Consider the following 72089-nt stretch of genomic DNA (forward strand, 5'->3'; position numbering starts at 1 on the left):
AACTCTTGATTTCAGATAAGGTCATGATCCCAGAGTCAGGCTCAGTGCTGAGCATGGAGCCTTCTTGAGATTCTTTCTCTCTCTCCCTCTCCTCTGCTCCTCCTCCACTCACTCCCTCTCTCGCTCTCTTTCTCTCTCTCTCTCTCTCAAAAAAAAAAAAATTATACCAATGTTTTAGATTTCAAAATTGGAAAATGATATTAGTTTCACATTTAAAAGATATAAAGAGAAAAGTCCTGGGATTTTAATTTAAACTATATTCTAAAATTAATATGCAGGGGCACCTGGGTGGCTCAGTCGGTTAAGCGTCCGACTTCAGCTCAGGTCACGATCTCAACGTCCGTGTCCGTGAGTTCGAGCCCCGCGCCCGGCTCTGGGCTGACAGCTCAGAGCCTGGAGCCTGCTTCCTATTCTGTGTCTCCCTCTCTCTCTGCCCCTCCCCCGTTCATGCTCTGTCTCTCTCTGTCTCAAAAATAAAATAAGTGTTAAAAATTTTTTTTTTAAATAATAAAATTAATATGCAAAATAATAAGGTATTTATGTGGTATTTTTTAAGCATCTTTTTTTTTAAATTTTTTTAACGTTTATTTATTTTTGAGACAGAGAGACAGAGCATGAACAGGGGAGGGGCAGAGAGAGAGAGACACAGAATCTGAAACAGGCTCCAGGCTCTGAGCTGTCAGTACAGAGCCTGACGCGGGGCTCGAACTCACGGACCGTGAGATCATGACCTGAGCCGAAGTCGGACGCTTAACCGACCAAGCCACCCAGGCGCCCCTATGTGGTATTTTTTTTTTAATGCTTATCATTTTTAGTCTGTCTAACCTCTGACCTTTCAAGATAGAAATATTCATTTTATCCCATGCCTAATAAGTCACTGTGAAAATGAATCTCCTTTGAGTTATGCTGTTATTCATAACTTCCTTTTATAGGACCTCTATAACTGCAACTTTATTAAGATACAGTAAGTAGATCTCATTGCTTAATACAGAAAAAAGAACAATGTTCCATTTTTTGTTTTACCACTTTGCTTTTTCATGATTCCTTCAATTACCCCAGGAGGGTTTTCTTTTCTTTCTTTCTTTCTTTCTTTTTTTTTTTTTTTAAGTAAATACTTTAATGACTTCATGAGACTTCTTTCAGTATCTAAATGAATAAAGAACAATAAAACTGTGTGAAGCTTGGATATTCGGAGTTTGTCCAGGCTCCCTTCATAGTGAAGGGAATTAATCATATATACATGTTTTTCATGCAAAAAATGTAATTTAAATCATTATTTCAGCAAAATCACAATTAGTACCTCTGAAATTTTGAGATAACAGAGTGCCTGGGTAGTTACTTCATACTCAGTGGTCAGGCATGCCTCTCTGTAGAAGTAAACATTTAAGGTAAGGTTATTGTGGGATAAAACAGGGAGAAGAATGCTACCTTGACTTTCTTAGGTTGATGGTGGGGGAATGTTTGTTATATTCTCAAACCTAAAAGAAATTAAAAATGCTTATACTAATTGAATAGCGTTTCCCTCAAATTCATGTCCACCTGGAACCTCAGAATGTGACCTTATGTGGAAATAATCTTTACTTATTAGTTACAGGAAGTCATACTGGATTGGGGGAAAGGGGTCCTAATCCAATGACTGGTGTCTACCAGAAAACAGAGACCTCCAGACTGGAGAAGAATGCCCTGTAATGAGATTGGGGCGAAGCACCTAAAGCCAGGGAATACCAATGATTGCAGGCCAGCCACCAACAGCTCAGAGAGATGCATGGAATGAATTCTTCTCAGAGCCTCTAGAAGGAAACAATCCTGTTGACATCTTGATTCAGACTTCTGAATTCCAGAACTGTGAGAGAATCAATTTCTGTTGTTTTCAACTACCCAGTTTGCTGTCATTTGTTACAGCAGCCCCAGGAAACTAATACAATGTGTTACCCAGACGTTGACAAATTTTCCTGTGAAGTGCCAATCAAAAATATTTTAGGCTTTGTGGATCACATAAAATCATTGTTGCTTGTTCTTCTTTGTTTCATTTTTATTATCCTTTAACTGTAAAACCCATTCTTAGCTCTGTGGGCCACACCCAAATAGGCCCCAGGCTGGGTTGCCTCCCCTGCCTTATTCTCTCAATCTATTGCTTGATGAGAAGAAGAGATTACATGGTCAAAAATACAAGGATAAAACTGATGTGGTTTGAAGTGGGGTTTGGGAGCCAAAGGCCTGGAAAGAATTCTTGAGATTTTGGTGCAAAAATAGTGTTTTTATTATAGCACTGGGGCAGGACCTGTGGGCAGAAAGAGCTGTACTGGGGTTGTGAGGACTGACTGATTATGTAAGATTTTCTATCCTATGGAGGAGACGGTAATGTTAGGGCCCTGGGAAAATTGAGTCTGTAAGTTTTTGGAGGCCTGTCTATTGATAAGATTGCCTTTTTTCTTGTAAATCAGTAAGACAGTTGCAAACTGATGGGGATTCCTGTTCTGCATGACTATTATCTCTATCAATTAACCATTTGTTTTTCCTCTTCCTTTGTTCTTGGGCAGGCAGGAATGCCTGAGGAATGTCATACATACCCACCTGGGGGTGGGGGTGTTGTGGGGTGCTAGCTTGTGCTTTGTTCTCAGCTTGCCTTTTGCTTTCTCATCAAAAAAGAGTCTGTTAGGAGGTGAAGTGTGTGTATGGGGGTGGGGTGTGAATATAAACAAAGATGGATTTGGAAAACTCCTTTACATAGTGAACGTTTTGTTGGATTTCTTTTTTCCCCTCACATTTCTTGGACACTTCAGTGCAATGCCTGGTTCAGAATTAAAGTTTAAAGAATGGAAGCTGTTGCTAATTATGGTTGTCAACTTGAGGCATAAAGCATTATGAGCATTGGTACAAAATGAAAGAAGTTTGACTCGTTGCAATGATCAGAGTAGAATCACATTTGGATCATTGTCATTATCATCTCCTTGTTTTGCTGTTACACATTGCATACTTCTGTTCAGTGTTTGATTGGAAAATTCAGCTGCTCAGCTCAGTTATAGATGATATGGAATGGGTGATGGTATTGTTTCTGGGATGATATCTCAGCCTAATGAGATAAAATTAAGCACACATCAACTGGCCCTACTTGACCTTGAGATTGACAGAGATTAACTGATTTCCTATCTTTACAGAAACTCAGTAAACCATCTCTCCTCTGGTCAGTTCTTGAAGGACAGAATCTAAGAATCAAATGAGCCATCTTTCCCCTGGGTGCTGCGTTATAAGAAGTAGGATAAATACATTAATTTGGAACTAACTCTTCCTTTTGGAAGGTTGACTGTACTAGGCTTTTGCCCTTTCTTAACTCTCCTTGCCTATCAAGGTCATACTGTTTGTAGACCAAAGGAAAAAGCCTGCCAAGAATAATTCCTCATGTAGTTTGCATGATACACCATGACCAGATTATACATGAAACTGGCTTGGAATATGAAACAGTGTAATTTTTGTTCTGTGCATCCCTTCTGGATATCTCTGTCCAGTTCTTGTGGCTACTTTTTCTATTAATTGTTTGGCTAGCTTCTTACATTGGAATGATTAACAGAAAAGATTAGATCAGTTTTCATAAACTTTGAAAACAAACTTTTTTGAAGTTAAGAAATTTAAATTCAGAATTTTCTTCTTATCATTTCATCTTTGCCTCATTTTTTGCTTCAGTGGCTGCTTACTAGTTAAAGGATTACAATAATTGAATTGGTAAAACTAGATTTCTTATAGAAGTTATAGGAAAGGAAAGTTTTCTCACTAGTAGCGATAAATGTTTGAGCCAAACCATGTTCCCAAGATTCTTTTGAGATTGCCTTCTTTCCCATTAAATTAAAAGTATTCTGCAATGCCACTAAGCATGGAAAATACAACTACAGTTCAAAATAGTTACAAATCAGTAACAGCAATGTATTTCAAAGTTTCCTTCAAAGTCTGATCTTCATTAGTTTCAGAACTCCCCATGTAGAAACATTTCTAACACCAATTACAATGAAACATATAGACCAAAGGAGGATTTTTCTCTGCTTTTTAATTGATGTATTTGTTTATATTCTACCTTGTTTCAAAACAGAGTTAAGAAGATGCTGCAGATGACTTAATCCCTTCCCAGTGAGATGCATGCATATACAATATCGTTATCTAGCCTCGAGTACAAAGCTGATATATAAAATTGAATACAAAAATTGGAATGAGATTTAAAAATGGCTACTTAGAAATGCTGCATTTATTCAAATAATTATTAGAGGGAAGATTCTATGAGTCAAAAAAGGAAAAAAGGACCCTAAGCCAACATTTTGTCTCTCGGTAGATTTTTCTCAAATATATTCTGATAGAAATGTCTGGCTTTTAGATTTCTCAAGGGGAAATGGATTTCATAGCATCCCTAAATAACTTATTCTAAAGCTTAAAAACCTACTGTCAGAAAATATTGGTTAAGCAAGTTTGAAATCCGTTCTGTTGCTTTCTCTGTTCAAACTTAAGTATAGAGAAGCAAAACAAAAGGACAGTACTGTTCATATAAAAATACTTGTAATGTGCAGGTATGCCCCTCCGGTGATATGATCCCATCAACTTGTGTGTCTCCAGATACACGATAGGACATTGTAATTAGCGAGGCCTCAGATAATCTCCATACATAGGGAGGAAAATTTGTCATAGCCAGGGACATAATTACAAAGTCAGTATGAATACATGCATTAAACTTTGCTCCAAAAGAGAATAGGGGAAAATCAGATGATCAGTATCATTTTAAAATTCTCTTGTCATATTCACAGATCACAGCACACATTTTCACAATTCTATAATGTTGCCATATGTTTGATCCATACAATCATTTTCTAGCTTGAACACATGGTTATTTTCCTTATTATTACTTTGCAGTTATTTCTGCTGTTGTATTCTGTAGGCAATCACTGTGGATTTTCCAAACTGTGTTTGAAAATAAAACTTGCTCAAGGTTTGCACACACAGATAGAAGCAGACCTTTTAGCCACGAATAAGTACTTGTGGAGACGTTTTCAAAAATCAGAGAACTCTTTAAGACAATATGCATTTAGAGGTTGGTTATTTAGCACACAATTTAAGGTACATGGGAGTTCAGACAAGATGAAGATAAATGAACACAATTTCCTTTCCTTTCCTAACCCAGATGGAGAGATTCAAAAAGTTAAATTTCAGAGGGTTTTTTAGTTCTCCACATCAGGAAAACTAACCATGACATAGCAGGAACAAAGAAAAACAAAAACATACATAAGCGAAGGACTTAGAAACCCAACAGATCTTGGATTATAATGTGACATTGATATTTAGCTATATGATCTTTGCACAAGACAACTAAACACTTGGGTTCTCAGTACCTTTACTGTCCAAATCAGGGTAATGCTCCTTCACACGGTTTATTTAAGGATTGGAGAAAAATATCAAACACTATGTCACATAGAAGTTATTCGATACATGATAGCCACTAAACCATCACAGTTATTAGGGAAGTCAGGAAAAAAACAAACCGTTCCAACTCACAATTACCTAAACCTTTACACCTGAATGAAAGTCTCTCTTTTCATGATGCACAAAATTAGTGCCAATTTTGGAAATACACATGAAATAGGTCAGCTCCATTTCAGGCAAAGATACAGTGCTAATGGTTTTTGTGATTTTTTTCCCTCAACAATAAAAGGAATAACAGACGTCAAGCAGAATCAATACTTTCAGAGTTCTGTGACAGCAGTAACTTTTTACTCTGGACACTTTTAACGGGAGGATTTTGAATTTTAGACAACAACATCTTTTAGAGTTGCTCTTAGGTTTCTAGAAGGTGCTCTTTATCTGGTGAAAGACCTGGAACTTTTTCCAGGGGAAACAAAAAGTAACTGTAAACTGGAAGAGATGGTTGGCCTTCTGTTCTCACTTCAGGTCAGGGCCTTTAAGAGAAGAATGGTTGTTCAGAGACAAAAAGTGCTTGGCAGAATTCTACCTTTCTATGATTTCAGTTTAATTAAATGAAACTGATGAATCATGCAATGAGGAAATAGCATTATGGCGTCAGTGATTCAAAGCTGGAAATGAAAGCTTGTATATGAAATGAATAAAATTTCCCTTAGTGGAAACACAGATGGTGAATTCTAAATTCTGCTTCCCCATGTTAGTGAACCTGCACAGAGCAATGTGTCTTTTCCATCATTTTTACATACAGAAGATATAAGATGTGCTGAATTTGTCTCAAGTCACCATTACCCTTAAGGATCCATTATGAATTTCCAGGTTTTGCACATGCAAATTTTAAGTCAGGTTTTCCCTCAGATGTCAGTAACAGACTGTAAAGCACAACTTATTTTATGCCTCGATGATTTCAATTAACTAGACCAAACCTGAACGTCCATTCCTCTCTGCTTGGTGTATCAGACAAGGATATATGCTTGAATATCATATAATTCTTATTCTCTGCAAGGATAGGGATAGCAGGATGGTGGGGATCCGTACAAGGAAAGAAAAATCAAAGCAAAAAGTGGATACCCCCAACTGATCTCCTCTGGAACTTTTGATCTATCCTTTCTACAAATCAAAAGATCTTGTTTCAGTAGCTGAAAAGTGACCTTTAGATCTTGTCAGATCATAGCCATGCTAGCCTCGGGGAAAAAGTGAGCCTATGGGTAAGTATCAGGATCAGCTTTCAGAGGCCAGGAAAGTTTAGATGCATGGCTTCCATGTTTCCAAACAAGTATACAGTTACTCTCCCATAAGGGTCAACCAATTGTGATCTGCAGGCCAAATCTGGCCCACTGTCTGTTTTTATAAAGAAAATTTTATTGGAATTTGTATTTTAATTTGGAAGATCACCAAATGATCACATTTCTCCTGCCCAATCATCTTTAAAAATCTTATCAATCCGTGGGACACCTGCGTGGCTTGGTAGGTTAAGTATTTGACTTCCGCTCAGGTCATGATCTCACAGTTCATGGGTTTGAGCCCCGAGTTGGGCTCTGTGCTGACAGCTCAGAGCCTGGAGCTGGCTTCAGGTTCTGTGTCTCCCTCTCTAACTCTCTGTCCTTCCCTGCATATGCTATATCTCTCTCTGTCTCTCTCTCTCAAAAATAAATAAACATTAAGAAAATTTTTTTAAAAATCTTATCAATCCATGTTTCTATATATTTCATTAGAGAAAACAGAAGACTTTTAGGCTGTGCTATACTCATAATAAAAACAGAGTATTGAGCATAGTAAACATAAACAACATTGCTTGATTTATTTTCTCTGGGTATATGAGGGTCATGGTAAAAATCAAAGCCAAATTCTTATCAAACCATCATAAAATGTGGCCAACTTCTCTTAAATAATTGCATTTTACACTTGGTATTTCCATTTGACCCCAGGGCCAAGCCAGGAGTGACTCACAGGTCATTGCAAATAAAACTCTGTAAACTAAGGGCAAGATTGAGTAAAAAAACCCATCCATCTTCTTCAACCCAGAAACCAATGTGATATAGATTTGTCCTGAGCTAGACCTAAAATATAACAAATTTCTTATTTGTAATCAAGGCACACACTTAAAAGTCTGTGGGAGTTTGAGCAGATTTGAAGAAAGATCGCTTCCTCAGTTGTATTTTATATAATGTGTGTTATCCCAGATATTTCATATTAATTTAAGCCTTCTAGTCCTCCCCCACTGCTCCATGTAAGAGGGATCCTAATGCCTTATCTTCATGAAAGCAAGAAACCAAGCGCTATAGTATCCTGAGACCCCTTCTAGGTCTGAGATGAATGTGGCAGGTGCTCACTGACAATTAAGTCAATCATTATTTTTTGTTTCCACTGACAGCTTCTACTGCTGCTTTAACGAGAGAAAAAGAAAACACACACTCATTCATACACACAATTAAGTTTGTTTAAATGATTGATTGGACCCATTCATATTGAATATGTCATTGTCAGAATTTTCTAATCTGAATTCCTTAAAACACCAGTTGCAGCAGCCATTGGAGATATACCACTTGGATCTCCTGTCATGTAGTATCCACTGTTCAGTGGGAAGGAGGACAGTGGGCTGACAGCCTCCTGGTATTAATGCCTTCACAATTGCCTCAGCTTTCAAGTTATACCATGCTCTTTCTGGACTCCCCCCCCCCCCCACTCCAAGCCAATTACCGAGAAGGCTAGAGGCACCAGGACAATGCATTTGTCCTCAACATAGGGTTCTTAGATCAACCTTTTTATTTTTTTATTTTTTAAATTTTATTATTTATTTATTTATTTATTTATTTATTTAATCCAGAGCTGCCTGTGGTTTGGTGAAGATTCACGTCTTCATTGCCATCTGACACTCTCTCTGCCCAGTCTTACTGTCTCAACCTTTCCCCCTTTCATAAACATTGCCTCCTGGTGGGGAAGGCCATCAAGAAAACATGACCACTGGTTGACACACAAGCTGGACCCAGGCGATTGGAGGCTCTCCAACCCCTTCCTTGTCCTTGGAATGTGTACTCTGCCTGCTTTCCCTATTCCCAAAAGCTGTCCAAGAATATAATTTTAAGGTGGAAATACAGTCTTGAGAATCTCTGGATGTTATATGTGACTGAACCCAGTTAGAGCCTCTATCTCAACTTTTACAATCTGGTGGGTGAATATGGAAATTTGCTAGTCTTGCAGTCTCTTAAGACAAACCTTACAAATAAGTCACTTTGCTTATTAAAGCTGCCACCTACTAATCTGGAGTGGTCTGCCTCTTTCTTTGGTCTCTCCCTGCCCTACACATATAGGGGCCAGTTTCAGATTATACCCAGAAGCTCCGTAGGGGTTGCAAAGAAACACCTTCCCAATAAAACTCTTGTAAGGCTAATAACCGTGCCTCAGCCCCCACTTCTCAGGCTACCTAACTGACACAGATGTTTAATGAGATATTAATATGGTTCTTCAATAAAGTCCATAGCCAAAAAAGTTGATTTCACACAGATATTCACAAATACACAATAGCATTTGTATTTTACAAATAGAAATTGTAAAGCAATTATATTTGTTTATTATTGTTTCAATCTGCATTTCTAGACCCATCTAGGAACAAAATGCTTTTCTTTTTTTTTTTTTTTTTTTAAATTTTTTTTTTTTCAACGTTTTTTATTTATTTTTGGGACAGAGAGAGACACAGCATGAGTGGGGGAGGGGCAGAGATAGAGGGAGACACAGAATTGGAAACAGGCTCCAGGCTCCGAGCCATCAGCCCAGAGCCTGACGCGGGGCTCGAACTCACGGACTCACGGACCGCAAGATCGTGACCTGGCTGAAGTCGGACGCTTAACCGACTGCGCCACCCAGGCGCCCAAAAATGCTTTTTATCAAAGTTTCCTTTCAATATCTCTATTGATTCTAGTGTTCTACAGATTTTGATATGTGTGCTATAATGGTATTACAAGAAATGTTTTTATGCTGGAAAGAAGGAAGACTCTTCAGCCCCTCTTTGAGCTTGCCTTATACTCCCAAACTTTGCTTCCTTGAGGGTTAGTCCAATTGGTAATATTCAATCACAATTACTTGGCTTTCTTACTAGAGACCAGGATCACTCAAAAATTAAAGGTCAGGGCATTGAAGGTCTTTTCTCTTTCTTTTTCTACCCATGCTCTGATTGGCCCTCATTCTTCTTTCCAACCACGTGGAAAGAGATACTGAGTTAGGATTGGGGAATATGGCTTGCAGAAGTTTCTTTGCCCTTTGATCTGGGCCTTAAAATGAAGCTCAGCATACCAGAGCACTCTTCTGCTCAGACTGGGAGTAGGATTGGTGATATGAGGACACAGTTCCAGCTAACAATAATTCTAATTTGCTTTCTTCTGATTTTTGCATTGTAATTCACCTTACATTTTTTTTTTCTTATTGGAATATAATTGACACACAATGCAACATTAGTTTTAGGTGTGTAATATGGTGATTTGACAAGTTTATATGTTATTCTATGCTTTTTTTTTTAATTCTAATTTACCTTTGCCTTCTAATACTTGGTCTGATCAGCTTTGAAATTTAGGTCCACTTTGGATTTTATTTTAAAGACGTATTTATTTTTCAACCAACTTTTTCTAGCACTCTTACACTTAGTCATAAGGGGCATATTGACCCAGAATAGTAATAAAGATATACCATAACCAACTTGGTATATTTTATTAATGGAAATCTGAAGCTCAGTAATATTTCTGAGATTTATATCATGGCTCTAGTGAATAGATCCTGAAAACAAATACTAAAAACAGGGATCTTGTTAGAAATTTTTTTAGTACATCAGTATCTGGATTGGTATCTCTATATGTCACCTAAAGAAAAATCTTTATATTAGCTTCAGAGATGGAAGGAAATATGACAGTGGCTTCACAATATCCTTATTGTCAGAAAATATCAATCAAAAATACTTTCATGTCTCTGTGTATTTGTTGACATCTAGTCCAATTTGCCTGTTGTGCATACCATATAATTCTGCAATCAGTTTCTTATATGTGGAATTAGGGGATGCTAAGGTAATCCTTATAGCTATTGTAAGAGAGCTAGTAAGGCAAGCTTTATAGAGATATGATGCTTGTGATATGTGATATCACATTACAAACAGAAGCCAGGATATCTGAAACAGTTCCCAGCTCTACCTTCTTATTACCTAAGAGAATTTGAGCTTGTTAATAACCTCTCTGAAGCTCAGTATCTTATACAGTAAAAATGGGAATCACAACATCCTTATTCCATCATAGGAATGATATGAACAGCAAGATTGGAAAGGTATGGGAATTACTTTTTAAATGGGAAATAAAACTATACAAATGAAAATGAAAAACCTCAGGATAAACCATAGACAGAGGGTATAAAGGAAATAAGTTTTTGTTCTGGTTCTCGCATTTCACTATAGATAGCCCAAACTCTCCTTGGCAGTCTAAAATCTGTTAGATTGCAGACCAGCTACAGTAAGTAGCATTCTGAGATGGCCCCATGATCTTGCTTCTAGTCAACAGAATATAGCAATGGGACGAGATGTAATTCCATTGACTGAGTTACATTATCTGGAAAAGGTGATGATGGTGAGATGTCATTCCCTTGATCTTATTATGTTATAAAAAACTCCCTTCTTCCAGACTAGAGTAAGAGACAATCCTAGTGGCTCTCAAAGAAGCAAGCCACCATGATGTGAATTGCCCATGCACAGCATCATGTAGCAAGCCGGTAGGGGATCTGGATGCTGAGGGCCTCAGTCTTACAACCACAAGCAACTAAATTCTGCTAACAAGCACATGATCCTGGAACAGGATCCAGAACCTCAGATGAAATCATAACCCTGCTACATTTTGACTGTAATCAGTGGAGCCTTAAGCAGAAGACTCCCCAAAGCCATTCCAGAATCCTGATTCATGAAGATATGAGCTAATAGATATGTGTCGTTTTAAATCACAAAGGCTGTGGAAATGAGTTTTGTAGCCTTGAAAAACTAACGCACCAGGTTGCAGATCTTTCCTTTCACATTCAAATTAAACTGGTTTTAGTTGAGTTGAGTCTGGTTTTCCAAAGCTAATCTGATTCAAGAAGTGACACTGTGTTAATGTTCAATATTCTATTTTTTCTAGTTAATATACATACATGATAAATAGATGTATACATAAGTAATAAATGCCTTAACATGATGGTTGTCAAAAGGAGTTACTCAGAGCCTTAGAGAGGTTCAATAGAGGAGACTTAGAGTTATAGATGAATAAGATGACAGAAGAGGAACACTAAAAAAAAAAAAAAATCTAAGCCCTAACACCTGCTTCTTTACTACAAATTCAACTAATCATTTAGACACACAAGTTAGGAATTACTTTAAAATGGATTATTCTTATAAAATATCTGAAAATGATTTCTTTAAGCCAAATCATTGGGGGGTGGTATGGAGTTTAAGTGAGAGAAGGGAGGCATTACCATAATCCTAGTATATGTAGATACTCAGCAAAGAAAGGAAGGAGGAAAGAAGGAAGGAAAGAATGAAACAATGCATGTAAAAACTCTAAGCTCCAAAACACACTTAAAAATGTTAGCATTTAAAATAATTTATTTTGTATATTTATGGAATTTTATTTTCTTATAATCTTGAGAAATAGTAACATCTGCCCTTTTAAGTGGCAACTTACAACCACATTAATACCTTTTTTTGTTTGTTTAAAGGTGCCAAATCCAAGCACACTGATAATGACCAACAGATAAAACATGAAATAAAATATGTATCACTCTGCATATATAAAGAAGAAAGCAATGATCAATGTGAGTGAATTCCCTAACTTGTGATTCTTTAATGGCTGCTCCCTGGTAGGCTTACATATATGTGCCTTCACCGTTGAACACAGCATTCACTAAAAAAACATATTCAAAGGGGTGAAATCTGCTTTCTAATCCATTGAGCTAAAAGGTGAATGCATTAGAAAGTTAAAGCAATTCAAGGAGTTCACTTGCATTCACTGAATTGAGATACTTTCAGACAGCAGCTGGATTTCAAACGGCAACATGGAATTCAAGTTCCCATGAATACAGAGAAGCAATTCCTGGCCTGACAACATTGAACAAGTGCAAAGCAGCTCCAGAGATGGGCTGTGGTTTTTAAGCAAATTCACACTCCAAACCAATGAACTCTTTATAACATTTTATATTAGTTACAGAGCTGTAAATAGCACAGCGCTTAAATGTGTCAACCCATTTAATCTCCAGCATGTCTATCTTGGATATAATGCAAACCTATCCACTGGCTTTTATCTAATATGCTTCTAGCATCTTAAACTTTCCCTTTGACATCCTTGCTATTAAAAAGCCCGGAGCTTCAGCAAGTTGTAGACATGTGGAAATCTTTTCTTTTTTCTTTTTCTGTTTTTTTGTTTTTTTTTTTTTTTTTGCTATTCAATCAACTCTGAGAATATTTTAAAATGTACTTGAGTCTTTAAGCCCCTAAAATGTAGATAGGGGTTTTTCCCCTACAGGCTGCCAAGTCCCAGATTTCATTTCCGATCTTCTATGCTCTTTTGTACCTGATTTTAAAACCAAGCCATGAGAAAATGATTTGTCAGTGCTCATTACTGTACACATTTTAAGAATCATTCATTTGGATCTTGTGTATTACTTATGTACAAATTATGTTATAGGCAGTCTGGTAGGAAGGGAAAGTAATAATAACAATAACAACAACAACAACAAAGACAAAAGACTAATCCAGTTTGACCAGAGGGACTGTATAGGTCACTCATGTTCATGAGTCATTTTGAAAGTAGAAAAAAATTATATGCTCAATTATTTCTGTCCTAGAAAGTCAGTGAGTAAAGGAAATTTCTATACAACATTACAACATAAAAATAAAAATAAATTAGTAGATAACTAAATTAATAGGGTGTTATGAGAGGCGTGCCTGGGTGACTCAGTCAGTTGAACATCCGACTCTTAATTTCAGCTCAGGTCATGATCTCATGATTTGTGGAATCGAGCCCCGTGTCACGCTTTGCACTATTCACTGCTTGGAATTCTCTCCCTTTCTCTGTCCCTTCCCCCCTCTCTAAAAATAAATAAATAAACATCAAAAAAGATTGTTATGAGGATCCCAATATTATTGTGGTGGCCCTGAGGACATAGTGTTCAATCCCCTCACCAAGAGAACGCATTTCAAAGAGTCTGTTGGGTCACAGTCTGCAGTTGAGGCACCTGGAGATTTACTTGCTCATGCTGGGGCCACGTGCTCTTTTGGGCTGCTCCTGGCCAATGATTGAACACATTCAGGGTACCGGAGAGGTTATTTCTGTCATCTGCTGAACTCCTTTAAAAGGCAATCTTTGCTGGGAGACTCCCTGCTGTCCTGTATAATCTTTTCTCAGGGCTGCTGATCCCTTTTATTCTTTTGTGTCAGTAGAAGCTCTGTATAGAGGACATGTGTGATTATAATATTGAATTTAAGGTCCAGATCCGAAGCTGTGCTTTTCTATGATTTCATGAAATAAACCTAAAATAACAGCAGAGTTGTCAGTGTGAGCAGCCAATGACTTGGTGGCAGTTTCTATTGTTATTTTTTTTTATTGGTTTTGCCTTTTTTTAATGTACAGAAATGAGAAGTCCTAGCGTATCACTAGTGGCAAGGTATTAGTAACAGTGAAGCTGGACATGAGTTAATGTATTAAAAATAAGAATGGCTTGGTGGCTCATCTAAAAAATCATATAAAATATTCTTTTTAAAACTGTCATGTCCTTGGGCAGTATTATGGAAGTCCCTGAAACTGACAGTTCTCTATGGTACAACAATGGTAGATCATTTTTCTTGTAAGCATGCATGGGTCAGTGAGTGCCTTCATGCCTTTTATGCTATAAATATATAGAACTTTCTTCAGAACTGGTATAGCTGGCACTTCTTTGGTGCTTAGGGTAGCTTTTCAGTTAAAATCAAAAGTGTCATTTATATTCGAACAGTCATTACTTTCCATAGTTCTGTTAAACACCATCCCAAAGAATATTGTACAGATGGCATCTGTTGAATGAATACTAAGCAAAATCATATTGATTTCAGTTGCACTTTGCCTACTAGCATTTGCATCATAAATGTAGAGCTTAGATATCACACAATGCGAAGAGAGTGAACACACTGATGCTTCTCCTCCACCAAATGACAGATTCAACAGCTTCATTTACATTACTTTATGTCTAGTTGGCTGAGTTTTGATGTCCTGAGAATATAAATCTTTTCATTTCTTATATTTATAGGCTTCAAATTGGTATGTTCGACATGAAAAGGAAATTGTGCTAACATGGGGTTAAGTGAATTTTAATAAGAGCATTTGTTTACCTATTGAGTGAAAGCACAAATCTCTAGGTGTTTAGTTAAAACTCACAGGTTCTTACGTCATAGGCCTAAGTCATTGGCTCACCCCAGTGTTGGAACAATGCAATTCATCCCAGGACTGTGGGTACACAGTTGACAGCTTGCCCACAAGAAAGAGCTCAGAGAGATCCTGGATAGTTCCATTTCAAATTATGGGTTGGATGATGGTAAGAACCTTCACAATATGTCATGTTCCTATCAGTATTTTGTATTTTGTACTGAGAAACAGTAGTAATATTTAAAGATAGCTACTCCTACATCCATATAGCTTACTACCAGGAATAAGAATTAAGGAAGTCTTCATTAACCTGACAATACTATGTGTTCCAGAAATTCTTGCTAGGAGGTAAGACTACAGACCAGTAAATAACTTCATTGAATACTTTGGGAATTTCTCTTGATGAATATTTTCTTTCAAAATTCTAAGTTGAAGCTTGAAGTTCTCCTGGAAAACTCTTTTTAGTGAGTAGAACAGAGAACTCCATGCTCTGTTTCCCCAGATGGATAGGAGAAGTGGTATTATGCTGGCTGCTCCAAGACATAGTTAAATACGATCATCAGAAATCCTTGCTCCCGTGTGTTGCCATCAGCAGTGCTGTCTAAGGAAGGAGGCTCAGATTCCAAGAGGCTAAAGCACATCACTTGGATTTAGATAGATGAGACAGCCACTTTCCCTGCCATTTGGGGAGTTCCTCACTTGGCTTGCTTCTTGGGGCTTATTGGTCCCATAGCACTAGTTGTTAAGTGCCTTTTAAGTATCTTACCAGATCCTCAAATACATATGTAACTGGAGGGGCCCTCTTGGGGCATTAGTCACAGGCATAAACACACACACACACACACACACACACACACACAGAGAACTCCAAGATCCTGAGAAAGCCCTAAAAGGGATTACCAGTGATAATGGAAATGCAAATGGGTCCCAGGGACACTATTAGGAAGCTCTTCCAAAGTCAGAGTACTGAAGCTAAGCCTTCCTATAGCTGTAGACTTAAGAAGGCATTCATTAGGAGAGCTCTCACCACTACCCCTGGTGAACAGCTTTATATCAGTATCTTGAATCTGCTCATGAGCTTATTAGCTCAAGAAGGATTTGCCAACTTCAGGGTGAGACTGTATTTAGTGTAAGTAATTATTACCAGGGGGAAAAAAGTCCTTTACATTTGAAAATAATACAAGTGTAAAGGCCACTTTTAAACAACCAACTTGAATAATGGAAACCTGATTAAGGTAAAAGTTTTCAGAGTGGCCACCAGGCTGAATACAAACAGACCCATTAGGTGACCCACCTCAAAACATCCATATGCCCTAGCTGACCAATGGGTTACTTACACCTGGGCACAGGTACCAAACAAAAAAGAAAATTCCATAGGTTTCCATACCTCCTCACATTCCCCACTTAACTTCAGGCCCCCGCCACTGCCTCTTGGCAGGCAGTCTCTGGCTTGCTGTCCTGCCCATCGCTCTCTTGCCATATGTTCAATAAACTATTTCCTTTGTTCTGCCTTGGGTGAATTCTTTCACCACCTGTGCCACTAGCTTCCACTGACTGGATCACTCAACAACTAATATCAATCATTAATTGAGCATTTGTTATGAGAAAGGAGCTCCTTCTATGTCAGTCCTTTACATGCTTTGTCTTATATAAATTCCAAATTAAACTGACAAGATTGGTACAGTTACAGCCATCTCATGATTGAAGATATGAGGCTCTCGGTGATTAAACGATTTTTGCCTGATCAAAAACTACTAAGTGAAGAACCCTACCAGAGTGACCCCATCAGTCTGATCTTTACTTATAACCAATGGATGATACTGACAGGATTAATTCCTTCAGATGCAGATCTCTTGACTAGCAGATTTGGGTTTGTGTTAACAAGTACATTTTCAGTCATTGCCTAAGGTAGCCAGTGGCATATATTTTTTTCTTGATGGTACTTGCTCTATGAAAACTTTCTCTGGTCCAGAAATACCAACCAACAAAATTATATCAAATCACATAATTCCTGGCCCATGAAACTATATCTTCCAGCAACTTGTCTATCTTCTCTGATTCTTGATTTCTCATTTTTTGGCTGGGTATATATATATCATCTCCATTTCTCATCTCATAGTCACATCAAATGGAAGCATTATTAGAATTATTCCTCTAACATGGACACTTGTCCCTTTCCTGCTTCATCTTTATCCCCTGTCTCTTTCCAAATGTTTACCTTGTAGCCACTTCTTTCTTCCAACCTACATCTCTTTATAAGTTGAATTCCCAGTTTTAACTTCTTGGATTACTGTTTGAAAAACCTTTTTTTCTTGCTGATAGAGGAGCTAAGGTGGCAGAGCAGCAGGAGGACCCTAGGCTTGCCTTCTTCCTTGAACATAGCTAGATAAATATCAAATCATTCTGAACACACAAGAAATCAATCTAAAGACTGATAGAACAAATTGAACAACTAGAGAGAGAGAAGAGGCCACATGAATAAAGGTAGAAAGTATGGAGACGTGGTTTGGAGGAGAAACTCATAGTGGATGCTGTGGAGGAGAGTGGGTCCTGGTTGCAGAAAGGAGAGAGAGAGAGAGAGAGAGAGAGAGGGAGAGAGAGAGACAGACAGGCAGAGACAAAGAGAAGAGCACACAGGGGATTGGACAAAGAAAACACTTTCCCAAAGTCATTGACTGGGAAAACAAGAGGAACTGATTTTCATGAGTTTTTGCAATGAGCAGGGCTCAAAGACTAGAGTTTTAGAGGTCCAAATTGTAAGTGGTGTTGAGCCAGGTGAATGCTGCAGTGGTCTTGTGGTGAAAGAAGGTAGGTAACTTGGGGTGGGGGGCAGACAGTGTGATCTGAGGATGGCATAAGATGTACTAGTAGAGACAGTTTCCTCTTCTTGAAGCACATCTGAGAGTGGTGGCATTGCCTCTCCAGGAACAAAAGAACAAGCAGGCACCATTTTTCTCCCCTGCCCCTCAGCATAGGTACACAGACACCTCTGAGGATGGCTAACCTGGACCCTGGCTCCTTTATGTACTTTGTCACAGACTCCACCCTCCTGTGTTCTGGTGCAACTGCCTTGCTAGGTCAAACCTGCATCAAGCCCAGCACACTGAAACCCTCCCCCAGAAGACTGGTACAGGTCTCTGCCACACCGGCTCCCTAAAGTTTGGAGTTTTCAAACTCAGCTGGCCTGGTTGGGATAGAGTCCAAAGTGCACTACGCTGCTCCAGGCATGCAAGCAGCCCAGATACAGACAGTGTGAAAATAGTGATCTGAAAAACACCTATGATGTACTTTTGGGTGCATGCAATAAAAGCAGGCATAAGAGTGAAGTATACAGCAAGAGAGGACTACATCAAGAAGCAAGAAAAAATCTCAAATATATCACAGAACCTTACACCTAAAGGAGCTAGACAAAAAAAAAAAAAAAAGAAAAAGAAAAAAGAAAACTTAAAGCCAGCAGAAGAAGGGAAGCAGAAGTAAATGCTATGGAAACAAAGAAAAAAAGCAGTAGAACAGAATAATGAAACAAGGAAGTATCTAAAGTGGCAAGGAAAAAATGAAACTTTCATTTTTGCAAATGGCATGATACTCTAGATGTAAAGCCAAAGGACACCTGCGCGGCTCAGTTCATTAAGTGTCTGACTTTGCCTCAGTCATGACCTCATGGCTCATGGGTTCAAGCCCCATGTCAAGTTCTGTGCTGACAGCATGGAGTTTGCTTGGGATTCTTTCTCTTGCTCTCTCTCTTTGTCCCTCCATGACTTGTGTTTTCTCTCTCTCTCAAAACAAATAAATAAACTGAAAAAAAAAGAAACCTGGAAGTTTCCACCAAAAATTGGTAGAACTGAGATGTAAATTCAATAAAGTAGTAGGATACAAAATCAACATATATAAATCTGTTGCATTGCTATACATAAATAAGGAAGCAGCAGAAAGCAAAATCCAGGAACTATTCCATTTACAATTGCATCAAAACCTATAAGATACCTAGGAATGAACCTAACAAAGGAGGTAAAAGACCTATACTCTGAAAACTACAGAACACTTTTAAAAGAAATTGAAGATGGCACAAAAAATGGAAAAACATTCCATATTTTGGATTGGAAGAACAAATATTACTAAGATGTCTATACTACCCAAAGCAATTTATACATTTAATGAAATCTCTATCAAAATGCCACCAGCATTTTTTACAGAGCTAGAACAAATAATCCTAAAATTTGTATGGAACCACAAAAGACCCTGAATAGCGAACGCAATCTTGAAAAAGCAACGCAAAGCTGGAGGCATCATAATTCTGGACTTCAAGTTATATAATAAAGCTCTAGTGCTGAAGACAATATGGTACTGGCACAAAAACAGACACATAGATCAATGGAACAGAATGGAAAACCCCGAAATGAACCCACAACTATATGGTCAACTAATCTTTGACACAGCAGGAAAGAATATCCAATGGAAAAGAGACAGTCTTTTCAACAAATGCTGTTGGAAAAACTGGACATCAACATGCAAAAGAATGCAACTGGACACTTGCTTACATAACACAACATAAATAAACTAAAAATGGTTAAAAGACCTAACTGTGAAACAAGAAACCATCAAAATCCTAGAGGAGAACACCTAGGCAAGGAAAACAAAGGAAACAATGAAGTATTGAGACTTCACCAAGAGAAAAAGCTTCTGCACAGTGAAGGAAAAAATCTACAGAATTATAAGGCAACCTTTGGAATGGGAGAAGACATTTGCAAACGACATATCAGATAAAGGGTTAGCATCCAAACCTATAAAGAACCTATCAAACTCAATACCCAAAAAACAAATAATCCAGTAAGAAATAGGTAGAAGACATGGGTAGACATTTTTCCAAAGAAGACATACAGATGACTACCAGACACATAAAATGATGCTCAACATCACTCATCAGCAGGGAAATACAAATCAAAGCTACAATGAGATATCATCTCACATCTGTCAGAATGGCTACAATAAACAACAGGTGTCGATGAGGATGTGGAGAAAGGGAAGCACTTTTGTACTACTGGGTGTGAATACAAACTGGTACAGCTACTTTGGAAAACAGTATGGAGGTTTCTCAAAAGGTTAAAAATAGAACTACCCTATGATCCACAATTATACTACTAGGTATTTACCCAAAAGATAAAAAAATACTGATTTGAAGGGACACATGCACCCTGATATTTATAGAATCATTATCAACAATAACCAAACAATAGAAAGAGCCTAAATGTCCAATGTCCATTAACTGCATCAACTGATGAATGGATGAAGAAGTGGTATACACACACACACACACACAGGAATATTACTCAGCCATGATAAATAATGAAATCTATGAAATCTTGCCATTTGCAATGATGTGAATGGAGCTAGAATGTATTATGCTAAGTGAAATAAGTCAATCAGAGGAAGATAAATAACCAGATTGTTTCATTCATAGGTGGAATTTAAGAAACAAAACAGATGAACGTAGGGGGAAAAAAAGAGAGGCAAACCAAAAAACAGACTCTTAACTATAGAGAACAAAATGAGGGTTACTGGAGGGAAGGTGGGCAGGGGAATGGGTTAAATGGATGATGGGTATTAAAGCGGGCACTGGATATGTAGCAGATGTGTCTTATATTATATGCAAACATGAGGGTCCTAATTTATATAGAATGTCATCGGAATGAGAGAGGTTAACTTTGCAGGAAACAGGGTAGAGAACTATTAGAATTTATCTCAGAGTAGAAAATTGATAATACTCTTTATGTGTTTGTGTAATTAGTTACATTTTTGCCTTTTGCGTTAGGACATACACTATGCCTTTTAAGTACATAGTATTAAGAGATTGTGACATAATACATGGGGTTGGAGTGTATTGGCCACTTCCTCTGGCTTTTGATGAGGTCCTACAAGCACAGCAGGTTCGGGGCAAAGGCGAACTAACTTATAGAGAGGAAAAAAGAAAAGTACTGCTTTGTTAAAAAAAAAAGGTCCTTTCCTTTTATAGTCTGTAATCTGTAATCTTAATTAAAGATAATGCATTAATTTTGATCATGCTTGGATTGATAAATAAGTTTTTTTTTTCTTTTTCTTATACTAAATCCTGTATAAGCAGTTTTGGAAAAAAATAGACACAACAGAGGACATAACTAGATGAAAAAAGAGCATGTCTGCCTCAATATCTCAAGCAAGATCCTTAACATTTAGCTTGAACTAACTTAGCCCACATCTGAGCCATTCTTTACTGTAACCAAAGAAATGGAATGTGCTGAATTATTTAAATCAATCAAACCTTAAAAAAACTAGCCTTGTTAAGGTATAATTGACACAAAAAATGTCCTACATATAATGCATACAAGTTGATGCATGCACCTATGAAACTATCATGACAATCAAACTAATAGATATATCCATCACCTCCAAAATTTCCTTATATCCCACTGTTTTTTTTTTTTACTGGTTTCTTTTGTGATGAGAATTCTTAACACAAGATATACCCTCTTAACAAATTTTTAAGTGCAGGATACAGTATTACTAACTACAGGCAGTATGTTGTATAGTAGAACTCTAGAATTTATTAATCTTATATAAATCAAATTTTATAACCTATAGCTGGCTTTGCTCACCCAGGGGATTTTGTAAGCACCTAAAACCTATCTGCTAAAACTAGGTAGAGATTTTCTTTGGTTTTTAACAGAAACCTTAAATATTAACTTATTGCTTTTTTTATAGAAGATGAAAATGAGGCTTGAAGAACTCAAGAAAGTTACCTAAGATCATTTTGCTAGTAAATACCAAAGTCAGGAACACAACTGTGTCTGCTGACAAAACTCAAACTCAGCTTATGTCCTATGTGTCTTTTTAATTAAAGTGTGCAGAGACCAGCATATTCCTGAGGATTGGCATTTTGAAGTGAGTAATAGTTAAAGCATGCAGCTGTAAGAGGACAGTGAGCAGTAGAAAGACAATGTCAAAATACTGTGCAACTCAATCTTTAAAATTGGAGATTTCCCCTCCAAAATCAATCTTATAAGATTCTAGATTTTGTTTGATTAGTTTAATGTACTTTTTATGACATAGTTGTACTCTTCATGTAGGGCAGTATTATTATGATTTGTACATAATAATTTTTTCTGTTTTAACATATGATGACAATTCAATAGCTTTGACAGGGTCCTTTTTTTTTTCTTTTTTCTTTTTAATGGAAGGCTACTGATGCCAGTTAATACCATCTATTTCAACCCTCCTGAGATGGACAGAGATAATATTGCATGATTTAAGCATGATACTATGTGGAGTTGAAGACATGAACTCTAGTCACAATTCGTTCATTTATAAGATACATAATCCAAGTTGTCAATTTCCCGGAGTCAGTTTTCTTTATGTATAAAATAGAATATTGTCTACCTCAGGGGTGAGGTACAAATCATATAGGGTAATATGTAGTCAGATGCTTCATAAGTTATACATCCTTGCCCATGTGCTCACTCCTGTCAGTGTTAAAGGGTATAAGAAACCATACAATTACTAATTTAAAATCATCTGGCCTTACTATATTCTTATAAAAGATTATATTAAATCCTCTCCTTTATTTCATAGCCATTTTAGTGTACTCAGAAATTGCACAAGGGTGATCTTAAACGTACTTAGAATACTGAAGAATTATTGATTGTCAAATTTGGGATAACAGGTACAAAATTTAATAACCATTCAATATATGAAGCCAAAAAAATCCACGAAAAATAGTATTATACTGGAACTCAGAAAGCTGTGAGTGAATATGCAAGTAGCTTCCCAACTGTGCAAAATATTATTGGCAGTTTCTTCAGTCCAAATATAATGACAAAATCAGCAAGTCATTGTCTATGAGTCAGGTACTGTACTGTTAGCACTTAAGAAAAGTGACTATTGTTGCTTCCAATTTGCTGTACTTCAGAAATAAATTGGATTGAATCAATGCATGAGCTGACATGTTTTTTAGTCTGAATGAGTAAGGTGAAACAAATAGGGCAATTATGTAAAAAAGGCATGTGAGAGAACCATAATGAGTGTTTCAAATCATGTGGGATGTAATTAGAACTGATTAAGCTCTGCTTTATTATAATTAATTATCATAAATGTGCCTTCAGTAATTTATGGACATGTTTCAGGTTTTCAATAGAGATACCTCATTTTCAATGAAATTATTAAAAATCAATTTTTAAAAGAAATAACTAATTTACAAAGGTGAATTAGGATGAATTGCAGGAATGTGGTCAAAAGACACAAACTTTCAGTTACAAGGCAAAGAAGTACTGGGAATATAACACAACATCATGACTATAGTTAGCACTACTGTGGGGTATATTTAAAGTCTGTTAAGAAATTAGATCCTAAAGTTCTCATTATAAGGAAAAAACTCTATAGAAGATAATGGATGTGAACTGAATGCATTAGGGTAATCATTTCACAATATATGTTAATTAAAACCATTATGCTATACAACTTAAACAGTGCTATGTGTCAATTATATCTTAAAACTGGGGAGCAAAAATTAGGGATCTGGAAAACAGGAAGAGAGAGTCTAACGTATATTTAGCATTTACTGCATGTCAAACATGGACTGAGTACTTTACATATATTATCTTATTTAATTTCCACAATGACCCTTGGAAGAAGATCTCAGTTATGTTATTTGCAATTGAGGAAAGTGATACTCAGGGTGGTCTTATGATTAGGCAGTGATAAAAGTGGGCTTTTAATGCATGTCTATCTGGTTCGACAGCCCTATTCTATTGAGTGAAGGGTCTTTCTACATGGGCAGAATCGGAGCAAAACTTGGAACCAGAATACTGCAGGAACTGTGATCATACAATATCTTCACTGGAATAACCTTCAATATTATGATACCAACTTAGTATGTTTTCTTACCAATAACAAAAAAAAAGTTTTTGGAGAAAATATAATCTTCAAGGTCGGAAAGGGCATTGAGATCATGTACACTTGCTGTCTTCAATTTTAGAAGAAACATTTGTGGATTAAGTCATTCACTTATTCATTAAAAAAAAAATGTCTGATGCTGGCACTCTGCTAAATGTTAGGAAGCCCAAATTGGTAAAGGGTGTGTTTAAGACATGAGGATAGTTATCAATACTGGAGCTAAGAGGTCTGAATCTTGACCTTACATCTCCAGCCCTGAGTGCTTGGTTTATCTGCACTGAGTCGACCCACCGTGTAGTGAATACCCATGTTTCTTAAAGATACGCTATTGCACGTACACATAAACATGAAAGCTAGCGGGTGCAGCAAGTCACATTGCAATATCCTAATTTTGCACACAATCTCTTACTACTTAATGTTTATGTTGATATAATTTCATCATTGTTATATTGTTGTTTATTCACACACACAAAAATATAGAAATCTATTTTAGCAATATATCTGCCTGACAATAGATTTGTTCACTTATTCAACAGTCAGCAAATATTTATTGATGATCAATATGAGCAGGACATTTTCAACATGTTTGGGGGATTCCAAGGAACAAAACAGGCAAAACTCTCTGCCCTTGAAAAACTTGAATTCTGGTGTGAGAAATACACAATAAGTGATAAGCAGAAAATTGTAAGTTATGTAGGATGTTTGAAGGTAAGATTAAAGAAGAAAGAGAGTAAAGCAGGTTATGGAGGGTAATTGGTCTGGTTGGGGAGTGGAGTTGTAATTTTACTGGGAATGAGTGGGAACATACAATGCAAAGTCTCTAAGGAGAAAGCGTGCCTGGCAGTTGGGATAGACATAGAATTGAGAAGGGTAAAAATAACTCCTTAAATTTTTGCTTATAACTATGGACGTGAACATGTTCTTCTTATATTCTGTTCTATATTTGTATCTTAAAATTATCACAGGTAAAATCCTACAAGGTGTCAATATTTGTAGGAAACACAATATACGCTTGAAGCATTTTGGAACAATATGGGCCAGTTTGCCTCATAAAACCATCTACTTCCTCTTGACTTAACTTATTTAATCATTTTGTTTATATGAAAAAGTCACAATATTTTGAATCAAGGTATTTTGAAATTCTGCTTACTTTAAGGTTTATTGGTGGTTCAAGACCTTACTGTTTTAAAATGTTTTATGCATTTTGCAGTGTAGGAAATCAGGATTGCGCAGTTTGGCTATCTCACCATTTTCTCTTCAACTATGTGAAAGAGTACTAACCCTCAATACCCTCATCCCAAATCCTTTGTTCTCTTACGCTTTGTCTAGAGGTATTACACTCCCTTTCTTCCTTCTTTTTCTTTCTCTTTCTTTCTTTTTCTCTCTTTCTTTTTCTTTCTTTCTTTCTTTCTTTCTTTCTTTCTTTCTTTCTTTCTTTCTTTCTTTCTTTCTTTCTTTCTTTCTTTCTTTCTTTTCAGAGTATATTTTGTTTCCAAATAGTTTTTCATGCAACAGATGGTGCCTTCTTAATAATATCCTAGCTTTACAAATCATGTCAAAGATATCAGGAGGCAATATCCAGTATGCTCTATATCTATATAAAGCATTCATCTTGGAGAGTTTTTATAATGTTCCACTTTGAGCTTCTAGTTCCCTAAATATCCTACATCAGAAAGATGGTTCAGAGGTATTAATTTAGATGACACAGTTATCCTCATATTCTTTATAACCAGTCATAGACATCAGAATTATTATGTTTGTTCAGTAGTTGTATTTTTGGTATAGACGCAAAAAAATCATGGTTCTTAAATGTTAAATCATTCTGAATTCTAGTCCATGAAAGAAAACTGAAACTTTGTACATTTTTTTATTTTTTATGTGATTCATTTTATGTTTAGATGTATTTACGGAAGCACCACATTTATTTATTGATATATATTATACATAATATAATAAAATATGTATATATATTACAAATAGTATATAATATGCATAAATATTCCATTATATATTTTAACTTGTATCAATATACTTTCATGTTTAAGAGATTAAAATCCAACTCAAAATAACTCATACAATGGAGGAATTTATTATGTTACATAACAAGAGTTATAGAATTCTTCATTTTCAAGATTGGTGATGTTTTGTTATTTACTTAACCAAAGGTTCATATTCATTTCATTTATTTGTGTATTTGTTTTTTTCTAGCCCTCCTCAGAGCATTACCTTACCCCTTTTATGATAGTGAAACGGTGCTATAGCTCCAGATCACATACTTACAAAGCAATGGTGAGAGGCAGGAGAATCTCTTTCTCTTTTGCCTCTGTCTCTCTCTCTGCCTCTGTCTCTCTTTTCCTATCTCTGTTTCTGAATGTGTTTCTCTCCTTTCTCTCTCTGTCTCTGTCTCTCATTGAGGAACAAATAGATATAATGAAGAACACAACTATTTAACAATTGAGTTTTGACACACATATATATTTGTGTATCTAGAAATAACTACTACTCCAAAAGGATAGAGAAACATAGCCATCACCTCAAAAAGCTCCCCATGCCCACTTCTAGTAAAACTCCTGCTCTCAGGGGCAAGCACTCTCATTTTCTATTACCATAATTTAGTCTTGCTAGTTCTTAAATTCAAGGTTAATGAAATCATGTAATGGATTTGTGTGTGTGTGTGTGTGTATGTGTGTGTGGCTGGCTTCTTTTTTCTCAACATAATGTTTTTATATTAATCCATTTTATTGTTGTCTGTATCATTATATATTCCTTTTAATTTCTGAGTAGTGTTATATTCTATGAATATACCATAATCTGTTATTTATTTACATGTTGATTCCCGTTTGTGTTGTTTGCAACCCAAATTATATATAGCTATTATAAAGAGATACTATAAGTATTCTTATACACTTATTTTTATAAATATATATTTCTATGTCTCTTGTGTAAATGCCTAGTAGTGGAATTGCTGGACTATAGAGTATGAAATAAATTAATAATAAATGGATGGCAAAAATAATTTTCAAAGAAGGTTTTGTTACTTTACATCTTCACCAGCTGCTCATCATCTTTGCCCACTTTCAGTTGTTGCTGGTCTAATGGCTTTGGAATTATATCTCCTCGCACCTTTTAATTTGTAATGATTAATAATGTTGATCACTTTCTTACAAACTTAGTCTTTAAGTATGCCTTCTTTTGTAAAGTGGCTGCCTTCTCAGTCATCTATTCAGTTGTCTTTTTTACTTGCAAGATTTTTTGGTATATTCTATTGAAATATATAAATGCAAGTCCTTGGTCAGATACTTGCATTTAGATTATTTCTCCTAGTCTGTGACTTGACTTTTTATATCTTTAACAATGTGTTTTGATGACCATAAGTTTTTAATTTTGTGAAATACAGCTTATTTTTTTCTTTTGTTTCTTTCTATTTTCTAAGAAATCTTGCTTACCACAAAACAATGAATATATTCTCTTAAGTTTTATTCTAGTAGTATAATATTTGAACTTTCAAATTTAGGTCAATGGTCCATCATAAATCAGCATTTTTATGTGTGGGGTGAAGTAGTCCTGAAAATGTACTTTTTCAATTTGCCCTACACCATTTGTTGAAAATACTTTTCCTTTTCTATTCATTGCTATGACATTTTTTGTCCAAATTAATTGACTGTATATGTGTGTTAATATTTCTGGACACTTTATTCTATTTCAATAATTTATTTGCCAATAAACCGATCTATGAGAATACCACATTGTTTAAGTTATTTTGGTTATTGTAGATCCCTTGCATCTCCTTACTTAAAAACAAACAAACAAACAAACAAACAAACAAACAAACAAACAAAAAACAAAGTTCTCCTGGGATTTTTACTGAGATTACATTAAGTTTATAGACCAATCTAAGATGACCCCCAATCATCCAAATCCTTGTTTAATAAGCACTCCTTGAATGTGTGTTGGATCTGTGAATATAAAAGGATATCAATCCTATGATTATGTTCAATGGCAAACGTAAAGAAATTTTGAAGAAATTCAGATCCCAAGTCAGCTCAGCTTCAATTAATCAAAAGGGAGATTTTCCTAGATGAGTCCATGTGATCAGGCCAGCACCTTTAAAGAGTGACCCAGCGCCTTGTGCTGGTCTGGAAGCAGCAAGACCACAAGAGTTGAATGAGGACTCTTAACCCCAGATGATTTCACAGTCCCAGCCACCAATGTCATTGCAGCTTGTGAGACCCTGAGCAGAGGATCTGATTAGGCCATGTCCAGACATTGATCCATAGAATGAGGATATTACATGCATGCTGTTTTAGGCTGCTGTATTTGTGGTAATTTGTTACACAACCATGGAAAACTAATCCAAGTGTCTGTTTTAGAGGAACAATAGAGAGTCTTAAATGTTAATAATTAAGAAAGAAGTCAGGCCACCAGTCAATGTCAGGAGTGGTATTAGTTCAGAAATTAAATTGGCAAACCTATTGCTAGAGGTCAGTAATGAAGACACAAACTGGGAGTCAAAAGCTAGGTGAGAATCACAGAATAAATTGGGAGCAAATAACAAGGAAAACTTATGGCCTATTAATAGGTAATTAGGTAAATTGGTAAATTGAGTAAGCAGTAATTAGGTAAACAGTTAGAAGAGGTCAGAATTCTCTGGGATTTCTGTCTTTAGCATACAATATGCATACAAACAAGGAGAGAGCAGGTAGCAGTCCTAGGGCATGATTGCCCTCAGTCTCTGCAATGAAAATAGCTAAATCTGTTTAAGACTATTATTCATGGATTAGCACGTTAGCAGAAGGAGTCAGAGGTTTTAGAGGTATAAGAAAAATCATGCATGACAGATACTTGGAGGAATATTCAAGAAAATTCCCTGAAAGGAGGAAAATGGCAAGAAGTAGAAAACAATGAAGGACTGGAGGAAAAAGGACAACAGAATTCTAACTTGGTCATAACATCATTTACCTGAGAAAGAGACCCACAGAGAAACAAAAGAATAATACTTACTAGGGCCGGTTAGAGACATGAGTTTGAAGAGAGAAGAGCCCATTCTACTTCCACGATTACAGCCACAATTGACTGTAATAAATTCTCTAGGATAGTATTTGAATTTTAATGATGAAAAAAGAATCCGATAAATATCCAGGCAGAAAACTCTACATTAGCTACCAAGAAAAATATTCAGACTTTCCTTACTCATCTCCTTAGCAAAGTTAAATATTCAGGCTTTCCTTAAATACTATTGGGATAGGGATATGAAGACCATTTCTAATTCTGCTTCTGCATCCAGTTGTTAGATTTGGTTCATAGAGAAAGGTTCTTCTCCCCCCTCTCCCTGTTTTGATGAATATTGAAAGGAACACTTTTTCCTCTAACCCTATCACTTTACTTGCTCTAGCACCCAAAGTGAATCTTAGTTGTCAGAAAATGACATCCATCCCTATTTGTCTGTTGAGTTACTGTGTATTAAAATTCACAGCCCATAAAAATCAGACTTCTAGCCCTCTTGTGGGTGGATACTGAATGAGAACCTGCGCCTTCTGAATAAGCTGACTCTTTTTAGTGTCTCAGACGGCAAAGAACACTCATGCTGTTTCCAGCCTCATCTAAGATTAAAAGGACCAGGGTCCTCCCTGCCCACTGCCACACCCCTCGCCAGAGTCTACTCACAAAACAGGCAGGAGCTCGGAGGCCTCTTCCCTGTCCAACTACACAGACCACGCAGCGTAGGCCAGTATATGGCTCGTCATCTTGAACAGCTGAGCTAGCCTCTTGTTTGTCTATCTGAAACATTTTCCTAAATGTTTAAAAAATATTTTGTTTACATATTTTTGAAGAGATGACATGTTCACTTGGTTGACAGTTCAAAAGGTACAAAGGGATTAGCATTAAAACACCAGCCACTCACCCCTTGTTCCTCCATTATTCCGTTCTTCATGGAAACAAATTTTGCCATTAAGTGTTTGCGTTTTGTTTTGTTTACTCATGGCTTACTGTGACACTCTTCTGCGCTGTCCTTTTTTTTTTTTTTACTACATATACACACAGATTGGTTCTTTATCAATCGGTGAAGATGTCCTCATTTTTTAAATAGTACTTAGTATGGTTGTATATGATTTTTTATACTAGTCCCATAGATTTAGATTATTATTTGGATGATTTCTAAGCTGTGGTAACTAAAAACATAGTTATTAACATAATTCTGCATGCGTAAATGTATTTCAAATATTTAGAGATGGAATTGCCAGGTAAAAGAAATTTGCATTTATAAGTTTGATAGATCCTACCAGATTTCTTACCATGGAGATTATACCTATTTATTCTCTTAACTATAATAGCTACACTTGTTTCTCCACACTCTTGAAAACATTTTTTTTTTCAAAATTTTTGGAAATCTAATAAATGGATTTATTATTTTAACATAGTTTAAATTACATTTTTTCCTATCAAATTGAGATTCTTTTTAGTTGTTTAAGAGCTGTTCAAGCTCTCGTTTATCTTACCTGTCCTTTGCCAATTCTCTTTTGGGTATGTGTATTATTAATTTGTAGGATCATTTTACATATTAAAGGTATTATTGATTGATTGATTATACAACTTGCAATATTTTCCCAATTGATAATTTGTCTTTTATCTGATGGGTTTGGCAATATTTTGTATTTTTTTATTTAGGCAAATTTGTCAGTTTTATCTTCTATGATTTCTGACTTTTGCATCCTGGTTTCTTCCTGCTTTTCTTTCCCGATATCCCATAGCCCCTTCAAATATTGTTATGATGTTAGATTTTACACTTAAATTTAATCCATCAGAATTTATCTTGGTGTTTACTGTGAGGTAAGAATGCACATTTGCTCTTTTCCCTGAAAAGGCTACTTTGTGTATCTAACAAAATTTCTTTTGTAAACCATAATAATCTCACTGATTTGAAAAGGGACTTTCCATGTAATAATTAAAAATTCCATTTACTTCTGGACTCTCTATTTTGTTATTTTGATGTGTATGTCTATGCCTACACCAGAACCAAACTACAAATGTGGCTTTTATACCAGATTACTCATTTATTCTTATTTATTCTGATTCTCAAAAACCTAGCTGAATTAATGGAAGATTTCAATGATCAGCCTGGTGTTTCAAAAAAAGCATTTAAGCTTTTTCATCTTGAGGTGTGTGCTTTGCTTACTAGAAATGTACTTTAATGACTTTTTCTGAAATCTGTAGGTCTGTAGTACTCTCTTTGTAACCCCTTGGTTGATAGCATTGTTTTTGAAAGGCATAGGAGCCCGTCCAATTATTTTACCATTTGGGTTTTATCTATCACGTAGCTCATTAACATGGTCTTTTCATAACTATTTCTTATTCTAAATAATGATTTGGGTGATTTTCCAAAGGATAAAATGATAGTTTCTTGCTGATATCTGCATACCAGAAGTGCTCTGAATTAGTCATTCTGTTCATAGCAGTTATAAGCCTCATTTTTAATTATTGGACAAGAAAATAGGTACATACCCCAAAGTCTTATCATTAAAGCACAAATTCTAGTATTTTAAGATGATAGTACCACCTATAACAATAGATGCTGAGCTGGTACTTAATTTTCAAAAATAAGAGTTGTTTAAATTCTAGGTGAAGTTCCTCTTAAAAGATATAGGGTTAAGTGTATGGGAATTTTAAGCTTAGCAAATAAAAGACATTTCACTACTAGCTGGTCCTCTCCTCAACCTTATTCAATTTCTTATCCAATAGTATAGGATGAAATTAAATCCTCCCCCAAGTAATTTCTACCAAGGTTACAAACCAAAATTTAAAAGTTTTGGGTTTTCAGATAAATAGTACTTATATGAGTGAACAGCTTTATATTGGCTAACTCAATATCAAGTTTGATCTATATTCAAGGTAAATAAGGAAACTATAAAGTCTGCTGTATTTTCTTTACCCAAAATATGACATCAATAGACTCTGGAATTGTCTTTACATAGACCCTGCATATGTTTACAAACTTCAATGACCCAGCATGTAGACCGGTAAAAGTAAGGAAATTATTTTATCAGTTGGTAGGTGGAAACCAATGAAGACCTCTCACAATTCAGAGGGATATTTCATCTTTGTTATTGAGAGAAGAAAATAAAAACATTAGAAACTCTTGTATATTCAAAAGATAAGGAATGTAAAAAGCTGATACTACAAAATGCTGTCTCTTCATACCAGATATATTCAGGGACTCTGTGGAAATGAAGGTAGTTTTAGAGAAAATTTGAAGATCAGTCTGTCTAGAAACAGTGGAAATGTGAAAGAAATACAAGAGATGATAAGCTGTTTTACTTGAAGGAGAGTTATTTTGGGAGAAGTATGGTACTCATTGCTAGCTGCTAATCTAATATCATTTCTTAATTTTATTATAAGACATAACGGTCCATGGTATTAGTTAATGTAATAACAATAAGTAAGTACCTTTTTCTTTTCTTTATCTCTCTTTTTTTTTCTTCTGAAATTACAGGTGTTGTGTGATTTCAGTTCTTGCCTATGAGACAAAAGCAAATTGTTAATAGAGAAGCACTTTGAAAAATGGGTAGCTTCAGCTGGACAAAATTATTTTCCTATGCCCTTGGCCTTCTTCCCATATGGAAAGCAGACATGATGCCTTGAGCTATAGGATCCATCTTGTGATCATGAAGGCGAAGTGCCAATGTTAAGATATACAAAGTGGAATGAGAGATTTCCATATGCAATGAAATTTTGAGTGAGTCTACTACTACTTATCATGCTCTTCTGGACTTTTTCCTGTGTGAGGAAAAACTTAGCAAATTTGGGCCTTTCGAGAGATGTAAAGACCTCTCTTTCGAGAGATGGTGTGCATGGTTCTTGGCTTGAAGCTGAACACATCTCTAAAATAACACAGAAGGGTTGAAATCTTGGATGCCAAATTATATTTAAAGTTTTAAAACAGGAAACTACAGTACATAGCCGAAACCAGGCCCTTTTAGTTTTCTTGGATTATGGCCACACTCATTTGTTTAATTATGTCTATGGCTACGTAAATGCTACAACAGCAGAGTTGAGTAATTGTCACAGAGATTGCATCATCCAAGTCTGACATATTTATTACCTGACACTTTGCGGAAAAGGTTTTTGACCTCTGCTTTTTATGAAATCAAGAGAATAAGGAGAGAATAGTATTTTAATTGTCACTGGGTCAGGGGGGATGACTGCAGCAAGAGAGATGTAATAGAAGGTACCAGGCAAAGCATAAGTCAAACCATGAGTAATACCAAGAGAGACTATCTTAGCTGCAATATGAATTAATAAAACATTTGTGAAAGTTTCTTTTAATGCTCTGACTATAATAGGTGGTTACATAAATTGTGGATATTTTTGACACAGCAAGATTGTGAAAATAAAGCATACTATTTTTTTTTTCAGTTGGAAGATAATTCGTAGTCTGTAAAAGAAAGGGCATTTGTGAGATTAGGGTCTCAGCAAAACCACAAAAGACATGAGAAATCAAAGAGAAATCACATTAACTCACAGCAGAGTCTGAATCTGTGTGTTATGTTGATCATACAGAAAAATGGCTTAGGAAAGAAATTATCCTACTCAAGGTGGTGAAAATGGTTAGCTTTGCTTAAAATAATAGATGCTTTGGAAGATCAAGAAATGATTGATTTCATTTCTCTCACTAGGAGGAAAGATTACAAGTTAGAGCCTGCAGAAGTTGTTAGGGAAACTTATATCCAGACCAGAAATCAAAGAGAAAAATATGAAATGCAAACACTCTGATCCAGGAAACAGAGTGATCATACATAATACAGAGAGAAAAGGAACATGACTAAATAAAGAATGTTACAGCTTTGTAGTTTGGATTTTCACCTCTAAGTAGAACACTGCAAGAAGAAATGATGCATATGAAGCTACCCGCTTCTTCCTGGAAGGAAAAGGTAAAAATGGAATATTTCTTTTCCGTTAAAAAATCACAAGTAACTCAACAAGATATTTGGAGAGTGCATGGCAGGAGACATACCGGTCCTTATTAGTCACATGAGGACAATGGAATCAATAACGCTATCAGCATATTTATTTCAAAAGCCTTCTGTTTGCATACAATTAGATTCAAAGTTAAAATTCAATTTTAAGAGTTTTCACAGGCATTCAATAGCATTCTTAATATGATGTTTATACCTTCTATCCCTTTCAAATTTTGGAATGCCTGGTAAATTCAATAACTAATCCAAAGTCAAATGAAATATAAGGAAATTATATTTTATGGCTATTCTGTACTCTTGTTTATTCAACTTTTATATAACATTTTATCTCTAAAACCTTCTGAAGGAAATAGCTTTTATACTGATGAGGTACTTTCTTTAATAAACCTCTACAACTCTATTGCTTTAAGTGTGAATAATCTTACTCTGATGAAAACTCTTATGAGTTTTCTAGAACTCTGCTCTTATGTTCTTCCAATATAGTCTGATATATACTGATATAGACTATATAATCAGATATATTCCGGTATATAAACATATCTGAAGTCAAAAAGCAAAAGCTATTGGGGTCTTATTTATGTTATTTTAAATGTAGTTTTTGTCAGTTAAAATTCACACATCTGGCAACTATTGATTTGCACTGTATTAAATAAAATTACTTAGATTTAATTGAGTTCAAGGGTCTAATTTAAATAATTTCAGTCTAATATTAAATTAGCGATCAGGGAGTATAACATATTCTTCAGGACCCTTAATTTTCAATGTTACTCTGCTAGCCAGAGTTCAATTATCATAATTGCAAAACTCCTTTAGAATTCTACATGCTTATGAGAAGTTCTGTGGTATTTCTCAGTATGAAATCCTTCCTTCTCTTCTCTTCTCTTTTTCCTTTCCTTTCCTTTCCTTTCCTTTCCTTTCCTTTCCTTTCCTTTCCTTTCCTTCCCTTTCCTTTTCCCTTTCCCTTTTCTTTTCCCTTTCCCTTTCCCTTTTCTTTTCTTTTCTTTTCTTTTCTTTTCTTTTCTTTTCTTTTCTTTTCTTTTCTTTGTCCTTTCCACCCTTCCTTCCTTTCTTTCTTTCTTTCTTTCTTTCTTTCTTTCTTTCTTTCTTTCTTTCTTTCTTTCTTTCTCTTTCTTCTGTCCCTCTCCTATTATCTATCATCTATCTATCTATCTATCATCTATCTATCATTTATCTATCATCTATCATCTATCTATCTACATCTATCTATCTATCATCTTTCACCTATCTAATCTATCATCTATCATCTAAAAATAATGTTTTCATTTACTGTAAGGCCCAAATGATCTTTTTATAACCTAGTAGTAAAGAAGATAAGGATTAGAGTTTGCATTTGGAAGTGACTACTTGATCTAAATGACTCAGGTTCCTATACCAACAGAAGTGTGAGAACTGCATTTAGAAATATTTCTTGTTTATTTAATGCATTTGTGTTTCCTTTATGTCTACCTTCTTGTCATTAATCATTACCATTTTAAGTATAGGGAATGCACTTGATTTTCAGAACCTTAGAGAGCAATGCCTTCTGATTGAGAAACTTTTACAGTAACTGTATATTTGAAATAGTCATGGAAGAAAGGGAAAGAAACAGTGTGAGAGAAACTCATTAAATTCTGACACGCTTTACTATTTGCTGCCACTATTATGAAGTGTTTATTTAGTATGTTTTCATGTTCAGTGCTTGCTATTGTGATTGCATTCTTGTGGTTTTTTGAGATGGAAAACACACTGCATTTGAACCTCTTAAAAGGAATCTTTAGAATTTTTATTTTAATCAACACTACATTTATTGATTACCTTGCATTAGTTTAGCACTAAGTTTATTACCAGAATGATACATATTTCTAATTTTTAAAATTTACTCTTAAGTATTTCAGTAAGATTTTACTTCATTCATATTCATTTTCATATTTATAATTTACTTATTGTTAAGTAATTTATTGTTTTTAATGTGGTATTATATTTACTCCCCTTTATTGTTGGTATTAATCAAAGCACATATCTTTTATGTTTATGGTGTTTCTAAGCATCTCACTGCAATATATAAAATTAAGCAAAAAAAGTATATTATTTACAAATGGTATTAATTTTAGATCTTCACCAACTATATTTGTAAACTTTATTTCCATTTTCTTTCTTATAGCACTCTTTATATATGACAATGTAATAGTATATTTTAATGCAGATCATGGGAATTTTGGCCTTGGTATTTTCTTTTCTCAAAACAAAGCATTATTGAATTGCTTACTGTATAATGACAAGAAAATTATTGAGCCTGAATGTCAAATTTTAAATAAATAAGAAAAACTAAAGTTAAGAAAATTTAAAAATATGATTCCTTAATAACATTAAGTTTCTTTATAATAAAAATATAGAGTGTAATACGTGTAACATACAAAATGTGTGTTAATTGCTTATGTTACTGTTAAGGCTTCTGGCCAACAATAGGCTATTAGTAGTTAAGTTTTGGGGGAGTCAAAAGTTTTATGTAGATATTTGACTGCACAGGGGTTGGTGGCCCTAACCTCCTGCCTTGCCCATTGTGCAAAGGTCAACTGTACATAGGTCTTTATGTTGGTTCTCATGTCAGTAATACATGCTCTTGATTACTGTAACTTTATAGTAGGTTTTGAAGATAGAAGTGTGAATCATTTTTCTTTCTTTCTTTCTTTCTTCTTTCTTTCTTTCTTTCTTTCTTTCTTTCTTTCTCTCTCTCTCTTGGCTATTCTGGATCCCTTGTATTTCCATATGCAATTCAGGATTAGATTTTTAGTTTCTGGAAATAACACAGCTGTGAGTTGAGGGATATTTCATTGACCATGTAGATCAATTTGGGAAGATAGTCATCTTAATAATATTATATATTCTTATCTAGCTTCCTATTTATGAACACAAGGAGTCTTTTAATTTACCTAGGTCTTAATTTCTTTCAACAATGTTTAATCCCCTTAAGACCTGGTACTAAGTAGACTTTTGCAAGCCAAAAAACACAAATATTTATATGTAATCCATACACAGGGTACTTTAAAAAAAAATCCTAGTTTTTTCTCCATGATCCTTTTGGTCCCATTTCAAATTTTGAGCTCTTTCTCCCTCTTATCTGAAAATGTTCAATGATATGATACTTTGGATTCAAGTTCTTTTCTTACTCACCTGTCTATTTCTTTGCTCTCCTATTTTGTGTTCTTTTTTTTCCTTTTCTTGTCTTGTCTTTTCTCTTCTCCTTTTTCTTTTCCTTCTTTCATTTTTTAATTCTTTTTGGTCTGCAGATAACTATGGCATTTATTCTTCTCTTCTGAGTCCATCTATGATTCTTCCATGATGTCCAATCTTATGTTTCAACCTTCCTGATATACATTTTTATCCCTTCTTACTGCATTTAACTCTCTAAAATCACATTAGCACTCTTTGTCACATAAATTGCTCTGTTAGCACACTCAACTCTTAGACTTGAAATCTCAGGATGATTTTATATTAATGATTTATATATATAATAATTTACCAACTCATTGCTTTTATATTCTACTTTGTACTCCCTATGCCTTGAGCTTAGTTTAGGCACTCATCACAGGTATCTTTGAGAATACTCTATTTTTTTCTAAATATCTTTCCTTTTTATCTCACACTTTACTTTCTTTGATTCTTTGGATATTTTCAGATGTATAGCAAAGTGTGGAAATAAAGAAGGGGAACAATGACGGTGTACCTTCCACAAAACTTGCAGCAAATCTTAACATATTTTTGCAATACTTGTTTCAGATTTATTTATTTATTTATTTATTTATTTATTTATTTATTATTTTTGAGAGAGAGAGTGCACACATGAGTGGGGAAGGAGCACAGTGAGGGGGAGAGAGAGAGAGAGAGAGAGAGAGAGAGAGAGAGAGAGAGAGAATCCCAAGCAGGCTCCATAATGAGCACAGAGCCCAATGCTTGCCTGGATCTCACAACTCCAAGCTAGTAACCTGAGCCAAAATCAAGAGTTGGACTCTTAACTGACTGAGTCACCCAGGTGCCCCTCTTTTTTATTTAAAAGTGAATATTCAAAGTTAGTGTTGAAGCCTTCTGTGTTCTTTTCATTGTCCCATCTTCCCAGATGAAAAAACTACACTGAAGTTCATGTTTATATTTCGCCTGTATGTTATTTACTATTACTTTGTGAGCGTATCCATCCATAAACAATATATTTGTAACATATTTGTTGCATATTTTCAACCTTTCATTAAATAGCATAAAACAATTTTAAAAGTCAGCCCTAAACTCAACTCTGATTTAGAGATTTATTCATATTGGTATTAATACAAATAAAAAATTAATTTGGTTTAATTATTATATTTTATTGTATGAACATATAACTATAACCATTTTCATAGATGATTATTTGGATTTATTGTAGCAACCGTTGCTTCACTGAAGCACCTCATATTTATGTTATTGTTTAATTGTGGAAATAATTTTATTATTTTTATTTAAAATAACTTTAGATTTGCAGGAAATACACATTAATGTTAAAAAAGTTTTCTGTACACCTTTCACTCAGCTTGCCAACATGTTAACATCTTACCTAGCCACAGTAAAGTATAGAAAGCAAAGAATTTACATTAGAACAATAATAGCAAACTACAGAATTTCTTTAAATTTTCATAATATTTTCCACTAATATCTTTTTCTTTTCTGGGATTCTATTGAGGATCACTTATTATAGTTAGTTTTCAAATCTCTTTAGTTTTTAAACCTGTGACAATTCCTCATTTCTTCTTTGACTTTCATGACTGAAACTGTTTTTAGTTCACTGGCCAGTAATTTAGCAGAATATCTCCCAGTTGGAGATTTTCTGATGCTTACTCATAAATTAGTTTAAAACTGTGTATTATTCCATTTGCAGCAACGTAGATGGAACTTGAGGGTATAATGCTAAGTGAAATAAGCCAGGCAGAGAAAGACAGATATCATATGTTTTCACTCATACGTGGATCTTGAGAAACTTAACAGAAGACCATGGGGGAGCGGAAGGGGGAAAAAAAGTTACAGAGAGGGAGGGAGGCAAACCATAAGAGACTCTTAAGGACTGAGAACAAATGAAGGGTAGATGGGGGGTGGGGAAGAGGCGAAAGTGGGTGATGAGCAGGGAGGAGGGCACTTTTGGGATGAACACTCAGTGTTGTATGGAAACCAATTTGACAATAAATTATATTTAAAAAATTGTATTATTGCCAAGGATACCACTAAAGAGTTCTGCCCTCCTCAGTGTCTTATATCAGGACTAGTCAATAATAGATATTATTAATAGTGTTGTTACTTTGATTACTTATTCAAATTAATATCTGCCAAGTTTCTGAACTGTAAAGTTATAATACTCTTCTGGTAATTAAAAAATTTCTTGGGAGATATACTTTTAGACTATGTAAATATCCAATTTCTCCTCAAATCCTCACCCATTATTTTAGCACATATCAGTGGATCACTTTCTCTCTCTCTCTCTCTCTCTCTCTCTCTCTCTCTCTTTTTGGAATTTACTGTGTTAAATTTTTTTAAATTTTATTTTTTATTTTTTAAAATTTACATCCAAATTAATTATCATATAGTGCAACAACGAATTCAGGAGTAGATTCCTTAGAGTCCCTTATCCATTTAGCCCATCCCCGCTTCCGCAACCCCTCCCGTAACCCTCAGTTTGCTCTCCATATTTATGAGTCTCTTCTGTTTTGTCCCCCTCCCTGTTTTTATATTATTTTTGTTTTGCTTCCCTTATGTTCATCTGTTTTGTCTCTTAAAGTCCTCATATGAGTGAAGTCATATGTTATTTATCTTTCTCTGAGCGACCAATTTCACTTAGCATAATACCCTCCAGTTCCATCCATGTAGTTGCAAATGGCAAGATTTCATTCTTTTTGATTGCTGAGTAATACTCCATTGTATACTACTTCTTCTTTATCCATTCATCCATCAATGGACATTTGGGCTCTTTCCATACTTTGGCTATTGTTGATAGTGCTGCTATAAACATGGGGGTGCATGTGACTCCTCAAAACGGCATGCCTGTATCCCTTGGATAAATGCCTAGTAGTGCAATTGCTGGGTCGTGGAGTTCTATTTTTAGTTTTTTGAGGAACCTCCATACTGTTTTCCAGAGTGGCTGCACCAGCTTGCATTCCTACCAACAATGCAAAAGAGATCCTCTTTTTCTGCATCCTTGCCAACATCTGTTTTTGCCTGAGTTGTTAATGTTAGCCATTCTGACAGGTGTAAGGTGATATCTCATTGTGGTTTTGATTTGTATTTCCCTGATGATGAGTGATGTTGAGCATTTTTTCATGTGTTGGTTAGCCATCTGGAGGTCTTCTTTGGAGAAGTGTCTATTCATGTCTTTTGCTCATTTCTTCACTGGATTATTTGTTTTTTGAGTGTTGAGTTTGATAAGTTCTTCATAGATTTGGATACTAACCCTTTATCTGATATGTCACTTGCAAATATCTTCTCCCATTCCATCAGTTGCCTTTTAGTTTTGCTGATTGTTTCCTTCACTGTGCAGAAGCTTTTCATTTTGATGAGGTCCCAGTAGTTCATTTTTGCTTTTGTTTCCTTTACCTCCACTGACGTGCTGAGTAAGAAGTTGCCGAGGCCAAGATCAAAGAGGTTTTTGCCTGTTTTCTCCTCGAGGACTTTGATGGCTTCCTGTCTTATATTTAGGTCTTTCATCCATTTTGAATTTATTTTTGTGTATGGTGTAAGAAAGTGGTCCAGGTTTATTCTTCTGCATGTCGCTGTCCAGTTTTCCCAGCACCACTGGCTGAAGAGACTGTCTTTATTCCATTGGATATTCTTTGCTGCTTTGTCAAAGATTACTTGGCCATGTGTTTGTGGGTCCATTTCTGGGTTCTCTATTCTGTTCCATTGATCTGAGTGTCTGTTTTTGTGCCAGTACCATACTGTCTTGATGATTACAGCTTTGTAGTATAGCTTGAAGTCCAGGATTGTGATGCCTCCTGCTTTGGTTTTATTTTTCAAGATTACTTTGGCTATTGTGGGTCTTTTCTGGTTCCATACAAATTTTAGGATTATTTGTTCTAGCTCTGTGACAAATGCTGGTGTTATTTTGATAGGGATTGCATCGAATATGTAGATTGCTTTGGGTAGTATCAACATTTTAACAATATTTGTTCTTCTTATCCAGGAGCATGGAATCTTTTTCCATTTTTTTGTGTCTTCTTCAACTTCTTACATAAGCTTTCTATAGTTCTCAGTGTATAGATGTTTCACCTCTTTGGTTAGATTTATTCCTAGGTGTTTGATGGTTTTTGGTGCAACTGTAAATGGGATCAATTCCTTGATTTCTCTTTGTGCTGTTTCATTGTTGGTGTATAGGAATGCAACCGACTTCTGTGCGTTGATTTTATATCCTGCAACATTGCTGAATTCATGAATCAATTCTAGCAGTTTTTGGTGGAATCTTTTGGGTTTCCCATATAAAGTATCATGTCATCTGCAAAGAGGGAAAGTTTGACCTCCTCTTTGGCCGATTTGGATGCCTTTTATTTCTTTGTGTTGTCTGATTGCAGAGGCTAAGACTTCTAATACTATGTTGAATAACAGTGGTGACAGTGGACATCCCTGTGTTGTTCCTGACCTTAGGGGGAAAGCTCTAAGTTTTTTCCCCATTGAGGATGATATTAGCATTCGGTCGTTCATGTATGGCTTTTATGATCTCTAGGTATGCTCCTTCTATCCCTACTTTCTTGAGGGTTTTTATCAAGAAAGCATGCTGTATTTTGTCAAATGCTTTCTCTGCATCTATTGAGAGGATCATATGGTTCTTGTCCTTTCTTTTATTGATGTGATGAATCACGTTAATTGTTTTGCGGAAATTGAACCAGCCCTGCATCCTAGGTATAAATCCCACTTGGTCGTGGTGAATAATTTTTTTAATGCATTGTTGGACCCGGTTGGCTAATACCTTGTTGAGGATTTTTGCATCCATGTTCATCAGGGAAATTGGTCTATTGTTCTCCTTTTTAGTGTGGTCTCTGTCTTGTTTTGGAATCAAGGTAATGCTGGCTTCATAGAAAGAGTTTGGAAGCTTTCCTTCCATTTCTATTTTTTGGAATAGCTTCAAGAGAATAGGTGTTAATTCTTCCTTAAATGTTTGGTAGAATTCCCCTGGAAAGCCATCTGGCCCTGGACTCCTGTTTTTTGGGAGATTTTTGATTACTAATTCAATTTCCTTATTGGTTATAGGTCTGTTTAAATTTTCTGTCTCTCTGTTTCAGTTGTGGTAGTGTATATGTTTCCAGGAATTTGTCCATTTCTTCCAGATTGCCCATTTTATTGGCATATAATTGCTCATAATATTCTCTTTTTATTGTTTTTATTACTGGTGTGTTTGTTGTGATCTCTCCTCTTTCATTCTTGATTTTATTTATTTGGATCCTTTCCTTTTTCTTTTGATCAAACTGGCTAGTGATTTATCAATTTTGTGAATTCTTTCAAAGAGCCAGCTTCTGGTTTCATTAATCTGTTCTACTGTTTTTGTTTTTTGTTTTTATTTTTTGGTTTCGATAGCATTAATTTCTGTTCTAATTTTTTTTTAAATTTTTTTTTTACATTTATTTATTTTTGAGAAACAGAGTGAGACAAAGTGTGAGAGGGGGAGGGGAAGAGAGAGAAGGAGACACAGAATTCGAAGCAAGCTCCAGGATCTGAGCAAGTGGTCAGGACAGAGCCAGATGCAGATCTCGAACCCACAAACCATGAGTACATGACCTGAGCGAAAGACGGATGCTCAACCAACTGAGCCACATAGGCACTCCTGCTCTAATCTTTATTATTTCCTGTCTTCTGCTAGTTTGGGTTTTAGTTGCTGTTCTTTTTCCAGCTCCTTAAGGCGTAAGTTTAGGTTGTGTATCTGAGATCTTTCTTCCTTCTTTAGGATTGCTATATACTTTCCTCTTATGACTGCCTTTGCTGTGTCCCAGAGGTTTTGGGTTCTGGTGTTATCATTTTCATTGACTTCCATGTACTTTTTAATTTCCTCTTCAACTGCTTGGTAAGCCCATTAATTCTTTAGTAGGATGTTCTTCAGTCTCCAAGTATTTGTTACCTTTCCAAATTTTTTCTTGTGGTTGATTTTGAGTTTCATAGCATTGTGGTTGGAAAATATGCACAGTATGATCTCAATCTTTTTGTACTTGCTTAGGGCTGATTTGTGTCACACTATATGGTCTATCCAGGAGAATGTTCCATGTGCACTAAGAAAAATGTATATTCTGATGCTTTAGGATGAAATGTTCTGAATATATCTGTTAAGTCCATCTGGTCCAGTGTGTCATTCAAAGCTACTGTTTCCTTGTTGATTTTTTGATTAGATGATCTGTCTATTGCTGTGAGTGGGGTGTTGAAGTCTCCTACTATTACAGTATTACTATCAACGAGTTTCTTTATGTTTGTGATTAATTGACTTATATATTTGGATGGCCCACATTTGGCACATAAATGTTTACAATTGTTAGGTCTTCTTGGGGGATAGACCCCTTGATTATGATATAATGCCCTTCTGCATCTCTTGATACAGTCTTTATTTTAAAGTCTAGGTTGTGTGATATAAGTATGGTTACTCCTGCTTTCTTTTGTTGATCATTAGCATAATAGATGGTTCTCCATCCCCTTATTTTCAAACTGAAGGTGTCTTTATGTCTGAAGTGGGTCTCTTGTAAATAGCCTATAGATGGATCTTATTTTTTTATCCATTCTGTTACCATATGTCTTTGTCTTTTGATTGGAGCATTGAGTCCATTGACATTTAGAGTGAATACTGAAAGATATGAATTTATTGCAGTTATGATGCTTGTAGAGTTGGAGTTTCTGGGGGTGTTCTCTGGTCCTTTCTAATCTTTGTAGCTTTTGGTATTTATTTATTTATTTATTTATTATTTAAATTTATTTATATTTTCATCTTTTCTCCCCTGAGAGAGTCCCCCCTTAAAATTTCTTGCAGGGCTGGTTTAGTGGTCACAAATTCCTTTAATTTTGTTTGTCTGGGAAACTTTTTATCTCTCCTTCTATATTGAATGACAGCCTTGCTGGAGGAAAAATTCTTGGCTGCATATTTTTCTGATTCATCACATTGAATATATCCTGCCACTCCTTTCTGGCCTTCCAAGTTTCAGGGGATAGGTCTGCTGCAAACCTGATCTCTCTTTCCTTGTAGGTTAGGGACTTTTTTTCCCTTGCAGCTTTCATGATTCTCTGCTTGCCTGAGAATTTTGTGAATTTGACTATGATATGCCTTGTTGATTGTCAGTTTTTGTTGAGTCTAATGGGGGTCCTCTGTGCTTCCTGGATTTTGATGTCTGTGTCTTTCCCCTTTGGAAAGTTTTCCACTATGATTTTCTCACATAACCCTTCTACCCCAATTTCTCACTTCCTCTTTTGGGACCCCTGTGATTCTGATGTTGTTTCTTTTTAATGAGTCACTAATTTCTCTAATTCTTAAATCATGCTCTTTTGCCTTCATCTCCCTCTTTTTTTCTGCTTCATTATTCTGTATAAGTTTGTCCTCTATATCTCTGATTCTCTGTTCTGCCTCATCCATCCTTGCCACCGTGGCATCCATCTGCAGTGATCTCCCCTAACCAGGGGAAGACCCAGACATCAAAATCCAGGAAGCACAGAAGACCCCCATTAGACTCAACAAAAACTGACAATCAACAAGGCATATCATAGTCAAATTCACAAATCATCTGAAGTGATTGCAGCTCAGTTATAGAATTTTTTATTTCATCCTGACTATTTTTTACTTCTTTTATCTCTGCAGAAAGGGATTCTAATCTATTTTTGACTCCAACTATATTCTTATTATAGTGATGCTACAGTCTTGTTCAGACATCTTGATTGTATTTGTGTTGGTTAAATCCCTGGCTGTCATTTGCTCATGCTTTCTTTTGGGGTGAATTCTTTTGTTTTGTTATTTTGAAGGGAGAAAAGGAGTTAATGAGGTAGAAAAATTAAAATTAAAAAATTAAAATTAAAAAATATTAAATTTATAAAATTAAACACACACACACACAAATCGAATAAATGATGCTAGATCTTAGGTGTGTTTTTTTCTGGGTGTTGAAAGTGGTTTGACAGATTAGAGATAAAAGGGGGAAAAGAGGAAATTGTTTGAGAATTTGAAAAAATGAATACACTGAAGTAGACTAAAATGAGATGATGGGAGTAAAATAGAATTTGAAATAATTTACACAAACGTAAAGAATACAGTAGATTTAAGAGACATAATTTTAATAAAAATTGAAAATAAAAATGAATGTTTTTCTGTATTCAAGAAAGAGGAAAGAGATGAAAAAGAGAGAAAAAAATGAAAGAAAATTGAACAGATGGACCTGCTAACAGATTGAAATATGACTGAAATTACTTCGTTTTCCCCTAGAAGTCAGACTGTGAACCACTTTATAGTTTATAACTAAGCAGGCCATGAGACTTGTGTTCTTGAAGGGCCAGGTTGGCCCAGTTGGATGGTTCTTAGTGTAATGGCTCTGTTCTCCACTAGATGGTGTTGCTAGCCTACTGGGGTGGATTGTTGCGGGGCTCATAGGTGCGTATCCGCATGCGCGGGAGCAGTGAAAAATGGCGTCACCCAGCCACCCAGTCTGTTCTCCCGGATCAGCAATCGCGCACCCGTCCTCTGTCTTCAGCTTTCATCCACTTCCCGCTTTTTCACTGTTTGTGACCAAGCCCTCGGCAGTACCTCTCTCCTGAGTTTTGTCTCAGATGCGGCTGTTTTCCCCGGCCCCTTACTTCTGAAGGACTGCGGCTTTGACCCCTTCCGCCCCTCTGTGGCATGGTCTCACCCAGGAATGGCCGAATGTGGGCTGCACCCCGGAATGCTTGTTGGACCCTGCTGCTGCTGGTGCCCCGAGACTGTGGCTAGGTGCCAGCCCACCACAGAAAAAAGTTCGTGAGATAGTGTAGCAGCAGCTTTTCAGGGATTATGGAAAATCACAACACACATCTGGCACCAGGCTTCACCCTTAAGGACCTTTTTCCAGCACCAGCGAATGTGGCCATTTTCTGGGGTGCTGGGACCAGGTGGCTTCAACGGTCTTTACCAAATGTCCTTCCAGCAGTGGAACCGCTTTTCCCCATGTGGCCCAAGAACCTCCCGGACCCCACTCTGCTACTGGAGATTCGCCCTTCCCACCAGAGCACTGCCAGGTATGGAGCTGCGGAGTTGCAGCCTTTGCGCTCCCTTTGTTTACAGTCTTAATGGAATTTAAACCCTCTCCTTTCTCCTTTCTCCCTTTTTAGTTTAGTCCCTGCAGCTGTTTCCAATTTTCCATTTTCTCTCCAGCTGCTTTTGGGGAGGGGTGCTTTTCCCGTATTCTCCCCCCACCTCCATCCTCTCTCCACTCTCAAAAGCACCTCCCTTCCTGCACATTCTCACTCCCCAAGTTCACTTGTCCGCGCCGTGTACCTGCTGAATTCCGTGGTTCAGGTTGTGCAGATTGTTGTGTTAATCCTCAGATCAGTTTTCTAGGTGTGCAGGATAGTTTAGTGTTGGTCTGGCTGTATGTCATGGACGCGAGACACACAAAAAACTTTCATGCTGTTTCTCCATTTTGGCTCCTCTCAGTGGATCCCTTTCAACACTTATTTCTATGGTTTCCTAATAATAATTTTCTGTTTCTTTCACAGGAAAATTAGTAAAGGGAAACTTCATTTAAAATGGAGTCAAGAGGCTACTGGTGGGGGGGGGGGGGTTCTCTCATGCCTTACCAATGGTGGTCAATTGCAGACCCATCAGGAAGAGGCATTCCTTGTTAGTCTATACTACTTCAGCTACTCTTTTACTATGCCAGTGGGAGCAAGAAGGTTTTTTCCCCCCCTTCCCAAAAGCCCAGCCAATGAAAAACAGTAACAACTCAGCCAATGAAAATCCACTACACTTTGAAGTCCCAGTTTACTCCAATGGACTGCTTGTATATTTATAACAGCCCTTCCCAACTCCCCCTTTTCCTCTATAAGACAGCATTCCTCTCCTTTGTTTGCCAGACTTGCCTATGGTTTTGCTGTATTTTGCTTGCCCTGAATTGAAATTCTCTGCTGTTCCTAAATAAGCACATTTTTTGCTGATAAAATAACTGTGAATTTTATTTTTATGATTAACACTTCTATATTTGTTAATTGAAATCTTCAGACAGGGCAAGCTGTGCTTTATTCCCCATATTTTATTCAATTATTCATGTATGTCAGTATTAACTCATGGATATTGGATATTTATTTTGTTGCATGAGTTTTAATCTAATGTTGTTGTTATGTTTGCTGTTTAAATTGGTACAGACTTGGCCATTTGGAACTCTTTCAGACCAGCACCTACGTTTTAGTTTTTATTTTTTAAAAATGGCCCCATATATATATTTTTAAAAATTACTTTCTTGCTATCTGACACGACAAGTTGCTCTAGGATCATCTTGTGTTTTCTCAGCCCCGGCCCTGAAATCAACCACTTCTCCAGGGAATTCTGGTTCCTTTGGTTGGATAATCATATTTAGAAAATAAGGTCTTATTAACAGATGTGCAAAAATATTTAATAAACATATATTACTGGAAATGGAATTGTGGGATCTGAAGGGAATGAAGCTATTCAATTCCATTAGATATTGTCAAGTTGCTAAACAAAGTAGTCTTGCAATTATTTCAGAAACATGTAAGAATTCTGTTTGTTCTACAGTCTTAACAATCTTTGTAATTATCTGACCTAAAAAAATTCACCAATCTAATGGGTGTGAAATAATGTTCTTTGCTGCCTTTTTAAAAATTTTTTTGCGTCCCTGAAATCTAGTAAGATAAAACATCTTTTCTTTATACAGTAGCCAATTGATTTTTATTTTCTATGCATTGCTTTTAAATGTCCTTGATAATTTTCCTTTTCATTATTTGCCTTTTAATTATTGATTTGCAAGTATCCCTAAATACTTTGGATAATAATATTTGTTAATGTATTAAGATTGGAATTATTTGAATAAGAAAAAGACACTTTAAAAATGGCTTAATTAAAAAAAATGAATTTCTCTTTTATGGAAAAAAAAGAAACTCTTGGCTAGATACTGATGAATTGGTGTGTTGGTTCCTAGATAAAATAAAAAAATCTAAGCTTGTTTTTTTATTACATTTTTAAATGTTTAATTATTTTTGAGAGACAGAGGGAGAAACAGGGAGCAAGTAGGAGAAGAGCAGAGAGAGGAAACACAGAATCCCAAGAAGGCTTCAGGCTCTGAGCTGTCAACACAGAGCCCAAAGCTGGGCTTGAACGCATAAACTGTGAGATCATGACCTGAGCCAAAGTCAGATGCTTAACGGACTGAGCCGTACAGGCGCCCTGAGAAATCTAAGCTTCTATTTCTTCTATTGTCCTGAGTACATGATTTCCATCATTAGGAATATTCCAAGATGGCTTCTAGAATCATTTTCTCAGAAGAACAGAACATTTGAGGAACAAAAGTCTTAAACCCTATTAGAATTCATGAGAATTTCTTTCTTACAATTTTCCTTTTTATATCTTTTTTATATTTTATATTTTAAATAAATATTTCCTTTTTATATTTTATTGACGGAACTTGATCAAAGAGTTACCAATAAATGCAATGGAGCCTGGGAAAAGTAGGCTTCTATTTTGAGTGGCAAGATACCCACTGAAGATGATAGTTCTCCCTCCAAAGTGTTTATAGATAGCTTGACTTCAGGGTTTTGCTGCCTGGTCAGAAGCTCTTTAGCCTTCTTTCAAGGGATCTCTTATCCTTTATCCAGACTACTGGACGTTTTCACATGTGAGTATCTAATTGCTTGGAAAATGAGTGGAAGTGTTCAAGCATCTAAAAGGTAGGCTCAGATTGACACTTTGTAACTCCTATCTCAACTCTGTTAGACAAGGCATATGTTCATAAGGTCAAACCAGGTCAAACCAGGTCAACCCACTTTTGACTCTTTATGGTAGGAGCTACATGGCCACATTCCTAGAGGATGAACATGGATAATTGCAGTCATTTTAATGATCAACCTACATCAGTCATATACCGATTGTTGAAAATGAGGCATGTATAAACCTCTCAAATTTACTTTAGATTTATACTTTATTGCCCCTATTATTTTTTTTTCTTTTTTTTAACTCTGTTTTCCCCTCTCCTCTACCCAGCAAAGTAGTTAAGAGTGGAATCAATGTATGTTTTTTAATAGCAGAGTTGCATGTTTGGCAAATTGTTAAATATGCACTATAAAACATCTGTTATTTATGTTATGCTGTATCTTGTACAAGTTGTTACAACCACTTTCTAGAGAAAAAAAAATGAAACAACAAAAATAATTACTCTTTTGTGGGTTGCGTAGAGTTTAGGTTAAAACTCTTAGTGACAAACGTGGCCGGGCCTTTTGAAAAATATAATTTGAAATTAGCCAAATGACTTTAGTGACATTTTAAAATGTCATTTTGAACAAGCTCAAGAAAAGTGGTTATTAACTTGTAGTGTAATGAATCGACCAGTGTGCTAGAATATTTACCTTTTAAAGTATAAATCTTTAAGTGCTGGCAATGAATTACCAGTTTCCCTCTGTTCCTTTTAACTGGCTAGGTAAATTGTGCATTTCAGAGATGCGGGCTTCCTAGGAACGCCAGAGTCATTTATCTGGAAGGGTCTCTTCTTCAAACAGCCTTCAGGGTTTGTCCTATCCATCTGCTTATTTCCTTCCCTTTGCTTTTTACTACTTAGTGACTTGTAAAAATTCCATTGTGTAGATCTCAGACATGACACATTTCAGAGAACTGACAAGACTCGGAATGGGTTCATGATGAGGCTGACGGGGAGTAAGTTATGACACTACCTCTCCCATTAAAAACAACATAAAAAATAAGAAAATAAATAAATACAACTGAAACACAAAAACCAAAATAAGTTGTTGCATTAGAGCAGTGATACAATGCCTTTCCAAAAATAATGATTTTGACCTTACTTTAGAATCACTTTCAGGGAGGAGGTAGGCAGTTATTCTTAAGCTGACTGCAATCTACTCCTCTTTTCCCTTAGTCTTTATACACATAGTCTTTATTACCTGCAGTTCAGAACTGACAATCTGGGTCAGAACTGCTGAGCAAAACCCGCTGATGCCAATCACACTTTGTAATCAAAGTTCTTATTATCCCATTGTACTATGAAAAACATATATTTTTATGTTTTTTTTTGTTTTTGTTTTGTTTTGTTTTTAAATCTCATACATTGAACACAGTAGAGGAAAAGAAAGGCCAGATGGGGTTCTTCTATTACTCGCTTTAAAACAAACAAACCAACAAACAAAAACTACCAAAGATATTGCATAAGTACAAAGGTGATCCATAACTTGTGAATAAAAAGTTTTCTTTTCCCTTTTATTTTAGACATAATAGATAAAATGTAATTTCTCAACCAAAGGTGAAAAACTTTAGATCATGCATTATGATTCTATGGCTGTAATCGCTGACATACTTTGTGATTTATAAATGTGTATAATGTATAAATAGAATGTCAAGAGCTTCAGTTACATACTACATGAGTTGAGTCTAAAGCACACAAGAAATGAATCTTGTTAAAACTGAAGAAATGCCTTATGGTATTCTACCAATCAATAAAGTCATTTTACAATGGGGAACTGATGTAAAGTTATCATAAATCCTAGTGAAGGAAAACATTTTCAGCTAATCAAATTAGCTGCTTAAATTGCTGAAGCAACTTAATTGAAATTAAATCAAATAATCTGCATAAATCACACCATCAAATGTTTCTCTTGAAATCTATTTAGTTGTGATTTGTATAAAGAATAAGCACTCAAAGATACTAACATAAACCAGGCCTCTGAAACTGATTGTACTTTTATGGAACATTTGTAAATGTGTCATTATTTAATTAGATTTAATATTTTAATACTTTGTACAGTTTAAAGTTATTTATTTTGGAAACATTAGTTCTAAATTATCTTGCCTTCAGTAGTTTTTCTAAGGAAGAAATCGGTTTATGAAGTGTCTTATGAACCAAATAAGTAAGTGGATTTATTTAAATGCTTTAAAATACATGCCATGTTACTTCTTGGACTGTGACCCATGTACTTGTTTATGAAATAAATCCTTTTATTACTTGATTATGCATGACTTGATCTTCAGAAATGTTTAGCTTTTTGGGAGAGGATATGTATGGATATTTTAAAAATATATTAAAACGAGATATTTATTTATATATATTTATTCCTATTTAAGTATTGAATATTGTTTATACAAATCTATATATGATTTCATTTTTAAGCCATGTGAGTGCATTTTTCCTTTATATTATCTTTGCCAAGATCTTACCAAGAATTGACTTACACTGTTGAGAGTTAATTGCCCCATGCACGGGGGGAGGATATGCTGATATTAAAATGATCTTTTATTGGATCTCTTTTCCTGCTTTATGCCCCATCCATTTTATTCTTTTATTATGAAATAATTTAAAAATCAAAATATTTATATAAAGTATATGCACAGTAGAAATATAAACAATAATGAATGTCATGGGCCCACTACCCATCTTAAAGAAAGGCCATTACTAATATCATTGAAGCCTCTGTGGACTTCTTTAGAACATTCTTTTATCCCCTTTGCAGAGGTATCTACTGTAATGACACTTGTTCATAATTTACTGTACTTTTAAAATTTAAGCCATATTCATTGCTATCTCTAAACAATAAATGGTTTAGTTTTAGTTGTTTTTGAAATTTACATCAACTTGGGATTCTTTCATGTACTCATTCAACAAATACCCATTCAGTACATATTATGTTCTAGCGCTGAATATGCAGCAGAAAAGACAACAAGACAAAAATCTCCCGACCTCAAGGCACTTACTTTCCAGTGGTAGAGATGTTCAATAAGCAAAGAAAATGAGCCAAATATATCCAGAATACCTAACAAATAAAAGTTAGGGAGAAAATGCAGCAGAAGACAGCATGAAATAATAAGGAGTTTGATACATTGCCTTAAGGTGGTCAGGCAAGGCCTTACTGAAAAAGTGACTTTTGACTAAAGACCTGAAAGAAGCGAGTGAATTAGTCATGTGGATACAGAGAAATAGGAGTTTGTGCTAAGTCCCTGTTGTGAGGTGTGTCTGCTCTGATCAGGAGACAGCACAGAGAGGCATGTGGCTGAAGCCAACGGAGCAAAGCAGAGAGTATGAGAAGGCTTGGGATCAATGGGGTGACACCATCCACACCATAGGGGGCTTAGTGAAGACTTTGGCTTTTACTTTGAGTCTTTGGAGGACTTGAGCAGAGGGGAGCCATGATCAATTCTACTTTGTAACAGACTCACTCACCTCCTCGGCTAAAGTTAGACTACAGGGGCTTAGACCAAGGCGGAAGAAGCAAAACCAGTTAGGAGGGTAGATGAAAATCCAGACAAGAGATAATGTCAATTTATTTTTTGTTTTTAAATTTTTTTTAACGTTTATTTATTTTTGAGACAGAGAGAGACAGAGCATGAACGGGGGAGGAGCAGAGAGAGAGGGAGACACAGAATCGGAAGCAGGCTCCAGGCTCTGGGCCATCAGCCCAGAGCCCGACGCGGGGCTTGAACTCACGGACTGTGAGATGGTGACCTGAGCTGAAGTAGGACGCTTAACCGACTGAGCCACCCAGGCGCCCTGATGATGTCAATTTCTGTCAGGAGGATGAAAGCCCACACCCTGAGGAGTGGTTAAAGTGTGGGTGTTTGAAAGCAGAGCCAACAGAATTTGCTGACAAATATGGAATGTGAGCAAAAGGATTTAAAGCCTGAGTAGGCACTTGTTGGGATGAGCACTGGGTATTGTATGTAAGTGATGAACCATGGGAACCTACCCCCAAAACCAAGAGCACATGGTACACACTGTATGTTAGCCAATTTGACAACAAATTATACAAAAAAAAAAAAAAAAACAAAAAACACCTCCCCCCAAATGAATAAAATAAATAAAAAAAATAAAATGGCTAAAAATTAAATAAATAAAATAAAATAGAAAATAAAATAAAATTAATTGAAGGAAAACAAAATAAATAAAGCCTGAGTGACTGGAAGAATCGGTATCTCAGTGGTCTACCTGAGTCATGCTGAGAGAGGAGGGTTTTGATTATCTCAGTTACAGTACTGCTAAGACTGAGAGACATAGTCATCAATGTGAGTACGCCATGCCCACCATATTGAATAGCACAGGTCTGAAGTTCAAGCAAAAGGGTTGGGCTAAAGATAGACATTTGGGAGCCATCAGTACTTAGATGGTTTTTATTAATTCTTAGAGACACAGTTAATTGAAACTATGAACCTTTGTATGAGTACTTCTTTAGCATTATCCAACAAATTCAAACATGATTTTTTAATTATATTTTTGATTTCTAGAAAGTGGCAGTACCATTTTCTATTGACCTTTATTCAGATTTCCGTTTAAAAATTTTAATGTTTATTTATTTTTGAGAGAGAGAGAGAAAGACAGTGCAAACAGAGGAGGGGCAGAGAGGGATACACAGAATCCAAAGCAGGCTCCAGGCTCTGAGCTACCAGAATAGAGCCTGATGTGGGACTCAAACTCACAGACTGTGAGATTATGACCTGAGCCGAAGTCGGATACTTAACTGACTGAGCCACCCAGGCACTCCCAGATTTCTGTTTTTAAATGTTTAGAAGAGGTTTAATTTCTTTCTTTCCTTGTTTCTTTTAAAGTTTATTTATTTTATTTATTTTTAGTAATGTCTACACCCAATGTGGAGATCAAACACACAACCCCAAGATCAACAGTCCAGTGCTCTTCTGACTGAAGAAGAATTTATTTCTGCTTTTGTTATTGATGTTTAATTTGATTGCATTTACTAGTTTTGTGTGTGCGTGTGTGTGTGTGTGTGTGTGTGTGTGTGTGTGTGTATGTGTGGCCATTTTCCGAAGTGGTTATACCAGTTAATGATCACATACCGGTTTATAATATTATGGCTTCCTTCCTTCCTTCCTTCCTTCCTTCCTTCCTTCCTTCCTTCCTTCCCTCCTTCCTTCCTTCCCTCCTTTCTTCTTTCCTTCCTTCCTTCCTCCCTCCCTCCTTCTCTCCCTTCCTTCCTTCCTTTCCTCATATACCCACTACCCATCTTAAAGAAAAGGCCATTACTTTTCTGTATGTATGTTTTAATGTTTGTCTCTCCTGAGGAACTCCTGCACTTTTTCTCCAAGGGCTCAGTTAGCCCTCATGTTTTTTTTTTCCTGATACAACAAGCATGTTTCTCAAATATCTAACTCAAGTTTATCCCATGCTTAGATGTAACTCTTCCCTTCTTAATTGGACATCAATACCAGAACCTATTATATTAGCAAAGCATTATCACACTATATATAATTATTCAATATATGTATTAATTATATAAAACATATTACTGTATGATATGACAGGCTTAAATCTTTTCAGCCCCTTTACATGTTTATTTATTTAGCAAATAATATGTCTCTTTTCCTATGAGACAGTTTTTTCCCCTCAGCATTCAGCATAAAGTCTGACACATAGTAGGTATTTACAAAATATGTGTTCAATAAGTTTAGAATGAAGATTTCCCTATTTTTATGTAACTAGGATAATAAACAAGACATGACAAATGTTGAAATAGCATAGAATTAGTATTCTTGCCTGTTCCTGGTTAATGAATGATTTTTTAAAGCAGTAATTTCATAATATTGATACTTAAAACATGTTTTAATACATAGAGTAGTATTACTTCATTCAAGACTTATTTAAAAGAAATATAGCAATGATCACCTTATGTCCGATTTTACTTGAACCTACTAAGCTATAAATCAAACTCTAGGGGCATCTGGGTGGCTCAGTCGGTTAAGCGGCCGACTTTGGCTCAGGTCATGATCTCGCGGTCCATGAGTTCGAGCCCCGTGTCGGGCTCTGTGCTGACAGCTCAGAGCCTGGAGCCTGTTTCAGATTCTGTGTCTCCCTCTCTCTGACCCTCCCCCGTTCATGCTCTGTCTCTGTCTCAAAAACAAATAAACGTTAAAAAATTTTTTTTTAAATAAAAATAAATAAATTAATTAATCAAACTCTAGCATATTTAATAGTCAACAGGGACTTTGATATTTATATCAAAAACAAAGGCTCTTAAAAGTTGTGATTTGTGTTAACAACTTCATGGAAAATCAGTAGTTTGTCATAGATTGAAGAAGGAAGTCACATGTGGACAGCATGCTGACTGCTGGTTGAAAATGATTGGGTGGTTATAAAACCTTGAATATTGTTCAAATAATAAATCTTGGGATTGTTATTAGTTTTATTGCTCCAATTTTTCTGTTGTTAATTTCTTCTCTTTCTTTGCATATCTTATTCCATGTGCTATGAAAACAAAATCAACTTACATAGTTCTCTGGCTCTCAAGTATGAAGGAAAACCATTTTCAGCAAATGAACATAATGCAGCTAATTATCATATAGCACAGGATGGTGCTTAAATTAAAAGAGAAGATTGATGACACAAATGACTTTCTAGGTTTAAGTATGTGTGGGAAGATCTTTTTGAAGGGTGGTGCACTTTGTACACAACATTCTCAGCTGAAGTCCAGTTACAGCCTCTTCTATATCTGCTACAGGCTTTGAAACACAAGGAAGAGCAAGGCTCTCAACTGGTTTGCACATTTTTGACATGTTGCTGAGTCCTACTCTAGTCCTTGGGCAGGCCACTAAAAATAAATGAACCATGCCCTGAATTTCCAGTCATCAAAGTCCATGTTAACCTATATTATTTTAAGCTACATCTTCATGGAATTCATGCTATTGCCTTTATTAAGGCTGAATTTTAATATGCTCTTTTATTGCTTAATAATACACATCAGTAGTTTTCAAATTGGGCTCAGAGGAGAACAAGGATTTCATGGAATCCTCCTCAAGGACTTGTCTGATGAAGATTGCAAGGATGAGCAAAGCAGCTCTTTTAAAATCTGTTTTAGCTTGTAGACAGACAGCTGCCTTCTGGCTGTGTGGTCTCATGGCCTTTCTTCCATGCATGCATGTGGGGAGAACTATCTGTCCTCTTCTTATAAGGGGAACTAATCTCATCATGAGAGATTAATCATCATGAGAGCCCTACCCTCATGACATAATCTAATCCTAATTACTTCCTACCACCCAATATCATCACATAGTAGATTACGGCTTCATCATACTGCGAGAAATAAGTGTTGGTTCTGTAAAAATAAATAAATAATCTGCCTTGTATGCTGGATTTCCACATAAAAGCACCACACAAACATATTGAAGGGAGGATTGTAATACGATTTTATAGGATTCTAGGAAATCTTTCCAAATGAAATATAATATAAATTGATAGTGACATTATGAGTAGCAAGATTTCTTTTCATTATCTAGTATCATTGCACAAAGAGATCTGAACATTTCTGCAATGTGTCATATTCAAAATGTACCTTTTTTTCACAATATAGTTCTCTTCTTCCTCTGCTTAAATTGAGGCTTTGGGCAAGTTACATAAGCCCTCACTCTCAGCTTCCCTCTCTATAAACTATGGGCTTTGGCTAAATTATTATCTGTGAGTTGATTTACAGCACCAAATTCTATGATTCACTGTTTCCAGAAGTGGCGAACAGGCTCACGTGATTCTGCATTCAGATTAACTCCATAAAATTTACATTTAAATAAAAAATGAGAAATGGCTTCAGACTATGGGAAGTATTACACTGGGAAATTTTCTGACATTCAATAATTTAAATGTATTTTATCTAATATAGCAACTGCCTCTTGGGTGTTAGGCAAAGAAACAGATGTGATGCCTCCTGTAAATCACAAGAAAATTTTCCGTGCAAGATGATTGACCTGAAGCCTGAAGGCAATTTTATGACTGGGAAATATAATAGCCTATGTGCTCTAAAGAGTATTTGCATAACTTAACTTATGTAAAGAAATTCTGATTCGTATATGCCTCTGGGTTACAAATACATGACAAATAAGTAATTGAATATTATAAAAAACAATATTCAAATAACACTCTTGTCAGTCATTGATATGGGAATTGCTACTCATGATTGATAATAGTGTATACTCTTTGTTGATTATTATTTAGAAAAGTATTTTATTCTACAGGCTTCAGTTGTAGTCCTAAAAAGTGATAACAACATCTCACAACATCTGTATGGAAAAGCCTCTACAAATATAATAGCTTGAATCAATGACATCAGAGAAAACAAAAACTTCTTCTTTAAAAAACTACAAGTTCCTAATGACACAGGTTGTAAAATAAAATCACTATAGACCTGCTTCAGATTGGATATATTAACTTCTTAAAGTATACCAGGAAAAAGCAGTCATTGTCTCTATCATCTGGACCCAGTAAATTGTTTTTCCAAATACTTTTTAGAAGCAAAAATAAAGTGGTAACAAAAAAGAAACTTATTAGAAAAAACTCAACTTTTTTTCATTTTGAGATAATTGTAGATTTATTTGAAGATGTAAGAAATAATAGAGAAGTCCTATGGACTCTTTTCCAATTTTCCCCAGTGATAACACTTTCAAAATGATAATAGAACATCACAAACAAGATATTAACATTGATAGAAGCAGGACACAGAAATTTTCCAGCACCACAAAGAATCCCCTTGTTGCCTTTCTACAGCCACACCACTTCCCTTCAGCTCCAACCCCATCCTTAATTCCTGTCATCCATTTCTTATTTGTTTTCTCTAATTTTCCATTTCAATGATGTTATAGCAATGGCATAATAGAGTGTGTAACCTTTTGGTATTGGGTTTTTTAAGCATAAATTTATGGAAATTCATCCAGGTCATTCATGTATCAATAGTTTATTCCTTGTTATTGCTTGGTAGTGTTCCATAATATGAATGTCCCACAGTTTGTTTAGCCAATCACTTATTGAGGACATCTATGTTGTTTCCGTGTTAGGGCTATTATAAATAAAGGTAACATTAACACTTATGTGTATAAGTTTGTTTTGTTTTGGTGTGTGTAAACATAAGTTTCATTTCTCTGGAATAAAAACCAAGAGGTAAAATTGATGGCCTCTATGCAAACTGAATATTTTGATTTTTAAGAAACTTTCAAAATATTTTCAAGAGCAGCCATATCATTTTACATTCCCATCAACAATGCATGAGTAATTTAGTTTCCCTAGATCCTCACAAACATCTGCTATGGTCACCATTTCGGCCATTCTGATGGTGTACGGTGACATCTTATTGTGCTTTTGATTTATGTTTCCCTTGAGGCTAATGACGTTGAATATCTTTTCACATGCTATTTGACATATTTGTAATTTTTTTTCCAGAAAAATACCTTTCCATGACTTTTGTCTTTTTCTATTTTGTTGGTTTTTTTCAACTATTTTGAAAGCTCTTTGTGTATTTAAGGCATATGTATACATTAATCATTTGGTGCATATTTGGTTTGCAAATTACAGAGTTAGCTTTTCTTTTCATCCTCTCTTAAGCAAAAGTTTATAACCTAAATGATTACCAATGTACAGGGTTTTTCTTTTAAAGATCATACTTTTTGGTATCAAGAACTTTCTGTCTAGCTCTCTATGAAAATATTTTGTCCTATGTTTTTTCCAAGAGTTTCATAGTTTTAGCTTTGCCATCTAAAACCATGATACATTTTGAGCTCATTTTTGTGTAAGATATGAGAATCAAGTTGAGATTCATATTTTGCAAATAAGTGTCCATTTTGTCCAGCATCAATGGTTGACAAGGCAGTCTCTTCTTTCCTGAATTGCTTTCCCATCTTTATCTAAAGTTAGCTGGGCAAAAGTTCTGGTTTTTGCTCAGACATATAAAGAACTTGGAATTTGTCACTTTATCCGTGTGGCAAAATGAAACAACAAAAAAAGCCCGAAAATACTGAACACCAGTGACTTTTCTTAGACTTCTCAGAGAAATGAAATGTCAGGGAACCACTACTGAAATCTGGAGAGAAAGGCAAATCCAGAGAGTCACAGCCAAGATTTACTCATCTAGGGTAGAAGCTACTAGAGCTATAAACTGGTAGTAACACTTACATGGCAATTTTGGTGAATTACTGGAGGCTGAGACATGGATTATTTTGAGAAACTACTGTAAGTTACAATTTCTTTTACCTCCAGGACCCCACCAGGTACTTACAGTGAAGATCCCCAAAGAGATTCGCTTGCGGTATTGAAGGTAGAGGGAAGAGCAATCACTTTGAAATATCTCCAGTTCATTGTCCATAAGAAAGGACCACTCTTCAGAGAAAATGACTTTACCAGAGTCCTGTCTGAACTGAGGAAGGGCATTCTTCCCACTCTGTCCTCCTCCAGGCTTACTGTCTTACTTCAGAGGCAGAGAGACACTGTACCACCAGAAAAACACTTTGGAAGGTTACAGTCCAGATGCAAAAACCCACTAGAAGATAGATTTAATCCCAAGATTACAGAACACTTCCTCTGCCCCATATCTGATGGCCGTACCAAGAGGTTTCCAGTATAATAACCATGGATTATAAGTGAAAATGCTGCAAGACTCAGACTTTCTCTAAGCAGGAATATTTAGGAAAACCTTAAGTCAAAAAGGGAGACAAAAACAAAGACAACAGAGAAAGTTGAAATTTCTGGCACCTATAACTACAGAGAACATTAAATACAGTGCAAATTCAAGCTAGATTAACATAAAACCTCAGATTAAATGACTATTTACACCATTTCCTTTAACCCAAAATTTCATGTCTGGCTTTCAAGAAAATTACAGGCATGCAAAAAAGTAAGAAAAAATTACAGTGCAAAAAAGAAAAAGCAAATATCATAAGTAAACCATACATGACACAAATTTTGGAATTATCAGACAGGGAATTTAAAAGAGTTATGATTAATATGTTAAAGGCACTATAGGAAAAAGTAGGCAACATGCAAGAACAGACTAATAAAGTAAACAGAGAAATAGAAACTCTAAGCAAAAGCCAAAGGAGAATCTAGAAAAAAAAAATTAAGATGAATGAAAATTTCCTTTGTTGGGCATATCAGTAGACTGAACATGGCTAAAGAAAGGATAAGTAAACTTGAATGTCTATAGAAACCTCTCAAACTGAAGTCCAAGAGTCAAATTAAAAATATAAGCAGGGGCACTTGGGTGGCTCAATCAGGTGAGCCTCTGACTCTTGGTTTCCACTCAGGTCATGGTCTCATGGTTTGTAAGTTTAAGCTCCACCTTAGGCTCTGCACTGTCACTGGGGGATTCTCTCTCTCTCTCCCTTTCCCTCTACCCCTCCCCTGTTTGCACACATTCTCTCAAAATAAATAAATAAACTTAAAAATATATAAAATAAAATAAAAGCAAAGATATAGATAACAGAGCATCCAAGATTGTGCATGATTTCAAGATGTATATATATATATGTGTGTATATATATATAAATGTGTATATATATAAATAAATGTATATAAATATAAATATATAAATAAATGTATATAAATAAATATATATATAAATATATATAAAATTGGAATACTGCAAGAGAAGAAAGAACAGAGGTGAAGAAATATTTGAAGTAATAATGGCCAAGAATTTTCTAAATTAATAAAAGACACCAAAACTACAGACATAGGAAGCTAATATAAACCAAAGCAGGATAACAACAACAACAACAACAACAACAACAACAAATCTATACCTAAGAATTTTTTATTCAAATTTTAAAAAACAAAAACAGAAAATCTTGAAAGAAGACAGAGGGCAAGATATATCTTATCTATAGGGGATCAATGAAAAGAATTACAATGGACTTTTAATTAGAAACCATACAAGCAAGAAGAGCGTCGAAAGAAATAGTTGAAGTGTTGAAAAAAAAATCTCACCAAACTAGCATTCTAAATCTTGTGAAATTATCCTTCAAAAGTGAAGGAGAAATACAAACTTTCTCAAAGAAAAGCTGAGAGAATTCATTCTCAGCAGATCTGTTCTGAGAAAAATGTCAAAGTTCTTCAGGAAGTTACAAAATGATTTTGTTCAAAAAATTTAATCCAGGGCGCCTGGGTGGCTCAGTTGGTCGAGCGTCCAACTTCAGCTCAGTTCATGATCTCATGATTTGTGTGGGTTTGAGCCTCTTGTCAGGCTTTGTGCTTACAGCTCAAAGCCTGGAGGCTGCTTTGGATTCTGTGTCTCCCTCTCTCTCTCCCCTCCCTCTCTCATGCTCTGTCTCTCTCTGTTTCTCAAAAATAATAAAACAAAATAAAATGTTAAGAATTTTAATCTACATAAAGAAAAGGATATTGTCAAAGGAATAAATAAAGGAAGTCTGGAGATACAGAATAGAATGCAGAATGTTGTAAAACAATCCGACTGTATCGTCAATGTATGGAACAGCCTTATTGAATGGGGTGGGTGGAAAAGTTGCTGACATAAATAACAACTGAAAAGCAGAGGAGTTCGTAAGACTAAAAGCAAAGGAAACTACACACACAATATAGTTGATGAAGTTGTTTCCCATATTTTGATACTTCTATACCTATATCCTGTAAAGAAACAATTATGTGAATGGATGGCAGGTGGTGGAGGCCATGTTCCTCACTGCTGCAGTGAAAGGTTACAAATAAGCAAGGGTGAGAGTCTACAACCTTCCATGGGGTAATTAAATCAAGTTTGAGACATCAGTATGAATACATGTTTAGCTTAATATAGATACAGATGGTTACATATAGAACTACTGATACATATGTGTATATATACGGGTTATATACACACATGCACTTTCTTACTACATCAGCTGAGAGGAGCTAGGAACTATGGTACACCAGTAGCAAGAAGCATGCCCAGCACACAATCTTGGTTTCTAATACCACTCTCCAATAAAACCAGTTCCATGGAGGAATGGTTGATTAGGGTAATGGAATAGAAAATATACAGTATGAGTCTGGGGCATCTCAGAGTGCTAGAAATTAAAGAAATGCTCAAAAATAATTTTAAAAATTACGATAGTGGGTTATGTCAAAGGGACATAATGGTCCGCTGAAACAGCTTCCAGTGGCAAAGTTTAGAGCAATTCGAGTGATAAGATAAATGAATCAGTACTGGATTGTAACCTAACGTAATGTAGAAATATCTCAGTCCATACTGTTATAAATGAATGATTGGATAGCTAAATAAGTGTGGTAGAAAAGACAAATTTGTGCAAAAGAATTCTGAGTAATTTATGTAGATGTTCCACCCTCAACAAAGGAGAGCATCACTCACCACTCATTAAGTGTGGGCTGCACGTGGTGACTTCTTCCTAGATAATATAGTGTGAAAACGGGTACAAAAAGAAAAACTTTACAGTGGAGGAACTCGAGAACCAATTTTTCTGCCAGATGAGCCAGGTTAATATTAACAGTAGTAAATCATATTGACTGTATCTCAATATAATCTGATAAAAAGAGGCATTTTGCCTCTTTGATCTGCATCCCCAAAACATATAACTCTTGCGTAATCATGAGCAAAAGATCGTTAAAGTCCAGCTGAGGAACATTCTATAAAATACCTTACCTGTACTTTCAAATCTACTAAGGTTGTCGAAAACCACACAAGTCTGGGGGCACCTGGGTGGCTGTCAGTTGAGCATCTGACTTCGGCTCAGGTCTTGATCTTGCAGTTTGAGCTCCAGTATCAGGCTCACTGCTGTTAGCCTCTCAGTGCAGAGCCCTCTTCAGATCCTCTGTTCCCCTTCCTCTGGCCCTCTCCCGCTTGTGCTCTCCCCAAAATAAGTAAATATTTTAAAAAAACATGAAAGTCTGAGAAACTAACTTAGCCAAGAGAAGTCTAAGGAGACATAATTATTAAATGTAATATGGTATCCTTACTAGGATCCTAGAATAGAAAAAGAACATTAAGTAAAAATAAGAGAATCTGATTAAATCACAGGCTTTATAATCATGTATCATATTGGTTGCTTAATTGTAACAAATGAACCATAACAATGTAAGATGTTAATAATAAGGAAACTGAATGTGGAGTATATATGGGAACTTTTTGTACTATCTTTGCGATTTTGCTGTAAATCTAAGATGTGTCTAAAGTAAAAAAAAATATTTAAAACAAAAAATCAGTTTGCATATTTGTGTGGGTCAATTTCTGGATTCTCTATTCTGTTCCACTTATCTATGTGTCTGTGACCTCACCAATACCACATAATCTTGATTACACCAGTTACAGGATAAGCCCTGAAATCAGATAGACTGAGCACTCATTGTCATTTTATTTTTCCTCAAATTTTTTTGTTATTCTAGTTTCATTGCCTTCCCATATACATTTTAGAATAATCTTGTCTATACCTACTATAAATCTTGCTGGGATTTTGACAGCAATTACATTAAACTTAAATATCAATTTTAAGAAAATTGGTATCTTTGCTTTGTTGAATTTTCCTATTCATAAATATGGTATGTGTTCACATTTATTTAGATCTTCTGGGATTTCTTTCCTTAGCACTTTGTAGTTTTCAGCATACAAATCTCGCATTTATTACATTTCCTTTTAGGTGTAATATATTTTAGCAGATGCAAAATGGTATTTAATTTCTTTTATTTGTGTATCGTTGACACACAATGTTACATTAGTTTCCAGTGTGCAAGGTAGTGATTCAACATCTCTATATGTTACGCTGTGCTCACCAAAGTGTAGCTATCATCTGTCACCATACAACACTACTACAATATCTTTGACTATATTCCCTATGCTGTACCTTTAATTCCCATGATTTATCTGGAAGCTTGTATTTCCCACCCATTTTGCCCATCCTACCATCCCCTTCCCTATGGCAACCATCAGTTTGTTCTCTGTATTTATGGGTCTGATTCTGCTTTTTGTGTGTTTGTTCATTAATTTGTTTTGTTTTGTTAGATTTCGCATGTTAGTGAAATCATATGGTATTTGTCTTTTTCAGTCTAATTTTGGTGACCACATTTTCACTATTAGATCACTGAAATACAATTGATTTTTATAGATTTATCTTATATCATATGACTTTGAAGAACTCACTGATTAGTTCTAGTAATATATTTTTTATAATATTTTTTTGTAGTTTTTGTCGTAGGCAATTATGTTATCTACATATAGAGATCCTTTTCTTTGAAAATTGTATGCCTTTTATTTCCTCTCCCAATCCCCTCCCCTCCAGATTTCATTGGCTGGGACTCTTCCAGAACTGTGTTCAATAAGTTGGTTAGATCAGACATTCTTCCTTTTCTGCCAGTAGTAATGGATATGTATTCAGTCTTTCTCCATGAAGAAGCAAGTTAGCAGTAGGCTTTTGGTAGATGCTTTTTATCTTCTTGAGGAAAATGCCCCCTTTCAACTCTTCTGAGAATTTTTGTCATGAATAGATGCTGAATTTTGCTAATTTTTTTTGTATCAACTGATATAATCAACCATTGTAATCCATTATATAAACAGGCTATGGAAGATTACAATGATTGATTTTCAAATATTGGTCCTGCCTACTACAGACTACAGTTAATAACAGTGACTGTAGATAATACTAGATTGCATATTTTGAAGTTGCCTTGACAGTAGAGCTCAAAAGTTCTCATCACAAGAAAAAAATCTAACTGTATGGTGACAGAAATTAATTAGGCTTATTTTGGTGATAATTTCACAATATATACAAATATCGAATTGTTATGTTGTATGCCTAAGATTAATGTAATGTTACATGTCAACTTTACCTCAATGAAAACTTAAACCTGTCTTGCATCTTTGGAAAAAGTCCCACTCAGTCATGATGTACAATTCTTTCTATATCGCTCAATTCTATTTGGAGAAGATTCAAAATCTGTGCTATTACTGCTACCATTTTCTTAACTTTAGTTTATGTGTGTAATATTAGAATAATGTCTTACATTGTTTCATTTTACAATATACCTCTTTTCATCAACTGCTTCATATCGAATTTAGATATTATGACGTAAGTCAGGTAGTTTCTTAAATTTCTTTAGAATGCTGAAAAGCCATTTTTGCATAAAGATTTATTAAAGCAGTAATTTTATATATATTCAATGTATATTTGTATGTGTATGCACTGGCTCCTAGACCTTCTCTAAAATCTCTATAGCATTACTTTTAAAGGAGTTCATCTACTTTTATGGCTCAGATTGACACAGACTTTTTAAAAAAAAATTTTATTAGATTTATTTATTTTTGAGAGACAGAGTGAGACAGAGAGCAAGTGGGGAGAGGAGCAGAGAAAGAGACACATAATCCAAAGCAGCCTATAGGCTCTGAGCAAGCGGTCAGCACAGAGCCTGTCCACAGAGCCAGACGCAGGCTCGAACCCAGGAACCATGAGATCACGACCTGAGCCGAAGTCGGACATTTAACCGACTGAGCCACCCAGGTGCCCCGACACAAACTTTTTTGAAACCTGGAAATTGTTTATATGCTTTTTGTGGCAATATATTTTACTTTCAAAAATGAGAACTACATTATTCTTCATTTGAAAATCCGTACTAATGATCCTCCCAAGCATCAAAAGGCTAAACTAAATCAATTTCCCTGCACATATGCTAGTTGTCTATGCCCCTTTGTAGATAACACTTTTGTCTTTCCTGCGCTAGGATGGAAAATATCACATATTTTCTGATGCCTGTTACTCACAGTGTAAATCCTGAGAACAAGAATCATATCAAAAGCTGATTTCACCTAATTTCTTTTGCATTCTGTCCAGTCTGTAGAGTCAGAAATATGTAAAAGTTTTTTGCTGAGCCTTCCAGCTGCATGCTGGGTCTGGAGTTTTACCTGGAGCCACTGCTGCTGGACTTGGTGCCTTGCTACTATCTCCACTGATATATCCTACTTCCTCCTGCTGGCTGAAGTCTGGCTGTAAATGGACGAATGACAGAAGTTTCTCTATTTTTGAGATTTAAACTTGGTAATTTCATAGCTATGAGGGGCAAAGTTATTCACTGTGATTGTTGCCAAAATGGCCATTTTTTTAGGATTTCAAAACAAATGAGATTTTCGAGGGCTTAACAGTTTAATGTGGTTGATCACAGGGAAGCTTCTGCGTGCAGCAGCAGGATTGCGATGCACCCTTCTTTAATTTCAAGCGTGACATGGTAACAAGACCTGGATATTGCTTTTATGGCTGCTGGATTGAATATGCGTGAACTTTCCTTGTATACTGGAATCTGTTCCAGCTCAAACTGTAGACAAATTCTTTTCTGTCATCCTTATTACATCTAATCCCAGACCGAAACTCTACAGAATCCAAGTTCTAGGCTACCTGAAGGTGAATTTGACTTCAGTTATGAAATTCCATTTAATCATAGGATAGAGGTTTTTGGTTTTCTTTTTTGTTGGTAGGTTTGTTATACTTTCACAGTAACTCCAACCCTACCTGGCTTAATTAAAACAAAAGCCAAAGAATATCCTGCTTCTACTCTCATTAATATCTGACTTAATATAAGTAGTCTGGCTGGCGAAATTACATGGGTTCACACCTATATTTTTAGTAGGTTGGACAGATTTACTTTTCAATATACATCTTTTTCTTACATTTTACTGTAACTGTCAACCTCAACTTGCATATTTCGGATCTTGAAGGTTTTCCAAGAAACTATGTGGCGTAGACCTCTACCTTCAGGCCGGTTAATATCCTCTTAGTGCCCAATAACAGAAATTCTTGTTAGTGAATAATTTTAGAGCATTTAGTACTTCTTGATTCTCCTCTCTAACCACATGTCTAGACCTTTGAATGCTACTATTGCTGGCATACTACTACTATAGGTTATCTGTAGAATCATCTTATGGTTATGACTGCATCATGGCTACGTTTGGGAGATTTTAGGTGGGAGAGTGACTGATTACAAAACCTGGGGTATTTTTTCTGCAGTGGAAAATATGCTCCCTACTTACTAAGTGATTTATTTTGTCTATAAGAAAGACACTTTAGAGGTGGAGGACAAATGTATCTCTGTTTATGTAGCTGTCCTTAGCTTAATGTCATTTTTTCTGGATGATGACTTTTTTCTTCTAGCCATTGTGTCCTAGAGCTGTAGGATATGGATGATTTTTCCTCCATATAACTTCTTTGTGTTCTTGTTTCTAGACATTCAACTTCATCATCTTTGACAGCCTGGTAAAGTTTGTGGCATAAGGTAAGCAGTATTTTGCTTTGTTTTGTCTAAACTCATTAATATGGGATAAGTACTGCCAACATAGTGTTCAAAAATGATAACGTGCATACAGTAGACACTCCAGGGATGAAGTAAATGAATGAATGTCCCAAGGAGCAGTGGCTTCAATATCCAATACTTGAATACCAATCATTTTGGTAGATATGTATTGAAATAGATATTTTGAGACTAAGGGTTACCTGGTGACTCTCAAGTCCGTTGTCTGCTAATTCTCAAAGTTAAAACATACTTGTTTAAGTTAATGCTTTATAATCAGGAGGATTAGCACTAAATTAATATTATTATAATAAAAACAATAATAATAGATAATATTAATTGAGTGCTAGGCATTATGTCAATTAAGTATTATTGGATTTGATGCTTATGATGACTTTATGACTCTAAGAATATTTCCTGCTGTTCATTTGAGGTAGAACCCACTCTTATAGAAACATAGCATAAATTTACATTAATTTTTTACCAGATTATTTGTGTTTCCCAAACTATGTTTTCAGCTTATATCCTTGATAACTAGGTTTTGCTATACCTAGTTTGGACGAGAGCAAACATAGTGTACAAAACGATGCTTATTTTGCATGATGTGCCAGCTTACTTTTTCTTTGGTCATCCTCTTATTTGTGGGTTGGATGGGCTGGGGCAGACAGGGTTGTTTATTGTTCCTGAAGCAGCCAAGTCCTAAGAGAGTGACTGTTGTCTAGAAGAGGGAGGGGGTTCATCCCAAAGTCAAGGCAGCCCCCATTACTTCTTTATAGGAATGCGACAAAAGTATAAAGATTAACCAAAGATTAAAAGAAGCAAAAGAGGGGCGCCTGGGTGGCGCAGTCGGTTAAGCGTCCGACTTCAGCCAGGTCACGATCTCGCGGTCCGTGAGTTCGAGCCCCGCGTCAGGCTCTGGGCTGATGGCTCGGAGCCTGGAGCCTGTTTCCGATTCTGTGTCTCCCTCTCTCTCTGCCCCTCCCCCGTTCATGCTCTGTCTCTCTCTGTCCCAAAAATAAATAAAAAACGTTGAAAAAAAAATTAAAAAAAAAATAAAAGAAGCAAAAGAATGCAACCAAAATAAGAAATGCAAAAACACATGACCCCATTTCTTTTCACTTCTTTCGGGGTAAAATGCAAGAGGAAGAGAGCTATTATAAACTCAGAAGAATTTCCATATGCTCATAATAATACCAAACACCAGAGATCCTCTTGTGGGAACTCAGAAATTTATCTTATTTGATTTTTGGCTCAGTTTGTGCACATCAACATTTTCCAAGATGCAGTATATATATACTGGCCCATGTTGTCTTCTTTCATCAACCCCCAACTCCTTGGTCCTTATCCAAAACACTAGAAAATATCAAGTAGAGACAGAGTGGATACTACTTCTGCCTCTCTGCCTTAGCAGCATATGCCTATTATGTCCATATTCATCTTATAGGCTAGTAGGATGTGGTATGTTATCTACAGAAATCAAGTCAGGGCAAATCTTCAACAATCAATTTGAGAGTTGTAAATCATAAAACCATAGACTGTTAGAACTGAAAGATCATCGGATCCAATCTAATCATTATAATTTACTTTACAGGGGTAAAAATATAGTCCAAGAATGGTAAAACTGACTTTGTTGTTCAAGGATGCAAAGTTAGTGTCAGTTTCATTGATAATATACTTGTTCTTTTACATTCTGTATGTAGGGGAATATATTTTATTTTGTATCCCTAAAATAAGATTTAATTTTTTTTATTGATACACTGCAGCATTTCACATTGTGTATGAAGGGTTTAAGATCTTTTAAATTTACTATTATATTCTATATCAGTATAATTATCCATATTAAGCTGTAGTATTTAGCATTAAGAAAAAAATTATTTTCTATTGGCTTCCTTGAAATGAGCAGTTTGCTTCCTGTTGCTAAGGAAACAAATTTTTGCATAAAATGTAATGTAACATTGATGTCACAGTAAACCAATAAAGTGGAAATCTTTAAAGTCTGTCAACATCTTGAGAATAAGCAGTTTGCTCTAATCAAAATGAATTCAAAATTATTCTGAGCATGTGCAAATGCAGTATTTTAGAAACACATTTCTGCTGGTAAGGACTTGTTTTGTTTATCTACTTTATTCAAAATCAACATAAAGTATTTTTAATATGTGCTTATACTATATACAATTTATATTTTTATAATGCCAAATTACTATAAGTATAATTAAAAGATTATTTTAAAAAAGCAATAGTAATTATGCTTAAAAACAGAAAAGATAATTTAATAATCAAGTGAATTTTCATTCACTTGAATGAATGGTCTTAGTATTATCTTTTATGAAAAAAAATAAAACTGAACAATACAACATCCTTTATTTCTCAAGTTTTCTTAATAAAATAAAAGATAGTGCAGATATGAAGAGCAGACTATCTTAGGTCAATAGCAAGGAGCATTTTTTTTCTAATTATAGCTCAATTAAGGAAAAATAAAATTTATAGTTTATAGGAAACACTACATTTTTATTAACAATACTTATAAACCACTAAAATGTTACTTCTTTGGCATTTTCAAGAAGTAGCAACATGGTAACAGCTGACTAATCCTTTAATTTTAAATAAAATTTCCTGTATGTCATGAAATAAACTAGCCTCTTTAAGATGTAGTTCACTTACTTACTGGCTTAGAGGTTTAGTGGAGTGTCTGGTTATATGCATGAACCCTTTTAAGGGGGCAGAGAGCACCTTCCTTTCAAGGGACCTGAAATGGTAGCACAGTGTCCATGGTCCTGCATGGTAGGGTTAAAAGAGCTTCAAGTACCACACAGATCCCTGCTATGCTGGATCTCCTGCAATTAAAACAGGGTCATTGCCTAGATCCTACGGGGACAGAAAACTAGAAATTGGGCTGCATTGGTGGGAGGCTTGAAGAAAATGGACTTGGGTTTTGGTTGTTTGTGCAGGAAGTCTACAGTGAAGCCTACACATTTTTTTTCCAAACTCGGGAAAATCTGGTGTCTCATCATAAGATTAACAGTTTTGGAAATCAGGAAACCTGAATTTAAAGTTGTATATTTTGATATATTTAATCCTGTTTTGTATTGAAGTTTTTGGTTTATATGCCTGATTCGTCGGGCCACTACAGATTTTATTTATAACTTTCTATGGCCTTTGTCACATTCAGTGCTAGATGAGTGTTGGGAAGTACTCCTTTCTGTCCTGTTTGCAATCTAGTGTTTTAGAGACAATGCAATGATTTGTACATTTCAGCATGCTTGCAGCGTATAATGTCCTATATGTCTCAGTATCACAGTCATTACATTTGTGTTGGGAAAATGAGGGAGTTGTTTAACTTTATTTGGGTTGTATCAACAATTCTCTTAACATAGCTTTTATAATTGAGGTAAGAGGTGTGTGTGTGTGTGTGTGTGTGTGTGTGTTGATGCAAATGCTTTCATCCTTGGATAATTATTACATTATAAACTTAACTAAAAGGGCTGCTCAAGTCAATTATACACTTAAAAATTGCTATCAGAGCTGTAGGATATTTGTTAAAAATGTGTGTTCAGTGACACTGTACATATACAATCCATTTAAGAAAAATAAAATTATATTTCTCAAACAGCAGACCTACTATTAGAACCACAAGGTAACAAAATAACACATACCACTTCCGCAGCTCTCCTGGAGTTATTTTACAAAACTTTCTCTATGTGATTTTCTCCCCAAATAATCATTATTTCTGAAGTGCTAGTGAATATATTAAGGAGCCCTAGAACATGCCTTAAAATAAAGAAACCTTTTTTTTTTTTTTTAAATTACTTTAGCATTTGGGTACTTTTCAGTTTAGGATCACAAAATAAATAGACTTGGTTGCAAAGTAAATCTCTGTGCACACCCACTGCCCTGGTACCTTGACTTCAGCTTTGTCCAAGACGGTGCTGGAGTGATCTCAATTTTTTTTTCAAGGTTTATTTATTTTTCAGACAGAGAGACAGAGTGACAGAGCATGAGCGGGGGAGGGGCAGAGAGAGAGAGAGACACACAGAATTTGAAGCAGGCTCCAGGCTCTGAGCTGTCAGCACTAAGCCAGCCGCAGGGCTCAAACCCAGGAACCATAGGATCATGACCTGAGCCGAAGTGGGATATTTAACCTACTGAGCCACCCAAGAGCCCCTGGAGTGACCCCTCTTTATCTGTGCTGCCCTTCACTTTCTCCACGGGATCTTTCCTGGCATCACTCTGCCTTTCCCTCTTCCTATAGACAAAGTCCCAATAGAAATTACCAGGCTCGGAAGCTGAAGAAAATAGACTCTCATCATGTAGGCTGTCTCTTACTTACTAACCACATGATCTTGGACATGCCAACAAATATCCCCAAACTTCCATTTTCTCAATTGTAAAATAAAGATTAAAAAGAAAGAAACCCACCTGTTGATAAATTATGTACGTAAATCCTGAGGCAGAATGTTTGACATAGAATTAAATGCAAGGAAAGATAGCTATGGTGATGATGATAATGCTCGATGCATAGAAAGAGAAAAAGGCCCCCTAGATATATCACAGGGTTGTGAAATCCTGTCATTAATACCTGTGTGAAGGATTCGCTTGAGAAAAATAAATTACTAAAAAAGATTAAGATAAAATTACTCTAGACTGATTTTAGACCTGACCTTTCTTTCCCATTCTAAAAAAGAAAAGATATTGAATAATGCTACACAGGTTATCAGAGATAAGAAAGTCAACAAGCTTTTAATTAAGTTATTCCAATTATGGGATCAGTGCCCCAGGGTGCAGATATTTTATCTTTACCAAGCAGCTAAGAACCATTTCCACTTAGTGCCATGCTACCACCCTCTTACTTGTTCCACAATAATGCTGGTAAATCTTTTGCTTTAAGGATATGTGTTAAGATATTTGTTACCTTAATGATCCCTGAATTATAGAAATTTTAGTAGTGGACAGTGTTTTGGGGTAGGAGGGCTTCTTGAAGGAAAGAATAAGAAAAATTCTTTCAAATGTTTTCAAATTCAAAAGAAGAGGGTTTTGTACTATAGAGTTCTGCCTTTTAGTGTGCCATTCATTGTACTAATAAAGCTTTTATATACTTGCATAGCAAACTTGTTAAAAATCAAATCACTTTGAGTGAGTATTGATAACAAAGAAGA

This window comes from Panthera pardus, unplaced genomic scaffold, assembly GCF_024362965.1.
Source record: "Panthera pardus isolate Hobbes unplaced genomic scaffold, ASM2436296v1 HiC_scaffold_13, whole genome shotgun sequence".
NCBI classification, from domain to species: Eukaryota; Metazoa; Chordata; class Mammalia; order Carnivora; family Felidae; genus Panthera; species Panthera pardus.